Source organism: Cetorhinus maximus, chromosome 21 (genome assembly GCF_964194155.1).
Source record: "Cetorhinus maximus chromosome 21, sCetMax3.hap1.1, whole genome shotgun sequence".
NCBI classification, from domain to species: domain Eukaryota; kingdom Metazoa; phylum Chordata; class Chondrichthyes; order Lamniformes; family Cetorhinidae; genus Cetorhinus; species Cetorhinus maximus.
In genome coordinates this window covers 19,461,754-19,533,842 of record NC_135899.1, presented here as the reverse complement: position 1 = coordinate 19,533,842, position 72,089 = coordinate 19,461,754, and the positions used below count along the sequence as shown (strand labels likewise).

General features: G+C 44.7%; 1 protein-coding gene and 1 non-coding gene across 2 annotated transcripts; one reads left to right on the top strand and one right to left on the bottom strand.

The window, feature by feature from the left end:
• The first annotated feature begins 26,689 nt into the window (after positions 1–26,689).
• Positions 26,690–49,584, top strand: LOC144695733 (zinc-binding protein A33-like). Its single transcript, XM_078566692.1, has 6 exons — positions 26,690–27,115; positions 27,206–27,301; positions 27,395–27,628; positions 28,707–28,729; positions 32,623–32,741; positions 47,776–49,584. Exons 1-6 carry the CDS (start codon positions 26,705–26,707, stop codon positions 48,324–48,326), a joined length of 1,434 nt encoding a protein of 477 aa, XP_078422818.1. The 5' UTR covers positions 26,690–26,704; the 3' UTR covers positions 48,327–49,584.
• An 8,721-nt stretch (positions 49,585–58,305) lies between these two features.
• On the bottom strand, positions 58,306–58,467 carry LOC144696214 (U1 spliceosomal RNA). Its single transcript, XR_013580126.1, has one exon. It is a non-coding gene; the product is annotated as a U1 spliceosomal RNA (small nuclear RNA).
• Between the last annotated feature and the right edge of the window lie 13,622 nt (positions 58,468–72,089).

The following is a 72,089-nucleotide window of genomic DNA, read 5'->3' as shown; positions in this document are numbered from 1 at the left end:
TTTAATATTGCCACTCCTCTTCCTTTTCTATCTTTTCTGAACATTTCGTATCCAGGAATATTTAATCCCCAGGCCTGCCTTTCTTTGAGCCAGGTCTCTGTTATAGTCACAATATCATATTTCCACATGGCAATCTGGGACTATAGCTCACCAATCTTATTTACCACAGGCCGTGCATTTACGTACATGCACAGCAGCCCTAATTTAGACTTCATTAATTTCTCCCATACTCTGAACCCACTTAATCTTCCACTATTTCCCCTTAGTCCACTCATAACAAATATTGAACTATTCCCCTCTCCAGAACTCGCCTAGTGTCTAACTTTACACACCCAGTTCCTTTTTTCCCCCATATGTGCTGGTGCCTATCCCCTGCGAATTTAGCTTAACCATCACCAGCCACACTAGGGAAGCGATTGTATTTGACATGAAGGATTGACTTGAGGAGTTCACCTGACATGCATCATAAACTCTCCTTTTTTTGTTTCATCATATTCTTTGTCTCCAACCACATCCACTAATTGGCCACTTGTGGAGCTCAATAAGCCTGAAGGTGCCTGGGCCATCCAACGCCTTCCCCACCCGCTCTGTAAAATTTCAGACAGGTTGGGTGTGGCCGGGTAAGTGGAGTGAAACCAGCCCCACTGGATATTACCCCAGCCTTTAAAATAATTTATGGGGGAGAATAAAATCCAGCCAGTGAGGTTCTACAAGAGATATCCTACAAGAGGCAGCCAATCTGCAACAGTAATTTTACATCCGGGTAGCAAATTGAAAATCAACCCCAGAGGCCGGGATTTTGCAGCGCCGTCGTGGTGGGACCGGCCGTGGGAGATTCAGCGGCCCAGCCAAAAACCCATTGACTTTCGGCAGGGACGGACTATCCCAGTGGTGGGTAGGGCCAATAAATCTCACCCATCGTCTTTCATATTTGGCCTAACAAAACCTTTAATCACCTTACAAAGACTCCAAGCTAAGCCAAATTCTGACCATCTACCATCTAGATAAGCTTCTTTTCATTTATTCATTGGATATGGACATCACTGGTTCGGGCAATGCTTATTGCCCATTCCTAATTGCACTTCAGAAGGTGGCGGTGAGTCAACTTTTTGAACCACTGCAGTACATGTGGTGTAGGTACACCCACGGTGCTCTTCGGGAGGGAGTCCCAGGAATTTGAACCAGGAACGGTTAAGGAACAGCGATATCGTTCCAAGACAGGTTGGTGAGTGAGTTGGAAGGGAATTTGCAGGTTCCCACGCATCTACTGCCCCTATCCTTCTGGGTGGTAGAGGTCGTGGGTTTGGAAGGTGCTTTTGAAGGAGCCTTGGTGAATTACTGAAGTGCATCTTGTAGATGGTACACACTACTGCACTAGTGTGTCGGTGGTGGATGGGGTGCCAATCAAATGGGCCACTTTGTCCTTGATGGTGTTGAGCTTCTTGAGTGTTGTTGGAGCTTATCCAGGCAAATGGAGCGTATTCCATCACACTCCTGGCTTGTGACTTGTAGATGGTGGACAGGCTTTGCGGAGTCAGGAATTGAGTTACTCGCTGCAGGATACCCAGCCTCTGTCCTGTTCTTGTAGCTGCTACTCCAGTTCAGTTTCTGGCCAATGCTAATCCACAGGATGTTGACAGTGAGGGATTAAGTAATGGTAATGCCATTGAATGTCAAGAGGAGATGTTTAGATTGTGTCTCGTTGGAGATTGTCATTGCCTGATACTTGTGTGGCATGAGTATTACCTGCCACTTATCAGGCCAAGCCTGAATGTTGTCCAGTCTTGCTGAAAGTGGACATGAACTACTTCAGTATCTGAGAAATCACAAATGGTGTTGAACATTGTACAATCATCAGTGAACAACCCCACTTCTGACCTTATGATGGAAGGAAAGTCATTGATGAAGCAGCTGAAGATGGGATCCAGCATCAGTCCAACTCGAGGGCAGGATTTTCACCTTCCGAGGTCCTTGATCCCATGGGAGGCCCTACGCTTACAATTGCCTGAGTGTACTTGAACTACTACTGTGTATAAACATACAGATTAGAAGAAGGCCATTCGACCCCTCGAGCCTTCTCTTTCATTCGATAAGATCATGGCTGATCTGATTGTGACCTCAACTTCACATTCCAGCTACTCCTGATAACCTTTGACTCCCTTGTTACTCAAGAATCTATCTACTTCTGCCTTAAAAATATTCAATGCCCCTGTCCCTACTGCTCTCTGGTGAAGGGAATTCCACAGACTCAGGACCCTCTTGAGAGAAAAAAACTTCTCATCTCCATTTTAAATGGGAAACCCCTTTAGTATTAAATTGTGTCCTCGAGCTCTAGTCTCTCTCAAAAGGGGAAAAACCCTCTCAGCATCCACTCTGTGAAGGCCTCTCAGGACCTTATATCAGGTGATCAACAAGATCACATCTCATTCTTCTAAATTCCAGTAAATATAGACCCAACCTGTCCAACCTTTCCTAAGATAACCCCTTGATCCCATAAATCAGTCGAGTGAACCTAATGCAATTATGCCCTTGCTTAAATAAGGAGACCAAAACTACACGGTACTCTAGGTGTGGTCTCACTGACACTCTGTACAACTGTAGCAAAATATTCGTCTATTTCCCTTGCAATAAATACCAACGTTCCATCTGCCTTCCTATTCATTTGCTGTACTTCCACAACAACCTTTTGTGATTCAAGTACCAGACGCCCCACTTTCTTTGTACATCACAGCTCTGTAATCTCTATTTCATTAATTTGCTGCTTTTGTATTCTTCCTGCCAAAGTTGTCAAGTTCACATTTTCCCACAATATACTCCATCTGCCATTTTTTTTGCCCACTCACTTAACCTATCTATATCCCTTTTCAGAATCATTATGTTCTCTTCGCAACTTACTTTCCGATCTATCTTTGTGTCATCAGCAAATTTAGCAACCGTACATTTGGTCCCTCCATTAAAGACATTGATGTAGATTGTAAATGGTTGAGGCCCCAGCCCTGATCCCTGTGACATTCCACTAGTTACATCTTGCCAACCCAAAGATGACCAATTTATGCCTGCTCTCTGCATCCTGTAAACTAATCAGTCCTCTATCCGTGCTAATGCATTACCCTGTACACCATGACCTCTTGTATGGTAAACTTTTGATGTGGTGTGAGGCTCCCATTGGTTCTCCAACCTGTGGTGGTGGATTCTGTGGCCCTTGAGCTTAATTCTGCCCATGATTTCCACATTCGCAAGCAACCCCAGTTTCCTTAGGGCCTGTTTTTTCAGGTATGGTCACTTTTATACTTTTGCTTTGAAGGATTTTTTTTTAATGATCTAGCTTCAGATTTTTTGGATGGATAATCCTGGTGCACTCCAGGCAAGGTGACCAACCATGCCACCTTTTCCAGGGCTGTCCTGAAAGAGTTGTCTGCACTGAGAGTTGGTGGGTGAGAGAGTTTTAAGAGTTAATTTCTAACTAAAGTCTAGTTATTTCTTTAATTTAGCAATGAACTAAAAATTACTCTTTAAGTTAAGAGAAGTTAAGCTTTATTCCATCCATAAAACAGTGATATAGAAGCTCTCTGAGAGCAGTTGCAGCTAGTTAATTAGATAGCTGGCCTAAACTGGTTATCAGAAGCTTGAATCAGTAATCAGGGAGCATAAAAAGAGGCCTTCCTCAGTGCTGCCTTGTCTGCACTTGTTTTGCACCCGATTTCTTCTTTTGCTGTTCCCGGCATGAACTTCCTTCACTACCGTGTGTCTGCCCTGCATGTAAGTAGTTTTGATCCTGGAACGCACTCCGGCTGAATTGATGAACTGGAAGCGATAATCCCTCACTCCCCACTCTTTCGGGTCCGCACCCGCCCCTCTGCTCTTTCGGGTCCGCACCCGCCCCTCTGCTCTTTCCGGTCCGCACCCGCCCCTCTGCTTTTTCGGGTCCGCACCCGCCCCTCTGCTCTTTCGGGTCCGCACCCGCCCCTCTGCTCTTTCCGGTCCGCACACGCCCCTCTGCTCTTTCGGGTCCGCACCCGCCCCTCTGCTCTTTCCGGTCCGCACCCGCCCCTCTGCTCTTTCCGGTCCGCACCCGCCCCTCTGCTCTTTCCGGTCCGCATTTCCCCCTCCTCCCTCTTTCGGGTCCGCATTCCCCCCTCACCCCCTTTCGGGTCCGCATTCCCCCATCACCCTCTTTCGGATCCTCATCCCCCCCCCCTCTCCGTCTTACCGTAATGCTCCGTATCCCTGTGCCAAGGTGTTTCAATCATCACAAAATATGATATTTCAAAGCGTAAGAGTTAATTGCATGCTGTACCTGACAACTTGCCCTTAAATATGGTTACAATATTTCTTCAGCAACTACCTCATGAAGAATAACAAGCTGATGGCTCTCTCCACCAAGCAGAGATAAACATCAGTCTTCCCAAGAGGCGCTTCCGTTGCCTGGAACGCTCAGGGGGTGCATTCCAGTACCCCCCAGATCGGGGTCTCTGTGATAGTGGTGGCATGCTGCGCTCTGCACAATCTTGCGCTGGAAAGGGGGGGATACAATTGACGATGAAGACCTTGACGCAGTGGATGAGGCTGCACATGCTGAATCCAGCAGTGGCTCAGAGGATGAGGGAGCACGGGACAATGAGGGGCAGGACTCCAACACGCTACTACACAAAGGAGGCAGGGACACCCGGGACACTTTAATCCAACGAACCTTCAGCTAGCGCCACACACGTTGGTCTGCAGGACCAGCATTGCCTGGCGCTTCCACATGTAGCACTTTGGTGCTACATCTTTTACCTCATCAGCTGCAAGTAAGGGCTTAGTACAGAAACATCAGTGTCCATTCAAACACGCATGATATGTCTGTGAAACATACAAATGCAGCACAAAGGAAACACCCTCAGCCATGGTGAGAAAAGTGGACTTTATTGCCACCAAAATAAATTACAAACGTCGCTCTGATGCAGATAATGATATATTCCCGAATCTAGGGCCAACACAAAATCACCAGTGACACACCTGTGGAGTGCCAAACGTTCCTTATACTTACATTTGCGGGTTGCTACGTCTTGGTGCCGCCCCATTGCTCCGAGTGGCTTGTGAGACAGCCTGCTGACTCTGCTTTCCTGTTGGCCTCGATGACCTTGGCGGGCATCCTCTGGCCCGTGGAGCTTGTGCTGGCCCCGCCTGGGAGGGAGTGGCCAGTTCCAGAACTCCCCAGTTGTCCCAGCCTCAACGCATGCAATGGTCACTGGCAGAGGGTCGGAGGAGCTGCTGCCCTCATCCGGAGCGCCCTGAGATGAGCTCGCAGCGATGACAGGCAGCTGCTGCACTGACGTGAGGTCACATTGGACCTCCCTGCTCACCGCAAATGAACGGGTACTGAGCTGCGACACTTGGCGCCCAGAACATCTCCCACATTGCCAATGACTACCTGTGGCCACTAGCGATGTGAGGGCTTGTAGGTCAGAGCGTAACCCAATCAGAAGATTCTCAATCTGCTGGAAGCCCCTCTCCATGATAGTCACCAATCTCTCAATGGAGGAAGCCTGCAGCTCTGTCCTGAGGTTCATGCCATCGCTGACACTCTGCCTGGATTCCTCCACCACACAGACCAAGTGAAGCACACCCTTGTGCAACCCTGCCAGATGCTCCCACGCACCCTGCCACTTCTCCTGCAGCTGCTGCATAGCTGACATCTCCAGAGGCAAATCATCACTGCCCAACTCAGCATATGCCTGGTCCCCTGCAGTCCCCCAGCTGCTGGCGCCATAGGCACTCTCTGTCCATGCCATCTCCTCCAGTGATTGTGAAGTGCCCTCTCCACTGTGCCCAGGGACACTAGCCGATGTCATAATCCCCACCGATGTGTTTGTCGCTGCGCTGGTGCCTGGCTCGCTGAAATGATGTGACACAAGTTGCAAGTCTTGGCCCTCAGGTGTGGAGGGGGGGGCTCTGGACTTGTTGTTGATGATGCTGAAATTAACAACAAGGACAGTGCATCAGTTAGCATTCAGTCAGTAACACCTTTCATCACTTTCCCCTCCAGCCTCATAATGCGCTCAACCTTCAAGAACCTATGGAGATGAACATTGGTGGGGTGGTAAATAGTCAAGAGGAGGCCCAAACATTACACGCACATACAGACAGGCTGGTCAGATGGCCTAAGGAATGCCACGTGGAATGTGATGTGGATAAGTGTGCAGTTAAGCACTTGGGCAAGACAAACAAGGCACAGGAATACATGAGTAATGGTAGGACCGTGGGAAGTCACGACAATTACAGGGACCTTGTTGGGCAGAACCGTTATGGTAGCAGAAGAAGAACATAAGGCGTTTAACAAGGTCAAAGCCAGACTTGCCTTTATTAGCCGAGAAATAGAATGTATGAAATTAGAGGTCATGTTGCAGGTGCAGAAAACGCTGTCGAGGCCACATCTACACTTCTGCATTCACTTGTGATCTGCGCTTCATGGGAGGGATGGTAATTGAGTGGGGAGAGTGCAGATGTTCCTGACCTGGATGCATGCTGGCCTGGAGAGTTGGAGTTATGAGGAAACATTTCATACACTTGCGACATTTGCTGTGGAGCACAGGAGATTGACAGGTCACATTATTGACCTTCATACTGTTATGAGGGGCATAGACCAGGTGGACAGAAGGCAACATTTCACTTTGGCGCAGGGATGACTAATGTGTTGGCATTTATTTAAGTTGAGTGCCATGAGGTTGACAGGTGAGGTGCTGAGGACCTTTTGGACAGAGTAATGTGGGACGCACTGGCTGAAAGAGTGGTGGAGGTACAAACCCTCCTAAGATGCAATAAGTCTTTGGATGTGCAGCAGCGATGCGATAGTGGTCACAAGTGGGATAAGGCGACATTGGAAGGTGCTAGAGACGTGCATCCTCAAGGGGCCGAGGGACCTTTGTGTATGACCCACTTGTCTGACCTTATCAGTCTGTGAATGAGCAGTGTTGCTGCATTAACGATTGCAGCAACCATCAGTGCTTTGGATGGTGGGGAGAAAGAGTGGATGGGACTGTGGCCCTCAAATACCTGGCCGCTGAACCCCAGCGTCGCCGACACCTGCCGACCTGGCCACCTGCCTCCTCCCCAGCTCCATTGCCTGCTCCTCATAAGTGGTGATGTGCTGCAGCACGGTGTGCCCACCACCAGTCCGCTGATGCTCCCGGCTATTGTTCTCGGTTTTTGCCAGCAGGGCAGAGAAGAGCATTTATTGGGGCTGATCGCTCATGTACTCTGCACGTGCACCATGCACCCCAAACACAGTGGCCCATCTGAGGTCTCCAGCGGCTCCTGTCCACATTACTGGTGATCAGTCACCAGTAGATAGTACGGCTGCTCCCAACCCCCTCCCCTAACGGCCACCTTGGACACATTCGGCGTCCATCATTTTGAATAACACACGGATCTTAGCGCCCATGGCAAGGAGGCGCAACTAGGTGTGGCGCAGAGGCCAACAGACAGATAACCCTGTGAACCACAAGGGTTGGGAGGGCCTCAAAGGGCTAAGGCTACCTGCTGGGTAAAATGGCCACGGCGGACATGGTACTCACCCTTCCAGAGCACAAATCATTGAAGTGCTTGTGGCACTGTGTTCCTGTGTGCCACACAACATCTTGAGAGCTAACAGCCTCTGCCACCTCCTGCCATGCCTGCCTGGTCATGTGGGGGGCTCTCTTCCTCCCATCCTCTGGAAACAACACCTCCCGACGTTTTGACACCTCTTCCAGGAGGGCAGCAAGGTAGGCATCGGAGAACCGAGTGGCACATTGGACCCCTGCTGGCCTACCCTGCAGCCTGCCCCCCTGCTCCTCTGCCCTCACCTCTTCTGGTGCCCGGTCGCTGGCCATGGTAAACAGCCTAAAGGAGGCTGCCTGGCCTTTCTTTATACAGAGTGTCGATTCCCCATTGGAACCGGTGGTCTGAACATGCCGCTGCAGATTAGAATTTCCAGCTGGACACGGGAGTCTGAAACGTGTTGGGTGGGCCTTAATTGGCCCGCCCGTGCAAAATGGCAGCGCTGCCCGTTTCCCTGGCGGCGATCGTCTCCGTGCCCGCTGCCGATTGGGTCTGGCCCTCCCGCTGGACAGACAGAAAATTCAGAAGAGAATGAAATGGAATATCAGACTGACGTAGAACAAAGAGTTGATTGAATAACGCCCATTAATCTGTGTTTCTTCGTCAACTTGTGCAATTCCAGACATTTACAAGTATTATCTAAAATTATGAATTCGCTCACACCACATTTGTCCAGGTGGTCCATAATCACCCAAGTAATTCTTCTCTCATTCCCAAAGAGCCCTGGAACAATTTTCATATATAAGGACATTTGGAATATTGGAGGCAGAGCCTCTGTTAGCTCCTCTCTGACTTCCTTTCATAGTCCAGGTTACATGACATCGGATCTGGTGACTTAGTCACCTTGAGCTCTGCTATGATTTTCTTATAAAATTTCTATTTTTCCACAGTTGTTACCATTATTTCTTTTTCCATATTCTTCTCGACCATGCCTAAACATTTATTTCCACACCACTTGTATGAAAAAGGTTCCAAATATTTATGTAGTGGCTCCACCATATTCCATCACCCTCCACAATTAAAGGGCTAGAAAGAGAAAGAGGGGTTCCTTTTCATGGCATATTGGCACCAGATCTGGGACAGGGAAGATTCTCTATTGGACCGAGTAATGAGAATGAACCAGTGCAGATAAGAGAAGGAAAAAAAAGAGAACACACCAAGGCAATAGTGACCATAAGATGATGATAGAGAAGGACATAATCACAGACTCAGAATTTTAACGGCACAGAAGGAAGCCCTCATCATGTCTGCACTGGCTCAAAATGAGCATTATGACCTAGTGCCATTGCCCTGCCTTTTCCCTGTACCCTTGGATGGCGTGAGGAGGGCGAATGGGTGTTTGAGGAGGAGGGGGAATGGGCAGGTGAGGAGGATGGGGATGGGTGGGTGAGAAGGAGGCATATGGGGTAAGAAGGAAGGGAATGGGAGATGAAGAGGAAGGGGCATGGTGAGGGTAAGGAGGAGGGTGCGATGGGGAGCTGAGGGAGAGGGGGAATCTGGAGGCTGAGAAGGGGGAGATGTGGTGAGGAGGAGGGAGGAGGGGGATGGCGAAAAGGGGGATGGGTTGAGGTGGAGGGAGGATGGCGTGAGGAGGGGGATGGGGAAAGGAGGAGGGGCGAATGGTGGCTTAGGAGGAGGGGTATGGGGCTGAGGAGGAGGTGGGTTGGGGTGTTGAGGAGACAAATTCAGGAAAATCAGCGAGAAATACAAGGCAAAAACAAAGATAAAAACAAAAAAGGGTCATGAGGACTCGAAACATCAACTCTTTTCTTCTCTGCCGATGCTGCCAGACCTGCTGAGTTTTTCCAGGTAATTCTGTTTTTGTTTTGAGAAATACAAGGCAATTGACAAGAAACTATTTTGTATATAATAAGTTAGACTTGGTTATAAAAATTACACTTTTAAAATTTGCAGATGATACTAAACTTGGCAGCGAGCTGAATAGTGAAGAGAAGAGTAGCTGACTTCAGGAGCATATGGACTGGTGAAATGGACAGGCTCAAGGCAAATGAGATTTAATGTGGATAAGTGTGAAGTGATGCACTTCCATAGTGGAAAGATGTAGAGACATCATAACCTAAATGGACTTATTTAGACAGGGCCAGTCTTAATGTTGGTTGACTGCCTGGGGAGAGCCTGATAATACTGAAAACAACCTCTGCAAAGAATTTGGCGAACTCCAAAATCTGTTTCCAACTAACACTAGTGCTAGTTAAATAGAACAAATTTCTGGTTTCTGAACACATGGATAACACTCAAGACCCTGTTAACTCACATCAGTGGTGAGCAGTCAACAGTTGTGGCTTTGAAAATCACATTAGTGATTGAATATGGGAGAGGACAGACTATCTTCACTTGTGACCCTGTCTATCGAAAATGATGTGATTCAAAATGTCTTGGTGAATAAGGTTTTTTTAAAATCGGCATTATTATTTATTAGTTCAGTGTTTAACGTGTAGATTATTTGCCACTTAAATGCAATGTTATTCTTATAACTTAAATAATAGTCAATCGAAGAAAAACTTCCAAGATTGCAGTTTTATTTCTGAAACTTTCACTAAATACCACTACATACAACTCAAAGGGCATCAAAATACACATTTGTCCAGGCCAGCATTTTCCTAAAGGAACATAGGAACAGCAGAGGGGGTATTTAGCCCCTTGAAGCTGTTCTGTCATTCAGTGAGATCATAGCTGAGCTTCGATCTAACTCCATATACCTGCCTTTTCCCTTATCCCTTGGCTGACAAATATCAATCTATGTCTGACTGAAATTCAAAATTGATCTAGCATCGATTGCCATTTGGGGAAGAGAGTTGCAGACTTCTACCAGTCTTTTCATCTTCAAGTATTTCCTCGTTTCACTCCTGTAAGGTCTGGCTCTATTTTCCAGAATAACTTCCATCATTTCTTACTTTGTTATTTAGTCCTTCCCGCTCCTCTAGTACCTTTTCTTATTCATCCTCACCGTACACATATCTTTCTCTAGATACTCAACTCATCATCATTCCCACACTCATCACTACACACAGCCAGAATCTCCCTGCACCTTCCCAACAGCATGTTTGTCCTAACCACGTTCTCTGGCTTCTGATCTACTGGATCTACTGTATTAGGCATTAGTGTTTGATTGAATGTAATGGTGGGGAGGTTCAATAGGCTTAATGTCCTACTCCTGTTCCTGTAGCTTCCCATTGTCGTTGGCTTTATCAGTGTCTTTACAAGTGTTCTCCCTGTTGTCAGTGCATCCTCTATTATTTTATGTGTTTGGTTTCCCCCCGCACTTATTTCTGTTTCCTGCTGACTCTGTCTGTTGGTAAAAATCCCTGACACAGTTCACCAGTGATTCCCCCCACAATATTGAATACCAGCCCGTCCACTGACCGTTTAGCCAATTAGTCCTATATTATTCACTCTGCTTTTCTAATTAGCTTTTCAATCGCTTCCTTCCATTAGTTCACGTCCACTCCTGTCCAAGACCCAAAGGCTCTCCCTTCATGTTCTTTGCAGCTGAGATCAGCAATTTGCTCATCATTTTATTATTGACTCTTGTGCTCTTTCATGCTGGAAAATCAAAGTTTTTTGAGTCTATTTTTGGACTTTCATCAGTCTACAATGTGTTAACATTTGAATTTTGTATATTCCAAGACAGTACATCTGATGACATGTTCTCGAAAAATTACTGAGTAACATTATGAAGTGTTTGTTTCAGATTCTGCTATTAAATATATCACATTTGCATAATTAGTTAAAATGTTTATCAGCCAATCAAAGCAGAAAGCCGTCTGTCACTGGGAGCATTTAATGGATGCACCCAGGATGGAGAATGGAGTGATGTAATAGACCTTCTCAGAACTGGTGTGGAGATATTTTGCTGTTTACTTAGTTAACCCACAAACTCCTCAAGTGTGCACATCTACCAAATAGCAGGTATAGGTGAGGTGAGGGTGACTGCCCTTGACATCTCAGCTCCAGGGCATCATTGCAGGAGTTCCTTCGGATAGTGTCCTAGGCCAAACCAACTTCAGCTTCATCAATATACTTCCTTCCATCATAAGGTCAGAAGTGGGTTTGTTTGCTGATGATTGCACAATGTTCAGCACCATTCGTGACTTCTCAGACACTGGAGAAGCCCATGTCCAAATGCAGCAAAGCGTGGATAATATCCAGGCTTGGGCTGACAACTGGCTAGTAACATTTGCACCACACAAATGTCAGGCAATGACCATCTCTAACAAGAGAGAATCGAACCATCACCCCTTGACGTTCAATGGCATTACCATCACTGAATTCCCCACTATCAACCCCCTGGGGTTTACCATTAACCAGAAACTTAATTGGACCAGCCATATAAATACTGTGGCTAGAAGAGCAGTTAAGAGACTAGGAATCCTGCGATGAGTACCTCACCTCCTGACTCCCCAAAGCCTTTCCACCATCTTCACGGCACAAGTCAGGAGTTTGATGGAGTGCGACCCACTTGCCTGGATGAGTGCAGCTCTCACAACACTCAAGAAGCTTGACACCAGGACAAAGTGGCCCGCTTGATTGGCCCCGCATCCATAAACATTCACTCTTTCCATCACCGATGCACATCAGCAGCAGTGAGAACCAACTACAAGATGTAATGCAGGAATTCACCAAGGCTCCTTAGACTGCACCATCCAAACCCATGAACACTACTATCTAGAAGGGCAAGGGCAGCAGATAGTTTGGAACACCACCAACTGGAAGTTCCCCTCCAATTCACTCACCATCATGTCTTGGAAATATATCGCCATTCTTTAACTCTTGGTGGGTCAAAATCCTAGAGCACCCTCCCTAAAAACATTGTGGCTGTACTTGCACCAGATGGACAGCAGCGGTTCAAGAAAACAGCTCACACACTTACCCCTTCTATGTGTCTTTGCTGGCTTCTTATGTCATCTTCACAACTCACTTTCCCATCTTTGTGTTATCAGTAAATTTAGCAATCACACATTCAGTCCTTTCATCCAAGTCATTGATATAAATTGTAAACAGTGGATGCCCCAGCACTGATCCCTATGACACTCCACTCGCCACATCTTGCCAACTCAAAAGTGACCCACTATGCCTGCTCTCTGCTTCCTGTTAGCTATCTAATCTTCTACCCTTGCTAATATGTTACGCCCGACACCATGAGAAATTTCTTCGCTCATAGGATTGTGATGATTTGCAATTCTCTACACCAGAAGGTTGTGGAATCAGTGAATGTATTTAATACTAAGGACAGATTTTTGATCTCTCCAGGAATCACGGCATATGGGGAGTGAGCAGGAAAGTGGAGATGATGCAGAATATCAGCGATGATCATATTGAATGATGGAGCAGTGTCTGGGCCCGATCGTCTACCCCTGCTCATGGTTCTTGTGTTCTTCTGGTCTAATCAAATCAATTCATTAATAAGAAACACTGATCTCAATCAGTAAGCTTGTCACAGTGGGTTCTTAAATGGCTTAAGACTGGAAAATTAAAAGAGACGGATGTTCACAACTGATTTGTCAAATAACGTTTGAGTGATAATAGAGAAAAAAACTTATAACATGAAATATTTGCACTTATATTATTAAAGAGTAAGAAACGGATATGAAGGGTGTGGAATATGAGGAAAGTTGAAAACATTTGACAACAAAATGAGGAAAATCAGAAAGTAATGGTTCATGTGTGGAATGTGTTTTTAAAACCTATAGGAGAGAGAGATCAGAGATGTTAAACTATAATTTTCCCATCAATGTGACGTAAGAGGTTGACTGATACATTTTCACAAAAGGAGGGATTACGGTCAAGTGCTCAATGGTGGAGTTTCCCAACGCCTGTCCTTTATCACTGTGGAGCCTTGGAGAGGCTTCTGGAATGTAATTAAACATCAAGTCCTCTTTTTAGATCAAGTGCTGCTTTTACTGTATATTTTAATAACAGTGCTTGGCAGCAAAGGTTTTGCACTGATTCATCTCAAACACGCTGATGTCCCACCACCTTCCGCCTGTGGAGCAACATTACAGGCAGGAAGGTCACCGGGTTCCTGCAGTTCACAGCTCATTCTACCCAGTAAGTTCTTCTCTACAATTGAGCTTCTATTTGTTTCTTCTCTCCCCCTCCTTCTTTCCCCCAGCCCTACAGAGGTCCTCGCTGATCTTTCAGTTCCCAGTTCCCATACAGGGTTTACACCCGGAATGTTAACCTGGCTTCTCTATCCACCTGTGAGTGAGACCCACACCCATCAGTTTACTGCAGGCAGGAGGCAGGGAGACAGTGTGAAATTATGGGATGGATCTGTTAGTGACCTTAAATACGACGGAATGCCAGCGGTGCAGCATTTTCCTGTTGTTATTCCATCCCGGCTTGTAGAAGGGAAAGATTCTGTCAGTGAAAGTGTGGGTGGAAGTGTGGAGATGGGACATGTTGTCCGCATTGTAAAACGACACCTGTCCACCCTCATAGCCCAGGAAAAACCCGATCTTCCGGGGATTCACACTCGGGGGGTCGATGAGGGCGTGGTTCTGCCAGAATAACCTGTTCCTGGTTCGAGCCACACTATCCAGTATCCAGCTTCAGGTCTCTGGTTGATCATCTTTTTACTGCTGGCAGACCCTTGGACCATTGTCAGACCCAACAAGTCTTGTTTCCCACCTTCACCTTCCAGCAATGTCTCCCTTGTATAAATTGCCCTAATCGCAGGACGCAGCCCCAGATGTCAAACCTCTCCGGGCTGCCGTTTGTCTCCGAGCCTCACGCTGGTCCGTTTCTCAGACAGGATAAGCCGGGGATTCGCTGTGTTCAGATCCAGAGTCAGAGAGGCTGGATCTGGGGGAAAGTTAGAATAACACAGTCAGTGATTTAATATTCTGCTCTGTTTAATTTGAATGCTTTCCTTTTAAAGATCTCACTCAGGTTGTAGTTTAAATTCTTGGAATTTGCTGTTACCTGAGAGTTTACACCCTGGGTGTCTGGAGATAAAGACCTGAAATTCACTGGAAACATTGGGTGGACGGGCGGGCTGCGGAGTGTGGGAGAGTGTGGTTGGAGAGCAAGAGTGCTCAGTGGGGAAGGCAAACTGCATGATGATTGGGTAAGGGGAAAGTACATTGCGGAAAGGAGAGAGTGAGCAGGGGTAAGGAGGATGGTGCAGGGAAAAGTCTGGTTCAGTCAGAGACAGAGTCGGAGTCAGACACCGTGGACAAGGAGCGGATGGAGAATCGGTAATAACTTTGTAAGGTAATAACTTAAATCTTCTCAATACTCATTTGAAAGAAATTCCGGTTCCTACATAACTGGATTCCAAATAAGCTGCTTGAAAACAAACTGGTGGTGGAAGGTCCAAGACAGTTCGTGGAGAGGTAGAGTTGGTTGTCATTGGTGTACATCTGAAAACTGACCCTGTTTCTGTGGATGAGGTTGACCTGTGCAACATCTGGATCAGTAATAGAGAGATGTAAAGAATAAATCCTGGGGAGATTCCGGATACAGTGCTGAGGGGGGAAGAGAAACTATTGCTGCAGAAACACTTCTGTTGATCAAATTGGCAAATGTGGAACCAAATCAATAGTCACACTGACAATTGAGGAGAGAAATTGGAGGAGAATGGTACTGATGACCATGTCAATGGTTACAGGATGGTCCAAGAGGATGATGAGGGTTAATGCGCTATACTCGCTGTCATAGTACATGTTATTTGTGACAATTATTAGACCCACTGACGCTCTGATGGATGAAAATCCTGTTGTTGGTTTAAACATGTAACTGCTGGAAAATGGACATGGATTTCAGAAGTGAGCACACATTCAAGGACTTTGTTAAGGTAAGGTTGGAGATCAAGTGCAAGAACAGCGATTGATGGTCGGTATTTTTGAAATGGGCCTTATGAAAGTGGGGGAATTTGAAAATTAGCTGGACAGGAAGTGAGGAGATGCCCCCATTTACAATGTGAGCTAACATGGGAACAGGACGGGAAGTTGGATAGCAGCAGTTCAGTGGGAATGTGCTTAATGGAGCTCGGAGGAGGGTCCAGAAGAGGATACAATCTCAGTAAAAAGCTGCAGCAAATACAGAGATCACAGTACAACTGGAATTCAGCTCAGACGAAAGCCAATTCCTGACCAGAACCCAGCAAAGTAGCAGAGTGAAGCTCAGAGATCAGCTATGAAGCGAAGTATTGTTCTGACCAGGAATTTATAACAAATGACATTAAACTTGAAGCGATTGAGTGGAAGAGCAGAATCATGGTAGCCAGTGAACACTGGGGGTGATATTGGAAATTGGTGAGGACGCAAAACAGTAGAATCACATTTTTTCAATTGTTCATGGGATGTGGATCTGGAGTCACATGTAGGCCAGACCAGGTAAGGACGGCAGATTTCCTTCCCTAAAGGGGCATTAGTGAATCAGATGAGTTTTTAAAACAATCGGCAATGGGGCAATGTAATAGTCATCATCAGACTTTTAATTCCAGATTTTTATTGAATTTAAATTTCACCAGCTGACGTGGTGGGATTCGAAACTGACTCCCCAGAGCATAACCCTGGGTCTCTGGAATACTAGTCCAGTTACAGTACCACGATGCCACCTTTCACTCCCTTCCTATCTGCCTTCTCCACTCCCCTCCCCTCCTCCTTCCCACTGACAGGGTGGATATTATGTTTTGTTCAAGTCAATGAAAGTGAATATGGGGCGGAGAGCAGAACAGCTAACCAACTGGATACGGTCTGTATTGACCACCGACCTAAGTCCAATTATATGGCTGGAGCATTTCTCAGCAGAGTAGCACAGTCCTAATGGCTCAGGGATTCCGGAGTTCAGAAAGTCTAATGGGAGCAGCGTTCCAGCCATTGAAAAGAACAGAGGTTCAAACGCAGAACAGACAGAGGAGAGGATGGACAATGTGTTCTGTACCTAGATTTACATTGTAGTTTAGGCTTTGTAGCCTGTGCTAAACTGTACCAACAATTAGGGACATGAATCTTAAACAGTGCAGGAAAGGAGACTGGGGCTCCATTCTGCAGCCCGGATTCTGATTGGATATCAACTTGTGACAATATGCTTTGCAAAGAGAAGAGTGGAGCGAGAATAAAATAAAAATATCAAAAGATTGATCCGAATTATGCCGCTTTTTTCCAATAGGGATATTGGTTTAAAATATCAGAACAGAGATAGATGTGTATTTAATTGGTGAACTAAGAACTGTAAATAACAGAAACTAGATCAGTGAAAGTGGGTGACAGTCTAGGTTGAAGTGAATGACGCTGAGTGTCCTGTTCAATCAATATTTATCTCTCAAACAACATCACAGAAACAGATTATCTGGTCATTATCACATCTGTAGATTATAGAATGCCTGATGTGTTTCCTATATTGCAACAGTTAACAGACTTTGTAAACAACTCACTGGCTGTAAAGTGCTCTGGGATGTCATGTGGTCGTGAATGGCGCTATAGAAATGTAAAGTTATTTCTTTTTGTTCTCTTTATTGACAATTTGTGCCCGGGAGGCTGCATGAATTATCCTGCCTGCTGCTGGCTGCTCCTCACCTTTCCACAACCCCGATATACTGCATTCACCACCTTCCCAACCAACCCCACTCCCACCCTACACTCACACTTTAAATACCTCCTACTCACTTTCACTGCTGCGAGAGCTGCTGGGTTTTTCCAGCACTTTCTGTTTTTATTACAAGGAGACCTCATCTTAACTTCGGAAATCTTCACTTTCTGTTTTGTTGTAGTTTACAGAATGGCCAATGTATTTTTTTGTGTGTGATTCTAATGAAGACTTCAACCGATCCTCGGATTGAGAAAGACAATCACAGAATGAAAGTATTTCTGAAAACATGTGAGTGAATCTCTTGTTGATTGTACCTTGTAGATCTCAACAGCTTCATTGATCAGCAGGAGATGGTGCGACTCGTGATTCTGTTGGTCTCTCCCAGCAGGACATGTCTTGTCAGTTTCACAAAACAGCTTCACTTCTTCCCGATGATCCTCATGTTTAATTTCCTTGTCGCGTCCAGATTGAATTTTCCAGATGTTTTCAGCTGAATCACCATGGTGCCCAGTTCTAAACTCTTAAATCAGATGAAACATCCTTCCAGCATCTACCATGACAAAGCTCTTAACAATTTTAAATGCTGCAATGAGACAACCTTTCATTCTCCTCATCTCTACGGATTACATGCTAGATTTACACAAACTCTCCGCATAGAAATCCCCCATCAATTAGTTTCATGAAACTTCTTTCCACTCCCTCTATAATAAGCATATCCTACGATAGTTAAGGAGACCAAGACTGTACACAGTACCAGTTGACGACTCGCCTAGCCCCTGTATAATTACTGTAAGACTGCTTTACCCTTATACTCTAATCCCTTTGGAATAGAGTGAAAGGCAGGAGTTAACAGTGACCTGATTGGGGGATTAAAAAATATAAGGAAAAGCTTTAGGTGGAAAACACGAGGCTCATAATGACTTTTATTGGCACACGTGTCTCTGTGCTTGTCTGTAGAGTCTAAGGATGTCTGTACAGAGAGTTGACCGTCACATAATTTGCTCCGTAGAGTGAACCCCATTGCGATATTCACTTGACTACCAGACAAACCAGAAGTGTAGAAGATTGGGAGTTCATCACCACCATCTTCTCAAGGGTAATTAGGGGTGGGCAATAAATGCCGGCCTAGCCAGAGAACCGCACATCGCATGATTGAATTAAAGAAACTGACACCTAAACAAGAAGTTTGACACCATACTGACAGTGATTGTGTCTATTTCCTGAGTTCTTCAATCAGTTGGTACCACCATTACTGAACTCAAATCGTTCTGTTAGAACTACACCGTCTTGACGTCAACCATGTTCTTGAGGCTGAAGTTAAAGCCAGTTAAATACTACAGTTTATATCAAAGGTTAGACATTAATGGAAAATCATGCTGATTATATCTATCCCACATAATTGTGGATTTTAGTGTGGGGCTGCCCAGTTAAACTTTCCCAATGATGGTCACGGAACATATAACCAAACAAGGGGATTGGATGAATTCAATTTGAGAAAGTGGTATCGATTAGATTTGAGTAGCAGAATACATGATAATCATTGTATGATCCAGCACAGAAGGAGCCCAATCGATCGATATGGCACATAATTTCCACGCACACACAAACCAATAAATTGGTACTAATATAATTTTATGATATTGCTATGTTGCCATTAAAATTTCGAGCACTTCCATTTGCCAACTTTGTAAACTTGTAAGCTTGAGGCCTTCTGACTAAGGTCCATCCTTAAATAATTCTAAATGCCTATAAGGCATCTTTCTTGTCCAGGGAATTTTTGTACCGTTTTCTACTGATACTTTGATGTATAATACTGAAACTTTATGTGAGATTTGGCTGGGAGAGTGTTTCAATTTTTATTAATTGGAGCTGTTATAATTTAAAATAATGTTGCTGGATTAACCCTGCTGTACTGCAATTACATACCAGCAATAGTCCATTTACAAGTTAGAAGTAATAAAGCTGCTACACCTTCTGAGACCTAACTTCTGTATTTTAACCTTGTAATTTGGATATTTTATTTTATTGAAGCTTTTGCTTACTTTTCTTCACTTGTAGCCTTCCTTTGCAAAGTCACATTATCAGACTTTCTACAAAAGAAGAAAGCAAAATTACGATGCACTCCTGTTCTTTATAGTTGGATGATCAGCCATGATCATAATGAATGACGGAGAAGGCTCGAAGGGCCGAATGGCCTACTCCTGCTCCCATTTTCTATGTTTCTATGATCCGTGGTGCCTGTGAACCTTCAAAGACAGCCCCCACTTCTCGGATCCTTTTTCTTTCATGCAGCACCGAGCTTCAGTCAGCAGGTGGCAGCGGTGCACTTTGTATCAATGAAAAACTTGCGTACATTCAGAGTCTCAACCCATCCCACAAACTAATGCGGTCCACAGTGAATTACTCACAAGCGCACATTCACCCGTCACAGTAAAATCCCACAAAATGCCCTCTGATAACGATACTCAATGATAATCTTCAGTAATCCTGCAAATAAAAAAATCTGACACCATAAATTCACAACAAGCTCTTAAATGGCTCGTAGCAAGGTGCAAAGTGCATATGGCAAATACTGCTGCCACCGAACACTGGTGGTGAAGGGGGGTGAATGTTTAAGATAGTGGATGGGCAGCCGATAAGGCGGGCTGCGTTGTTCTGGATGATGCCGAGTTTCGGGAGTGTTGTTTGCTTTACCAGGCAAGTGGAGAATATTCCTTCACACTCTTGACAAAAAACTAGCATGCAGATGCAGCAAGAAATTGGGAAGGTAAATGCATGCTGGCCTTCATCGCGAGGAATACAGGAGTAAGGATATCTTGCTGCAGTCATGCAGAGACTTGCTGAGACTTCACCTGTAGTAATGTGCACAGTTTTGGTCTTCTCATCTAAAGAGGAATATACTCGCTACAGAAGTAGTGCAGCGGAGCTTCACTAGATTAATCCTGGAGGGATTGTTTTATGAGGAGAGATTGAGCAGACGGTCTGTATTCTCTAGAGGTTCAAAGAATAAGGGGTGACCTCATTGAAACTTACAAAATTCTTACAATGTGATAGGGTGGATGTAGATAGAATGCTCCCCTTGACTGGTGAGTCTAGATCCAGGGGAGATAATCTCAAGATAAGAGGTAGACCATTTAAGGCTGAGATGAGGAGGAATTTCTTCATTCAGAGGGTGGTAAATCTTTGGAATTCTCTACCCCAGAGGACTGTGGAAACTCAATCATCAAGCATGTGCAAGACAGAGATCGACAGATTTCTTGAGACCGATGTCATCAAAGAATATGGAGTTATTGCGGGGGAGTGGCATTGAAATAGATGATCAGCCATGATCTAATTGAATGGCAGAGCATGCTCGACAAGCCGAATGGCCTCCTCCTGTTCCTGTGTTCTTAGGCTCATAAACTGGTTCCAGAGCAGGTGTTAATGGTTACAGCAGAATGTGAACGGTGGTTAGAATCTGAAGTTCCTGAATTCAATGCTGAGGCTGAAAGGCTGTAAAGGGCAGGATGGCAATATTCCTAATTCCTGTCAGGAACAACTAACACTACATTCCCTGCGGCTGTTTGAAAGGGAGACTTGTAGGTGTCATTTCAGAAACAAAGACAACAGTTAACAGTGGAGTCAGTAAAAGAGGAGTAATAATTACATAAGAACACACTTTAGATGGAAAATATGAGGTTCATAGACGATTTTACTGGGTAAAGCGACCCAATGGTCCTCTGTGGAGTCTAACAAGTTCCGTAGAGAGAGTTTAATGTCCAACATTTCATCCCGCAGAATGGATCCCATTGTGATATTCACCAGATGAACCGACAAACCAGGAGTTCAGTAGATTGGGGTTGATCTGCACAAACCAGAGTATTGATATCAAGACTGACTCCGATGCTGTTCAGTTCCAGAGATCTCCAATCACTTGTTTCCCACCATTACTGTTTTTAAATCCCTCTGTTAGCACAGCAATGCCAGGATGACAATCATGTTGGTTTATATAGCGGATTTCAAAACCAGCTAAATACTGCAGCATATATCACATTAATGCAGAATCTTAATTTGTAAATATTTCCCGGATAATTGTGGATATTAATGTGAGATTCTCCAACTAATATTTCCCACTAACACCCCTGGGAACAAATCACGAAACAATGGGATTGATTGAATCGACTTTGTGAATCTGAATTTGATCGGATCCAAGTCTAAGAATGCTTGAAAGTTGCAGCCTCATACAACACAGAAGGAGACCACTCAGCCTTTCGAACCTATGAACCTTCAAAAACCATACTCAGCAATTCTTGGGCCGCTTTGAATGCTCAATTCTTTCATTCAGCACTGAAATACTGTCAGAAAATAAAAGCAGAAAGTTCCTGGAAAAACTCAGCAGGTCTGGCAGTATTTGTAGAGAGAGAAGGAGAGTTAACATTTCCAAATTGCACTTTGGTGATGCTTTGGGCTGCAGTAGATTGCTTAAGTTGGAGTTTGGTGACTGAGGGAGAGCGGTGAGCAAGGGAATGTGGTGATCCTTTGAGGACTGTGTGTACATTCAGGTAAGTATTTACTACTTTTAAGACTTATAGTTTTCAAGGTCTTATTTTGTGGTTCATCGTTTGTACGGGCTATATTCTGTAACAACGAGGAGCAGAGAATAAGTAACCGAGAGTAATTGATATATCTGGTATTAAGTATAAGGTACAATTTAATTTAAAGTGGTAAGTCATGGCAGGAGAGCTCAGAGCCGTGGTTGCTCCTCCTGCTCCATGTGGGAAGCTGGGAACATTTCCTGTGCCCGGGGCCAGCATGTGTATGTGAGGTGTTTCCAGATGCAGCTCCTGGAAGCCCGGGTTTCGGAGCTCGAGCGGCGGCTGGGGACACTTTGGAGCATCTGCAAGGTGGAGAGTATTGTGGATAGCATATATAGAGAGGTGGTCACACCGCAGGCTAAGAGTCCACAGGCAGGAAGGGACTGGTTGACCACCAGGCGGAGCAAGACGACTAGGTCGGCAGTGCAGGAATGTCCTGTGGCTATTCCTCTGCAAAACATATATACAACTTTGGATACTGTTGGTGGAATGGCCTCTCACAGGAAAGCAGCAATAGCCAAATTCCTTGCACCACACTTGACTCTGCTGCACAGGGGAGGAGGAAAAAGTGTGGGAGTGCAATAATTTTAGGCAATTCAATAGTAAGGGGAATGGACAGGCGTTTATGTGGCCACAAATGAGACTCCAGAACGGTTTGTTGCCTCCCTGGTCCTAGGGTGAAGGATGTCTCGGAATGGCTACAGGACATTCTGAAGGGGGAGGGTGAACAGCCGGTGGTCATGATAAACATTGGTACAAATGACATAGGTAAAAAAAAAAAAGGTTGAGGTCCTAAAAGTAGAATATAGGGAGTTCGGAAGTAAGTTGAAAAGTCGGACTCAAAGTTTGTATCTTAGGATTACTACCAGTGCCACGTGCTAGCTAGAGTAGAAATAGCAGGATATTTCGAATGAATACGTAGCTGAGGTGATGGTGTGAGGAGGAGTGTTTCACATTCTTGGGACATTGGGTCCAGTTCTGGGGCAGGTGGGACCAGTACAAACTGGACAGGTAACACCTGGGCAGGACCGGACTGATGTCCTGGAGGGAATATTGGCAAGAGTGGTTGGGTAGTGTTTAAACTAAAATATCAAGGGGATGGGAACCTATGCAAGGAGTCAGAGGAGGGGGGATTATGGACAAGAACAAAAGACAGAAAGGGGAATAAGAAAAGAGATAGGCAGAGAAATCAATGGCAAGAATCAATCAAGGCCTTGGTTAAAAATAATGGGAATGGGACAAGTAATATTAAAAAGATAAGCCTTAAGGTTTTGTGCCTTAACACAAGAAGCATTCGCAATAAAGTGGATGAATTAATTAATAGATGTAAACAGGTATGATATAGTCGTGATTTCGGAGACATGGCTGCAAGGTGGCCAGGGACGGGAGCTGAACATCCAGGGGTATTCAGTGTTTAGGAAAGACAGACAATAAGAAAAAGATGGTGGTGTTGCATTGCTGGTTAAAGAGGAAATTAACGCAATAGCGAGGGGAGATATTAGCTCCAACGATGTGGAACCTGTATGGATAGAGCTGAGAAACACTAAGGGGCAAAGAACGTTGGTAGGGTTATTATATAGATCCCCAAATTGTAGCGGTGATGTTGGGAATAGCATTAAACAGGAAATTAAAGAGGCATGCTATAAAGGAACGTTTGTAATTATGGATGACTTTAATCTGCATTTAGATTGGGCAAACCAAATTAGAAAGAATACCATAGAGGAGGAATTCCTGGCGTGTATATTGGATGGTTTTCTAGATCAATACGTTGAGGAACCAACTAGAGAACAGGCCATCCTAGGCAGGGTATTCTGTAATGAGAAAGGAATTATTGGCAATCTAGTTGTGCGATGCCCCTTGGGGATGCGTGACCATAATATGATAGAATTCCTCATCAAGGTGGAGAGTGATGTAGTTGAGTCTGAGACTAGGGTCCTGAACCTCAATAAAGGAAACTACGATGGTATGAGACACGAGTTGGCTCCGATGGATTGAGAAAACTTACTTAAATGGATGATGGTGGATAGGTAATGGCAAACATTCAAAGAGCGCATGGGTGAACTGCAAGAATTTTTTATTCCTAAACAAATACAAAAATACCTGGAAAAACTCAGCAGGTCTGACAGCATCTGCGGGGAGGAACACAGTTAACGCTTCAAGTCCGCATGGCCCTTCATCAGAACTAAGGAAAAATAGAAAAGAGGTGAAATATAAGCTGGTTGGGGGAGAGGGGGGGGGGGGGGTGGGGGGTGGTGGGACAGGTAGAGCTGGATAGAGGACCAGTGATAGGTGAAGATAACCAAAAGATGTCTTAGACAAAAGAACAAAGGGGTGTTGACGGTGGTGATATTAGCTAAGAAATGTGCGAATGGTTAAATTAAGGGTAGAAAGCAGGGCGATCAAGTGACAGAAAACTCTAGTGGGGGTGGGGCGGGGGTAAGGGATTGAAATAGGCTAAAAGGTAGAGGTAAAATAATGGATGGAAATACATTTAAAAATAATGGAGGACGAGACAGACTAGATGCAGGAAGGATGTTCCCAATGGTGGGGGAGTCCAGGACCAGGGGTCACAGTCTGAGGATACCGGGTAGACCATTTAGGACTGAGATGAGGATGAATTGCTTCACTCAGGGAGTGGTCAGCCTGTGGAATTCGCTACCACAGAAAGCAGTTGAGGCCAAAACATTGTATGTTTTCTAGAAGGAGTAAGATATAGCTCAATACCCGAAAGGGATCCAAGGGCATGGGGAGAAAGCGGGAGCAGGCTATTGAGTTGGATGATCAGCCATGATCATAATAAATGGCGGAGCAGGCTCGAAGGGTCGAATGGCCTACACCTGCTCCTAGTTTCTATGTTTCTTTGTTTATTAGGCTCTTCTTCGGAACTGATATTCTGTCAGCAGGTGGCAGTGATGCACTTTGTATGAATAAAAGAGACGATCACATAGAGTCTGAACCCATCCCAGAAACTGACTGCACCCGAAATTCATTTCTCGCAAGTGCAGTAACCGCCGTTTTTCAGGGAAATGAATGAGTCATATTACACCCAGCACGACCCTGCAGAAAGGAAATTAGATGAATTACGGGTTAATCTGTCCTTGATGGTGTTGGTTGAGGGAGGAATGTTGTCCAGGACACCGGGAGAATTCCCCTGCTCCACTTTACCGTGGGATCTGAAACTCCCACTTGAGGCCTTGGTTGAATATCTCATTGGAAGGTCTCAGACTGTCGGACGGGGACAGGAAAAGGATTGGAACGTTCAGCCGCCTGAATGCCTTCCACCTTTCGATTAGATATGACTGACATGTCCCTCAACTCCATTTATCCGCCTCAGCTCCGTATGTTTTGATACCCTGGAAAATTACATTATTCCTAGTATTCCCCCTTAAAGGAGAGACAATTCCACATTTCTCCGACACTTGGAGGTAAAAAGTTGCTTCGAGATTTCACTCCTGAATGGCTTCGGTGAAATTTTAATGATGATGACAGAACTCTCCTCATGTTGATGATGGGTGACAGTATTTTCCAAAATCGAGTAGAATTCCGACCGGTGGGGAGGAATGTTTCCAATGACAGGAACTTCCCAGGTTTTCCCTCCATTGAAATGAATGTCAGTAAATTCCGGTGGGCTGTGTAAGGGGTGTTCATGTCCCCCAGGCCAGATTGTCATTTCTGTGCCCCACACAGGAGCTGTTCAGCACCCAGACAGTGACATTAAAATCCAATGTTCAATACTGTCAAATGTATGAAACATTTTGCGCTAGAATATCAGACAATATCTCTGCAATAAAACAAGACATTTTTTTTCTCCAATCGACATTGATTTCTCCACTTCCCCTCTGCCGCCTTAACTCTTTGGCCAGAATTTTTCCGTCGGCGAGTTGGGGGCGGGTCCCGCTCGCCCATCGAGGGCTAAATTCTGCCCTATATTTTTCCAACTTTACTGAATTATCTGTTTATAATCCTGATGTATCTCAAAACTTCAATAGCCTGTGGTTTTCCTTTCTGCCGGAGCACAAGTGTCGGGGGAAGCTCTTCAAGTTTAACCCCAATAGGATGCCGTTTGATCCTCTCCCATTTTCCATTGGCCTGTCCCACAGTCCTGCCCCCCACACCCTGTGATGTCCTTCCTCTTTATCAAGGACTGGGAGAGCAGCACTGCCTGAGACATGAATGCACAGAGCTCAAAATCCCCAAGGCGGAGTTTGATTTTCTCTGAATTTTTTTTTCTATTTGTGAAACTAAATCTTATTTTCTCAAGCATTTACAAAGAAACTCCAAATACATTCTGCATAAAAACATATGTCAAGCCTCCTTTTCAATGCATTAATGCTCTCGACCTCAGCCACATCATGTGGCAGCGAGTTCCACATTGTGACCAATCGCCAGATGGAGAAATTCTCCCTAATATTGGGGGAAATATGTCACCCCAAAGCTTTCCTGCATCAGTTGAGGTGTCCCTGGGAAGGATCCATGAAGCACAGAGGTCTGTGAACCCTCTAAATTCTCTGTATCTATCTCTCGAAATACTTTCTTGAAGTTATGGTACTTTTTGCCTTAGTGTGAGCGACTGCAATCAGGAACGCATTTTAAGGATCTGGATCTCACACCTTGTTTCACCAGAGGGTTTGTAATCGGCAGCGAGTTCAGACTGGAGAAAAGTGCAATAGAATCTCGATCCCACCGATCTCCCCCTCCTCTCTCCCTCCCTCTCTCTCTCTTTCTCTCCACTGTCAACATTCCCTGGAGCCCAACCCGCCCTCGACAGGTTTCAATTATTCCCCTCCGTGCTTTAACTTTGCTTTTCCCCCTTTAGACTGGGCGTGTTATTTTTACTGTCCTGTGTGAAAGTCGCGAGGACATAGACCACGATGGAATAATAATTCCCTGAGGATCGAAGTGAACGTTATAAGAAAAAAGCTGAACTGAGGGTGTGCGGCAGCAACATCGAAACTGAAAGCGGTTTGAGTCAGGAAGTGCTGAGTGTGAACATGGCTTTCAGAGAACAGGTCCAGAATTTGACCGAGGAGACAATTTGTTCCATTTGCCTTGATTTCTTCACTGATCCGGTTTCACTGGAATGTGGACACAACTTCTGCCGCTCCTGTATCACCCAGTGTTGGGAAAAGAAGGAGAAAAACTCCTGCCCGGAATGTAGAGAGGAGTTTCCGGAAAGAAACCTCAGGGTAAATCGGGCCTTAGCGAATCTGGCCGAGAAAGTTCGAAAATTAATGCTGGATCCGAAAGAGAAGGAAAGCAAACTTCACTGTGAGGAACATCAGGAAGAACTGAAGCTGTTTTGTGAAACTGACAAGAAATTGATCTGTGTCACTTGTGTAGTTTCGCGGGAACACAAATCTCACAACTTCCTGCCGATTAAAGAAGCTGTTGAAATCTACAAGGTAAAAGGGGATATATTTTCTAAGTTGATAGTTTTATCACATTTTCATGGTCTAACACTTCAATTCTGTGATTTTCTCTCCCAATCCCAGGGTCAGCTGAAATCTTCCTTTGATTCTCTCACACAGAAGAAATCGGCGGTTCTAGAAACGGAACAGAAACAGAAGCGGAAGATTTCCGAAGTCAGGGTAAGGTCTCCCTGTGCTGGTTTTCTGGGATCTCGGTCAGTTTTGCTCCCTTTATCGCGGGACATTAATTATGTTTCACATTTCATTTGATAGGAACAGTCGAGCAGTCTGCAGACCCACATCACATCCGAGTTCACTAAAATGCACCAGATTCTCACTGAGAAAGAGCAGCGACTACTCAGAGATCTCAGGGAAGAAGAGGAGAGGATTCTAGAAAGAATGGAGAAAAACCTTCGAGCGATTGAAGAGAATTTAAATTCTATTGAGGAGAAGCTCTCAAAGTTGCAGAAACAGATGGAGCAAAAGGACGAGTTGATATTTTTAAAGGTGAGGGAATATATTGCGGGTCAGTTCAATGAAACTTCACACAGTCACAAAGTAACTGATAACTGTGGAATAAATATAGAATTTACTGAATAAATAAAAACGGAGTTAAGCACATTTCTGTCTGTTTCGTGGCAGTTTTGCGGTCTCCCCGAAATAATCGGCTTCCACATTGTCTGTAGATTCCCGAGAATACCTGTAACCTCCAGAGAATGAGTTTTCTTGATCTTCACACTTGCTTTGTGATTATTTCCGTGTTGCCAAGTTTATTTTTCACCTGGACCGCCCATTGTAATCCAGTTCCAGTTCATGTTGTGAGTGTGTGGGTGTGTCTGTTACGGTGTGTGAGAGTCACTGTGTCTGTGAGCGGGACTGATGTTGAGTTCCAGTTTATTTGACTCTCCACAACCTTCCTGCCAAAATGCATCACTTTACACTTCCGTGTTGAATCTAACATGCTCTGAGTCTGCTCATTTCACCAGCCGCCCTGTTTATGTCCTCCTGAAATGTGTGCAATTCTGGTTACCTCATGACAGAAAAGTAATTGAATTAGAGAGGGTACAGAGGAGATTTACAAGGATGTTACTAGGACTAGAAAATTGCAGCTATGAGGAAAGATTGGAAAGGCTGGGGTTGTTCTCCCTGGGACAGAGGAGACTGAGGGGAGATTTGAGATATACCGAATTGTGAGGGGCCTGATAGAGTGGGTGGGGAAGGGCCTATTTACTTAGCAGAGAGGTCAGTGACCAGGGGGCACAGATTTAAAGTGCATAGAAAGATGAGAGGGAAGATGATGAAAAACCTTTACACCCAGACGGTTATGGGATCTGGAACTCACTGCCTGTAAGAGTAGTAGAGGCAGAAACCCTCAGCTCATTTAAAAGCTGTCTGGATATTGACATGAAGTGCTGTAAACTGCAGGGCTGGTGATCAAATGATGCAAAGTGCGATGAGGCTGGGTGGCTTGTTTTTCATCTGGCGCAGACAGGATGGGCCGACTGGCCTCTTTCTGTGCCGTAAACTTTCTATGATTCTAAATCTGTTACTGTGCTCCTCACTGTTCGTGATTCATTTATTTCAGGAGGAAGCTTGTCGGAAGAGAAGGTAGGACATGTTTTCTGCTGAAACTCTGCACAATTTGGTAAAATAACTCAGAAAGGTTTTGTTATGAATTTCTTTTCTACTTACAATCGCAACATTAAAGTGCCGTTCATCGGGCGACAATAACTCTGCTTATGGTTTAAGCACCAGTCTTTTATTGTTATGACATGTTTTATTGCAGATATTAAATTAGATTTCATATAACTGGTCCACATGATTGTATTAAATTGCAAGATGCCATGCCGTCCTGAAGTGCTCACTTGCAGGCTGCAGACTGCTGTTGGTGCGGCTGTGGCCTTCCGACTGACCCTGAGAGAGCCACACCGTCCATGTTTCCATGGTGTCGACCATCCATGTCCCTGCAAGGCTCCTGACCAAACCCAGACAGTCACATGTTAAGTGGGAACAGGTTTTGTTTTTATTCCAGTAATGAACCTTGACCTGTATCCTTAACACCGAGAAGACAGACCCAGCAGAGGTGGCGGCACTGTGGTATAAATTTTGGAGGGAGTTGCCCTGGGAGTACTTAACATCGACTCGGAACCCAATGAAGTTTCATGGCATCGGGTGAAATATGGGCAAGGAAACATACTGATGATGACCACGTAGCAACCCGTTTGCCAACACCCTCCCCCCACCCCTCCCTCACATACTCTTTGGCTGATGAATCAGTACTCTTCCATGTTGAACGCCACTTGGAAGAAGCACCGAGAGTGGCAAGGGTGCAGGATATACACTGGATCGGGCACTTCAATGACCATCACCAAGAGTGACTCGTTAATGGAACTCCCTCCCTAACAGCACTGTGGCTGTACCTACACCACATGGCATGCAGCAGTTCAAGAAGGCAGCTCACCACCAACTTTTCAAGGGCAGTTAGTGATGGGCAGTAAATGCTGGCCTAGCCAGCGATGCCCACATCTCATGAACGATTTTTTTCATAAAGCGCCACTACTGGCCGAGCTGGCTATGTCCCAAAGGACATAGCTGCTAGACTGGGTATGTGGCAGGTGATGAGGTAACCAACACGAGGATAAAAACGTACTTGATCTCATCCTCACCAATCTGCCTACCGCACATGCATCTGTTTATCTCTGCAGCAGTAGGAGTGACCACCGCACAGTCCTTGTGGAGATGAACTCCTGCCTTCACATTGAGGATACCCTCATTCAAAACTGGGCATCCATGAGGCGCTGTTGGCCATCAGCAGCAGCAGATTTGTACTAAACCACACTCTGCGACCTCATGGCTCAGCATATCCTGCACTCGACTATTATCTCCACTGGGTTTGGTCAGGAGCCTTGCAGGGAATTAACCCTGGTTGAATAAGAGTGCAAGAGGGCATGCCGGAAGCAGGACTATGCATGCCTAAAAATGAGGTGTCAACATGGTGAAGCTACAACCCAGGGCTCCTTGCATGTCAAACAGCGGAAGCGGCAATGGATAGACAGAGATAAGTGATCTCACAACCAATGGATCATATCAAAGTTTTGCAGTCCTGCTACATCCAGCGTTGCATGGCGGTGGACAATTAATCGACTAACGTAAGGAGAAGAGTTCACAAATACCCCACCCTCAATGATGGGGAGCCCAGCGCATCAGTGCAAACGATTAAGGCTGAAGTATTTGCAACCATCTGCAGCAAGATGTGCCCAGTGGATGACCCATCTCGCCCTTCTCCAGAAGTCCGCAGCATCACCGATGCCTGTCTTCAGCCAATTTGATTCACTCCGCGTAATATTAAGAAATGGCTGAAGGCACTGGATACTGCAAAGGCCATGGGGCTTGACAATATTCTGGCAATAGTACTAAAGGCTTGTGCTCCAGGACTTATCGCACCCCTAGCGAAGCTGTTCCAGTACAACTGGCATGTACCCGGCAATGTGGAAAATTGCTCAGGTATATCATGTACACAAAAAGCAGGACAAATCTAACCTGGCCAAGTACTGCCTCGTAGGTCTACTCTCGATCATCAGTGAAGTGACGGAAGGGGTCTTCAACATTGCTATCAAGTGGCACTTACTAAGCAATAACCTTCTCACTGACGCTCAATTTGGGTTCTGCCAGGGTTGCTCAGCTCCTGACCTCATTTTAATCTTGGTTCAAGCATGGACAGCAGAGCTGAACTCCAGAGGTGAGGTGAGAGTGACTGAACATTACATCATTTGACCGAGTGTGGCATCAAGGAACCTAGCAAAACTGGAGTCAATAGTAATCGGAGGAAAACTCTCCACTGGTTCGAGTCATAACTATCTCAAAAGAAGATGGTTGTGGTTGTTGGAGGTCAATTATCTCATTTCCAAGAAATCACTGTAGGAGTTCTTCAGGGCACTGTCTTATGCCCAACCATCTTCAACTGCTTCATCATTGACCTTCCGTCCATCATATGTGGTCAGAAGTGGGGACGTTCGCTGATGATTGCATTATGTTCAGCACCATTTGTTACTCCTCAGATACTGAAGCACTGCATGTCCAAATGCAGCAAGACCTAAACAATATCCAGGCTTGGGCTGACAACTGGCAAGTAACATTTTCCCCACACAAGTGCCAGGCAATGGCTATCGCCAACATGAGAGAATCTAACCATCGCCACTTGATATTCCGTCGCTTGCTATTACCATTACAGAATCTCCCACTATCAACATCCTGAGGGATACCATTGAGCACAAACTGAACTGGACTAACCATATAAATACAATGGCTATAAGCACAGGTCAGAGGCTAGGAATCCTGCGATGAGTAACTCAGCCTGCCCATCACCTACGAGCCACATTTCAGGAGCACGATGAACTTTCCACTTGCCTGGATGAGTGCGGCTCCGATAACATTCAAAAAGTTTGACATCATCCAGGACAATGCAGCCCACTTGACTGACACCCCATCCACAATCATTAACTCTCTCCACCACCAACGAACAGTGGCAGCAGTGTGTACCATCTAATAGATGCACTGCAGGAACTCACCATGCCTCCTTAGACAACACCTTCCAAATCCATGACTGCTACCATCTAGAAAGACACGTGCAGAAGATGAGTGGGAGCACCACTAATTGGAAGCTCCCCTCCAAGCCACTCACCATCCTGACTTAGAACTATATCATTATTCCTTCACTGCCACTGGATCAAATTCCTGGAACGCCCTCTCTTACAGCACTGTGGGTGTACCTAGACCACTTGGACTGCAGGGGTTCTAGAAGGCAGCTCACAACCACCTTCTAAAGGGACAGTTAGTGATTGGAAATAAATGCTGGGCTATCCAGCGAAGCCCACACCATGTGAATGAATGAAAAAAATCAACGCAACAGCAGAAACGTGTTTTAAGATATAAAGGAATATTTGCACCAAACCACAAGGAGATATTAATACCAAAGATGAGGTACATTTTAAAATGCCTTAAAGGAAGAAAGAGAAATAGAGAGGCAGAAAGGTTTAGAGAAGGAATTTCAGAGCTCAGGGCCTCGGCAGATGAAGGTCCAGCTGCCAATGGTGAAGCGATTAAAATCAGGGATATTCAATTGGCCAGAAGTAGAGGAGCGCAGGTGTCTCGGAGAGTTGGGTTGATGTTTTCAGCCTTTGCTTTTATTCTACAAGCTTTGTTTGTAATAGAGCAAGTGGACAGGCTAAATGTTTATCTTCTCCTGTGATCTGTGATATACAAGCAACTAATTTGTTATCAGGCTGTGGGCCTTTGCAGGACATGAGTGTTTCCATCCTCTGCCCTTGCATTTCCAAGTTATCTTTTGCTCAGTTATAGAGAGAAATTTCACTTTCTATCACATTTGTTCTAATATGAAAAATGCTGAAAGATATGCATTTTGGGGTAGCTTCACCATTTAAATCATGTCTAAAATGCTCAAATGGGATCAATTTATAGCATTAATTCTTTAATATTTACAGGATTAGTGATGACACTCCGAAACTCTCAGTAGCAGATGTTGCAGCCCTGTCTTTCGGAAAGTACATAGGACCTTTACAGTACAGAGCTTGGAGGGAAATGATCAATTCCATTGACCCTGGTAAAACTTTTATATTAATTTTCCTAACTATAATTCCAGTTGTGAAGGAAATAAATGAGCTTCAAAGTTCCAGGGGTGTGGGGGAAACAGGAAATCCAACGTTCCTCCAGTGAGGGGTTGTGGTCGTATGATCATCATAAGATTATAAGAAATAGGAGCAGCAGGAGGCCTTTTGGCCCATTAAACCTGTCCCGCCATTTGATAAGATCATGGCTCATTTAACTGTGGCTTTAACTGCCCTTTTTCCCTGTTCCCTATAGCCCTTAACTCCACTGTCATTCAAAAATCTGTCTAATTCAGCCCTGAGTCTATACAACAGCCTGGTCTCCATTGCTGTCTGTGGAACAGAATTCCAAAGGCTAACATCCCTCAAAGAGAAGAAATTCCTTCTCATCTCTATCTCAAAAGGGAGACAGACCCCTGATTTATAAACTATGTCCACTGCTTCTAGATACCCTCACAAGAGGAATCATCCTCCCACTATCAACACTATCAAGCTCCCTCAGAATCACATATGTTTCACTAAGATCACCTCTAATTTTTCTAAACTTCAAGAGTATAGGGTTAAATGTCTCAACCTTTCTTCATCAGACAACTCCTTCATCCAGGAATCAGCCTAGCGAACCTTCCCTGAACTGCTTCGAAGACATAAATATAACTCCCTTAAGTAAGGAAATGAAAACTGTGAAGTGAAAGTCAACATTGTCCCAGAGGACCATCGGCTGCGCTCTCATTAGAGAGAGACGACTGGTGGTGAGTTTAACCTGAGGGTCACCACACCTCAGGTGTGGGGTGAGGTTGAAAAGGCAGGGCCTTCATGGATGTTCAAAACCTCCCCACACATGAACAATTCCTCCCCCTCCCCCACTCTTTAGGTTAAAGTCCTCTCCACAGACCTAGTTGTACAATTTGCCAGGACACTGGTTCCAGCGTGGTTCAAGTGAAGGCCATTCTAATAGTTTCACTCACTTTTTCCCCAGCATTAGTGCCAGTGCCCCATGAATTGAAACACATTTTTCCAACACCAATCTTTGAGCCACACATCCAATTCTCTGATCGTATTCGATCCATGCCAATCAGCTGATGCCTCAGGCTGAGATTATTACCTTTGAATTTAGTGCCTAACTGCACATACTCTTTCAGTAGAACCTCTTTCTTAGTCCTATCAATATGAGTATCCACGGGGACTATAAGAACTGAATGCTTTTCCTTCCACTCCAAGTTCCTCGCCAGCCCTGAGAGGATTACTTTGACTCTGGCACAGGGCAGGCAACACAGCCTTTGGAATGCATGCACTTGCCTGAAGTGAAGAGTTTCTATCCCCCTAACTAACCTGTCCCCTACTACAATGACATTCCTTTTTGCATTTGGATAGCTTCCTGCACCACTGTGCCATAGTCAGTTTGCTCATCTTCCCTGCATTCATGCTCTCGTCCACATGAGGTGCAAGGGCTTTGAATCTGTTGGGCAATTGCAAAGGCTGGACTTTCTAACCTGACTTTCTTCCCTTTCCCTGACCACTGAACAAATCGGAATACCTAAGGGTGTCACTGCCTCCTGGAACAAAATGTTCTGGTAACTTTACCCCTCTTCAGTGCATTGCACTGTCCAAATCACGGATTCCAGTGGATCAGCTCAGAGCTGAGGTTCCTCAAGCTGCAGACACTTACTGCAGATGTGGTTGCCGTAAATCAGACGGGTAGCCTCTGGTCCCCACCTGCTGCAACTGCAACACATCACCTGCCCATCTTTATTTCATTTTTATCTAACTGATTCGATTTCAAGTGGCTCTGGTGGAACGCAAACAGAGGATTATAAGCATTTTATTGCTGTGTAAGTGCCACTTGATGGCATTGTCAACATCACATTCTACAACTTGCCTGAAGATTGAGAGTAGACTGTTGGACCATTGATTGTCCACATTGCATTTGTCCTGCTTTTTGTTGGCAGGATATACTTGGGCAATTTCCCACATTGTCGAGCAGATGGCTGTGTTGTAAGTCGACTGGAACAATTTGGCTATGGGTGTCACTAATTTCAGAGTTAAAATCTTCAGTACTACAGCTGGGATGTTGTTAGTGTCCATTGCCTTTGCTGTTTCCAGTGAGTTCATCCCTTACTTGTGATCATGTGCAGTCAGTTGCCTCAGCTGAAGACTGGCATCTATGACATTGGTAACGTTGGAAGGAGACCAAGATGGATCATCGAGGTCATTGTTTCTCCTGCAGCTGTTGCCCTGATTTGAGATGTGGTGGTTGCCACGAGTACTCAATCAGTGTTAAATCTGCTATGTGAGTGGCACGGATGCAGTTTTAAGGCTAAGAGACTGAAGCTCTACGCTGTCTTCTTAACAGTAGAAAATCAGAGGCTGCACATTATTCTTGACTGCAAGAGGGATTTGGGTGTAATATTAAAGAGATGTTTGTGCATTTGCCTAAATCCTTTGTCGACCGCACATGGAGATTTTGGTGGCGTGCTCGTCTACTTTATCTCCATTATCAAAGGTGGCAGTAGGCCTCACATAAAAGGTTTGCAACCATAGAATGATAGAAAAGTTACGGCGCAGTAAGAGGCCTGCGCCAGCCAAAGAAAAAAGAAACTAGCCGCTCATTTTAATCCCAATTTTCAGCTCCTGGTACATAGCTGTGCAGGATACAACACTTCAGGTGCAGATCCAGGTACCTTTCAAATGAGTTGAGTATTTCAGCCTAAATCACCAACCAGGCCAAGACTTCCAGACGCCCATCACCCTCTGGGTGCAAAATATTTTCCTCATTTCCCCTCTAATCCTTTTACCAATCACTGTAAATCTGTGCCCTGTGGTAACCAGCATCTGATACAGTTCCATCACAACGTCTTTGCCTTGGACTTAAATACCTCATCCAATAAAGAAAAGCATTCCATATGGTTTCTAGACCACTGTACCCACTTGTACTGCCACCTTCCAGGATATGCGGCATACACGCCAACGTTCCTCAGCCCCACCTCAAATGCATTACACACACTTATCCGGATTGAATTCAATTTTTCCACTCAACAAAACCATTGATATAATTCTGGAGATAACAGCTACCCTCTACACTTCCAACTACAGGGAAAATGTTTGTGTCATCAGCAAATTTCCCAATCATACCTCCCACATTTACGCCCAAACCATGAATATATGCAACAAGCAGCAAGGACTCCAACACTGAGCCCTGTCAATCACCACTGGAAACCATTTTCCATTTGCAAAAATATCTATCGACCATTACCTTTTGTTTCCTGTTGCTGAGCCAATTTTGGATCCAACTCACCACCTTCCCTGTGACCCATGTGATCTCACTTTCCTGACCAGTCTGCCATGTGGGACCTTGTCAAATGCCTCACTAAAATCCATGTGGACAATGTCTGCTCCACTACCCTCATCAATCCTGCTTGTTGGTTCCTCAAAAATTTCGATTAAGTTAGTAAGACATGATCTTCCCCTACACAACCATGCTGGCTATTCCTGATCAATCAATGCCCTTCTAAGTGACACTTTATCCTGCCTCTCAGAATTGATTCCAATAATTTGTCCACAACTGAAGTCAGGCTGACCAGCCTATCATTTTCTTGCCAATCCCTCACAAGCTTTTTAAATAATGGTACAATGTTCAAAGACCTCCAACCATCTGGTACCTCACCTGTCTCTAGTGAGGATTGGAACATAATCCTCAGGGCATCCATTATTTCCTCCCTGGCTTCTTTTAACAACCCGAGATACAATCCATGTGGTCCTGGTTATATATCCACGTTCAAGGATGTCAGTTCCTCCATTACTTCCTCTCTCACTATACTTATTTTATCTAATATTTCACACTACTCCTCTTGAACTAGAATGTTTGCATCATCCCTCTCTTTAGTGAAGACTAAGACAAAGTACGCATTGAGAACCCTGCCCACATCCTCAGCATCAACGCACAGGTTACCATGTACATCTCTGATAGGCCCTACCCTTCCTTTAGTTATTCTTTTGCTCTTAATGTACTGGCAAATCTCCTTAGGGTTTTATATGATTTTACCTGCCAACATTTTTGCAAATCCTCGCTTTGCTTTCCTAATTTACATATTTACTTCACCCATGTACTTTCTATACTCCTCTAGACTTGCTTTTTGTGACTGCCATGAGCCTTCTTTTTTTGCTTCATCTTGACCTGTCTGCTTCTGTGTAACCTGGGGGCTCTAGATTTGTCAGTATCACCATTCTTTTTATGGGGACATGTCTCCACTGTGCCCATAGAATCTTGCTTTTGACAACATTTTCCCGTCTAATGACTCTACCCAGGCCACTTTCGCCAATTAACCTCTCAGCTTTGTAAAATTTGTCTCCCCCCAATTTAGAACTTTTATCCCTGCTTTCTATTTACCCTTTTCCATAATGGTGTTAAATCTAACTGTCTTATGGTCAGTATCTCCAAAATGGTCACCCACTGCTACTTCATCCACTTGCCCAGGTTCATTTGCTAAGACTAAATCTAGAATTGCGCCCCCTCTCGTTGGGCTTGTTATGTGCTGGCTAAGAAAGTTCTCTTGAATGCAGTTCAAGAATTTTGTGCCCTCTGTGCCCTTCACACTGTTTGCATCCCAATTCATATTAGGGTAGCTAAAGCATCCAAATATTGCCGTCCTATTGTTTTTGCACTTAGAAATTTGCCTACATATTTGTCCCATTCCACCATTTGGGGGCCTGAGTACACTCCTAGTAGTGTGCCTGCCCCTTTTTTATTTCTGAGCTCCACCCATAGGGCCTTATTTGATGCTTCATTTTGGATGTCATCCCTCCTTTCAGCTGTCATTGATTCTTGAATCGATAATGCTACACCCCCACCTTTTTTATCCCCCTCTCTACCCTGCCTGAAAACTCTATATCCAGGGATGGTAATCTGCAATTTTCGCCCCTCCGTATGCCAGGTTTCTGTTATGGCGATGATATCATGCTGCCATGTGTCTAACCAAAGTGCATTGGATATCATTGAAGGATCATTGCTTGTTTAGAGCACGAGGAGAGGGAGTGTCGATTGGACCTGTGCTGAGGACTGTGAGGAGATCCATGTGAATGATCAGCAGCTTTAACTGTCCTGTGCAGGGTCCATGCAGGAAAGAAGTTTTCCTTGACTGTGGGTGTCACAATGACAGATCACGGTCTTCCACTTAAGCTAAAGTCCATCTGAGACTCAGACTTGTAGGGGTCTCTGTGACTGGAGGGTCAGGGGCCTTCCACCTCAGCAAAGCATAGTGCAGGTGAGGCACTCAGTGAAAGGACTACAAAGTAACCCCTAAACTTGTTGGCATGATAAACATGTCAAAGGATATGCGATTATGATGTGTGAGTGGTGACTGGCGGGGGGGGGGGGCGCAGGAACATGATAATTTCTCATCAATATGCATGGAGCAGCGATTTATAGGGGTCAAACGTTCTCATGTTGCTCCTCCCTGTCTGGTTATGGTTGAAAGAGCTCTCTGCTAGGTCGGCTCCCCTTTGAGAGCAGGTGTCAGGGTTAGCAAGAGCCGGCCTCAGGGAAGTCAAGATGGCGGCCATTGGCCTGGCCACAGGTGTATCACAGGCGGTGCTCTTATCTACAAATGGGTGAAAGGCAATGCTGGAGGTGGCTTCGTAGATCCCGGGATCTATCTGCCAGCTTCTCCACAATGAGCTGCGGCCATAAGGGCTTGGAGGGAATCCAATGCTGGTGGCATTGAAGGTCACGCCCGCCTTGAACTTCTTTAATAATGGACCCATCTAGGGCTTCACTTGGGATCAATGCGTCAGCTTTCAGTCAGTGACACACAAGTGTATTCAGAATGCCCAATCAGGATAGTGCATCTCAGGAAAGTTTAGATTTGACATTCCTTCCAATCTGTCGTGTTCAGGACTTTGTCAGTGCATTGCTGAAATCACAATTCTACTTACAGGTGCCTGAGGTTGCAGGAGATGGTGCAGATCCTAATAAGCGCATTTGGCGCCAGGGTTCAGCATTTTATTATAGTTGAGCACATGCAAGGCTCAAACCAACAGCAGGGAAGATGTCACTACTGCAATTTAATTCTGCTCTCATAAATAAAGGTACATTTGCGAAACCTATGGTCAGTAAGCAAGAAGGTGCTGGGGCCTTCCAGCCTCCAAAGGATAGAAAACCAAAAAGTTCAACAAATGTCCCGGAAGCTTACTCTGCCCGGAATCTGGTAACTATCAGATTGGTATGGGCCTGTCTACCACATCATATTCCAGCTATAGCCTCTGCATGTGGTTTGGCCACATCCTGGCCCTCCCATCCCCTTCATTGTCCTTCTCATCGGAGCAGACATCTTGCTTCCCCATGTCTCGCACAGGCAACACATCCCCATTTTGTATCACGAGGCTGTGCAGGGTGCAGCAGACAATGATGATCTGAGACATTCTCAGTATGGGAAAGCACTGCCTGAGCCATCCAAGCATCTGAACCTCATCTTTAGGAGCTCAATCATCTGCTCAGTCAGGGACCTGGTGGGGGTATAGCCATCATTGTATCTCCTCAGCAGTACTCTGCGGGTGGTGAACTGGCATCATCAGCCATTTTTGCTTGGGGTATTCCTTGTCCCTGAGGATCCTGCCCGGCAATCACCGAGATAGTTCCTTTAATACCCTCCACTACCCTCGAGACCCTACAGAGAGACCATTGCCTTGGTAACATAGAAAGACTAAACACATGAGCCCTTGTCAGGCATGACCATTCAGTTGGGGGTATGGAGTTTTGGAGTCATGAGTTGGCCACCACCCGTGCTCCTTGGAGGCTTCCACCTCTCTCTCTCCATTCATCCCTGCCTCTGACTGCAGCTGATGGCGAATGGACAGAATGAATGGAAGCTCCATACCTTGCTGGGATCTCGATGTGATGAGATGGGCATAAACCTGCTGACGTGTGGGCTTCACCATAGAGGGGAGAACACGACTGAGCATGGATGACATCCAGTTACCTCATAATTATTAGGGTGTGCCTTTAGTCGGCCATTTGCGCTGACCTTGAGCACCACCCACCAAAAAGACCTTGCTCCCACTTCGAGGCATCTTACTTACTGACTAACTGCGTGGTCAACGCCAGATTTGAAGAATGGTGTGTGTCACCTTCCAAACTTCATCCGCCAACTTCTACCCTTCCCCCTGCCACCCACCAACTTCCCCCCATCACATTAACCCACCCAATATCAGCTTTCCACTCCCCTCTGTCATGCTTGAACCTCCCTTCGTTCCACTGGGCATTATTCTGATCCACCTCCACATGCCCTCCCGACCCTGAGATCTGATGTGTACAGGCCCAACCTAAACAACCCCTCAAAACCTTTATTAACCAACCATGCAATAATATACACTTCCAACACCAGTTGTTCAGTGAGATCCGCTTGTCGGAACCCATTCCCACGTGGTCAGTCTGCTGAATGACTTCTCCTGCACGACTTCCTGTGACTGATCACGTCACGCTTTCCTGGCTGTCCTTGTGGCTGTGGCTTTATATCCCTTTCTGACCCTGGTCCCTTGATATATAAGTTAATACCTTGATTCGGGTCATCCAATTGTGTTTCATGCTTTATCAATCCCTCCACCTGCATGTGGTCATTTCCTGCTCTCAGCAGGGGATATCTCCAGGTGTATGCCAGCTATGGATGTAATATCTGTATCTTGATAAGGCAGTAAGAAAGCTATTCACACATATCCAGAGAGGCCATTGTCTATGAAAGTTGCTGTAGATGGAGTGCCTGTTGGTGAGCCACCACCTCAATGACATGTCCTGAAATGTCTGTGTGTTTAGTTAAAACTGTCTTTATTTTTAAACAGTTGAAAAAGAGTTTCAGAAAGAGTAAACCTTGTTTGGATGGTAACGCAATATGTGAAAATCAGACAGTAAATCAGTAACCCAGCTTACATCGTGCTCAATATCAATCTCCATCGGAGTTAATGGAAACAGATATTGAGTGGAATGTGTTCCAAGCTGCTACTTCAGTGTTGTCCAAGTCACACAACCGTCCATGACAAATTTCAACCCCTCCCTCTGTGTCTCCATGTCACCTTGGAGCATCTGCTGTTGACTCTTGATTGCCTTCTGGATGAGAAAATCTGGATGGTGAACATGTCCCTCGTGTGCAAGTGCACGGGTATAGAAAGGAGCAGTTTCAGGTACAGTGTTTGCACCAATGAGCACGTCAAATAGGACTCTGGAGGAGTAATTTCTGCATTTCTGGGCACCACACTTTGGGAAGGATGTCAAGACATTGGAGAGGGTACAGGGGGTACTTACCAGCACAATAGCACTGATGAGGGACTTCAGTTTACAGGGTAGTTGGATAAGCTGCTAATGCTCTCCCGAGAACAGAGAAGTTTAAAGGGAGATTTAATGCAGGAATATGAATTATGGGGGCTTTATTGAGCAGATCAGGAGAATCTGTTTACTCTGGTAAGTGTGTCTGTAACTAAAGGCTAAGATTTAAAATAATCACCAAAAGAATTAGAGGGGTAATGAGCAAAAATGAAATCTCACAGACTATGTTCATGATCTGCAATTCATTATCTGAAAATGTGGATTTCATAGGAACTTTCAAAAATGAATTGAAGATGTTCTCAAATGGACTAATATGCAGGGATCCGGGCAAAAAGCTGGACTAGAAGATTAAATTGGACAGCCTGCACAAGTACGATGGGCTGAATGGCCTCCTTCTGCACCATAAGATTCCGTTATCTAGTCCAACTCATAATTGGGCTGGGATGTTTTTAAGGGACTAGGGCAGTCCCGAAAACAGGCGTTAGGCGCCATCCATCTGCTAATGTTGGTGCTGTTTTGGACTCTGTCCAAAAATTGGGATGTCCTGAGACTCAAGCCCTGAGCCTTGGGTTTCCTGGACATGGATGTGGGCGACAGTGAAAAGCTGAGCACATTTATTTTCCTGTTTACAATATGGAGATGGGGGAGGCAGCAGTGTTTTTCTCAGCTCCTCAATGCTCCTGTCCACACTGTATGACACAATGCCCACACCCCTCCCACTGCTGTCTGGCCCCTTCACACTCTACGCTCACCTACCCAGTGTCTCCCCAATATCACCCACCCAAATCTGCACTTGCTCCTCCCGCATCTCTGCTCTCTCCCCTCCCCCACTCTCTATACTCGCCACCCACTCCCTCTAACCTCCCCCCACCTGTCCTCCCTTCCTCGATTTCTTGCTCCCATGCACCCTCTGCCTCCCCCCCTGCAGATTTTCCTCACAACCCTCCTTCCTCACCTGCTTTCTCTCTCATCTCACTTTCCTGGTCCCCTGCTCCCCTCCACCTCCCGTCCCGTGGCCTTTGTTCTTTCTCTCCGTCCATTCCTACACATACTCCACTCCCCATCCATCCCCTCTCTCACTCACTTCCCTCCAGTCAGTCTTCCCTCCCCATTCCGCACATCTTCCCTCATCTAGGTCCCATACTCTCCCTGTCCTCCCTGTCCCGCACACTGTCCCTCGCAACCCCCCCTCTTTACCCTCCAGCTTTCTTTCTCCCCTCCCTCTCCCTTGCTCTCTCTCCGCTCCACCTCCCAACCTCTCTCCACTCCCCCTTCCACCATCTCAGCCCTCCCCTTCCACCATTGTCACTGTCCCCTTCAGCTAACTCTGGCTCCACTCTGTCCACTCATTGACCACACCCCCACCCCTCCCAATCTCTCACTCCTTCATCACCCTTTCTCCCTCCCCTCCCCCTCCCTCTCCCCTCTCTCTATTCACACGTTTTTTCTCTCTCTCTCTCCCAATCCCGCTCCTGTGTTTGGGTTGCTGAGCTGTAACTAGTGGAGTGACACAGGGATGAGCGCTGGGAACTCAACTATTTACGATCTATATCAATGACTTGGATGAAGGGACCGAATGTCTGGTAGTTAAATTTGTTCATGACACAAAGATATTAGGAATTTAACTTGTTAAGAGCACATGAAGAGTCTACAAAAGGATTTTGATAGATTAATTGTTAGTTAATTTATCGGGTAGATTATAATGTCCAAATTCATGAACTTGTCCACTTGGCAGGAAGAATATCAAGGCAACGTATTATTTTAATAGAGAGGATGATTAAAACTATATTGTTGGAGTTCTGACTGTGTATTTTCGGTGTGGAGCGATTGTAAGTTCACACCTGTGGGAATAACCTTTGTGTTGTCTGGAGATTGTAACATTTAAGGTTCAGAATGTACCAAGGGTTGATACATTCAGATCCTGTCTCAGGGCAAGGGGGGCTGAACCCTGCTGGGAGATCACAGGTTAACAGGTGAATTCAAAGGTCAGTGAACAACCATTTGTGTTCATTTGTATTGAGTTAAAAGAGTTGGGAGCAGCAGCTGGTGCAGCAGCTCAGCTGAGGTGCTGGGACCGTCCCTGTGTTGAGATGCTGGAGTGGAACTGCTGTCAGCAGGTTATAATTTGCCTTACAAACTACCAGGAGACTCAGGTACAGGCCACGATCTTTCATTAGTGATTCAAGCGTACGTAGGGAGAGACAGCGTGGGGCAGTCTTGACCGAGCTGTGCAGATTACAGCGAAATCTTTTTATACACAATTAGTCACAGACTCATAATCTAATCTTGTCAATTCACAATCATATGCTTAAAGAGGCCTTCGGCTTTTGTCACTTATTTCCCGTGTGTACAGACACGCGACATTGTTCTCATCCTCGCAAGACCACCATCTCCTGCTGACTGTGCAGGAGTCTGTGCCTCCAGACTACAACAGCCACTCACTCCCTGGCCTTGTTCTTTGTTCTACTGCCTTGCCCATCATCTCCTTTCTTATTCTGTCTGAACCACATCTGCTATTCTCCCGTTCTGCTTTTCTGCTTATATTTTATTGTTACTAACAGGCAATTCTAACTAAAATTGTTTAACCCTTTCAAGATACTGGAGTAGAACAGCTCTTGGCAGGAGTAGATCGTCCAGCCCTTCCAGCCCACTCTGGCATTCAATGAAATCATGGCTGATTCTCTACTTCAACATCATTTTCCTGCACTATCCCCGTATCCATTGATGTTTTTAATATGTAGAAAACTATCCATCTCAGTCTTGCGCATACTCAGTAACTGAGCCTCCACAACCGTCTGGGACAGAAACTTACAAAGATTCATCACCCTCTGAGTGAAGAAATTCCTCCTCATCTTGGTCTTAAATGACCTGCCCCTTAATCTGAAACTGTGTCCCCTAGTTCTCGACTGCCCCACCACCGCAACCAGGGAAACACCCTTCCTGCATTTATCCTGTCAAGTCCTGTCAGAATTTTGTATGTTTGAATGAGATCACCTTTCATTTTTCTAAACTCCAGAGAGCAAAGGACCCGTCTATTTAATCTTTGCTCACAGGACTGAAAGGTCCGAGGAATACTCTGGTACAAAATTTCAACACTCGGAGTCCAGATGCAATATTCAAGTGGTTCCTTTATTACACATGTGGGCAGCTCACGCTGAGCAATCCAGGCGCTTCTCCACCGAGGTTCAAATGAGCACAGTTAATATATATTTTTTTACTACCAGTTACAACTTAATGGTGCTAGTTAGATAAAGGCCACAACACAATAATCTGATCATTGTGTTCTTGTACAGTAATTGCAGTGCAGAGACTGGGCATTATCCTTTTGGGAGACAACAAAGAATATGCGTTTGTTCTAGACAAAAGGTTTACGGGGGCTGACTGGGTGTGTTTCGGGGCTATCAAATGGTGTTAAATGGCCTTCCCCATCTCTTGATCGAGTCATCCTGAGTCCCTGCCCATGTGTGTCTCCCATTTCCTAATAGCAAATTTACAGCTGAGCCCTTTGTACAAGTTTTTATCTTTCATGTAAGGCTGTGATTGTCTGTGTATGCTTTGGCAACCGAGTTGCTGGTCCTAGCTGGCACTTTAAAATAAATCCAAATTTTCTGCATCTTCAGGATAATCCCTCCATTCCAGGAATTTATTTGTGAACCTTCATTACACTCAGTCTATGGCAAATATACCTTTCCTCATGTTCGGAGACCAAAGCTGCACATATTAGTCCAGATGCCGTCTCACCAAGGCGATATATAATTGTAGTAAGACACCTTTACTCCTGTAACCAAATCATCTTGCAATAAAAGCCAACATAGCATTTGCCTTCTAAATTCCTTGCTGTACCGGCTTTCAGTGACTCATGAACATGGACACATAAGTCCCTTTTATGCTTAACATTTCCCAGCCTCTCTCCATTTAAGAAATACCCTACATTTTGGTTTTTCCCACAAAAGTGGATATCCTCACATTTCTCAACCTTGAATTCCATCTGCCACATTTTTGCCCACTCACTGAGCCTCTCCAAATCTCCTTCAATCATCTCTGCATCCTGCTCACAACTGACACTTCCATCTGCAAACTTGGAAATATTACATTTGATCCCAACATTCAAATCATTGATATGGATTGTGAATGTCTGGGGCCCAAGCACCTATTCTTGCGATACCCCACTAGTCACAGCCTGATCACCTGAAAATGACCCATTTATTCCTACTCTTTGTTTTCTGCCCATAAACCAGTTCTCAATCCATGCCAGTACATTCCACCAAATTGCATTTGCTCTGATTTTGTTTGCACACCTCTGTTGTGGAACCTTATCAAAAGCTTTCTGAAAATCTGAATAAACGACATCCTCCAGTTACCCTTTCCCTATTCTCCTAGTTACATCCTCCAAAAACTCCAACAGGGGTTTGTTAAACGTGATTCCCCTTTCATCAAGTCCATGTTGATTCTGCCCAAGCTTCCCATTATTTCTAAGCGTCCCGTTATCACATCCTTTATTTTAGGCTCTTGCATTGCCCCTACGACTGATGTTAGGCTAACAGGTCTGTAATTCCCTGTTTTCTCTCTTCCTTCTTTCTTAAATAGTGGGGTTACATTTGCCACCTTCCAATCTGCAGGAACAATTCCAAAGTGACTCAAATTTTGAAAGATGACCACCAATGCACCGACTTTCTCTACAGCCACCTCATTCAACATTCTGGGATGTAGATCATCAGGTCCAGGGGATTTATCTCCTTTAGGTCCCATTAATTTCTCTTGTACTCTTTTTTTACCTAATAATATTGTGTTGCAGTTCCTTGTTGATATTTGTCCTTTGATCCTCCATTATTCTGGGGGGTTTTTAATGGTGATAATTGACATTTTGGCAGATTATGAGCAAGTTCATGTGATTTGCCTTACTCGTGTCTGTCATTAACCATATGGTTTGTGGTGTGTTCGACCGCAGTTTTCCTGTTAATTAATGTTTACCTCATGTTAATTCTTTATGTTAGAATATAAGAGGTAATATTATCTGTTTGCATTGTTGACTCTTGGTTAGTAAAATTCTTCTGTTTGTTTCAAAACATGGAATCTTATGGATTTATCCTCTTAGCAAGCAACTGGGATTTCAAATTTGGTCGACTAACATAAAAAAGTTAATGGTCACTAAGCAGATCATAACCAAATTTGAGGGTCTTGCCTGGGGCTGTAACAAATTTGGGGCCTGGCCTTGCAATGTACCAAGGGAGACAGCAGAACACTACAGTAGAGAGGGATCTGGACAATCTGGTACATGAATCACTAAATTACTTTGCAGGTACAGCAAGTGATTAGGAAGGTAAATGGAATGTTCATGTTTATTGCAAGAGGAATCGAGTACTAAACTATGCAATTGTTGCTACAGCTGTACAGGGTCTTAGTGAGACTGCATCTGAAGTCTGTGTACCATTTTGATCTCCTTACTTAAGAAATGAGATAGTTACATAAGACGCAGTTCAGAGAAGATTCGCTCGACTGATTCTTGGGATGAATGGATTATCTTATGATAAAAGGTAGAACAGGTTTGGCCTTTACTCATTGGAGTTTAGAAGGATGAGAGGTGATCTTACTGAATCGTGTAAGACGCTGAGGGGATTTGACAAGGTGGATGCCGAGAGGACATTTACCTTGGAGAGGCATCTGGAAATAGGGGACAGTTTTAAAATTAGGAGTCTCCCATTTAAGACTGAGATGAGGAGAATTTGTTTTCTGTCAGAGGGTGGTTAGTGTTTGGAATTCTCTTCCCCGGCGAGCAGTGGAGGCTGGGTCATTGAATATATCCAATCAGATCAGCCATTATCTCCTCCCCTTCTCTCTTTTTCACTCTGCCCGATTTGCGTTCACCCTCCAGTTCTTGCTCGCTCTCTCTCTCACGCCTTTAAGCTCTCCCTGCTCCCCTGCACTCTCTACCCCTCCATCTCGTTCTCCCTCTCACACCATCACACTCTCCCTGCCCCCCTGCACTCTCTACCCCTTCATCTCACTTTCACCCTCGCACTCTCCCTGACCCCCTGCACTCTCTACCCCTCCATCTCGTTCTCCCTCTCACACCATCACACTCTCCCTGCCCCCCTGCACTCTCTACTCCTCCATCTCGTTCTCCCTCTCACACCATCACACTCTCACTGCCCCCCTGCACTCTCTACCCCTTCATCTCACTTTCACCCTCGCACTCTCCCTGCCCCCCTGCACTCTCTACCCCTTCATCTCACTTTCACCCTCGCACTCTCCCTGCCCCCCTGCACTCTCTACCCCTCCATCTCACTCTCACATCCCCACACACTTCCTGCCACCCCCCCTGCTCTCTTTACTCCACCCTCTCTTTCTTACCCACTCTCCCAATCTCTGTCATGCTGGTCTCTCTCTCTCTCTCTCTCCGGCTCCCATGTTCTCAAACCCTCCTGCTCTCACTCTCTCCCACCTCTTCCTCTCTATCAGTCCACCCACACTCTCCCTCTCCACGTTCCTGCTCCCTCCTCTGCTGCCATTTTCTCTCCTCAACTTCACATTCCCCCCCCTCCATCTCTTTCCAGCTCTCTCTCCCTCCCTCTCTCTCTCTCTCTCTCCCTCCCTCTCCCTCTCTCCCTCTCCCTCTCTCTCTCTCCCTCTCTCTCTCTCTCTCTCCCCCTTCCTCACACTCTCTCCCCCTCCCCAGCCCCTCTCTCTAAATCACTGACTGTGTTATTTTAACTTTCCCCCAGCTCCAGCCTCTCTGACTCTGGATCTGAACACAGCGAATCCCCGGCTCATCCTGTCTGAGGACCGGACCAGTGTGAGACTCGGAGACAAACGGCAGCCGCTCCCTGACACCCCGGAGAGGTTTGATCCCGGGGTCTGTGTCCTGGGATCAGAGGGATTCACATCAGGGAGACATTACTGGGAGGTGGAGGTGGGGGAGAAGACTCGGTGGTGGCTCGGAGTGGCCCGAGAGTCTGTGAACAGGAAAGGGGGAATCTCCCTGATCCCCGAGTCCGGATTGTGGGTTGTGGGGCTGGATCCCGGAAGAGGTTATTTAGCCGCCACCTCCCCCTCTGAAACCCCCCTCACCCCGAGTGTGAATCCCCGGAAGATCGGGGTTTTCCTGGACTATGAGGGTGGACAGGTGTCATTTTACAATGCGGACAACATGTCCCATCTCCACACTTTCACCCACACTTTCACTGGGAGAATCTTTCCCATCTTCTGCCCGGGATTGAATGACGGCGGGAAAAACTGGGCACCACTGAGAATCTGCGGGATTCAAGGTCACTAACAGATCCATCCCATAATTTCACACCGGCTCCCTGCCTCCTGCCAGCTTTAAACTGATGGGTGTGGGTCTCAGTCACAGGTGGAGAGAGAAGCCAGGTTAACATTCCGGGTATAAACCCTGTATGGGAACTGGGAACTGAAAGATCAGCGAGGACCTCTGTAGGGCTGGGGGAAAGAAGGAGGGGGAGAGAAGAAACAAATAGAAGCTCAATTGTAGAGAGGAACTTACAGGGTAGAATGAGCTGTGAACTGCAGGAACCCGGTGACCTTCCTGCCTGTAATGTTGCTCCACAGGCGGAAGGTGGTGGGACATCAGCTTGTTTGAGATGAATCAGTTTAGTGATTCTCAAACTGGGGTCCGGGGAGTCTTTCCCGGGGGGTCCAGGAAATAATTTCTCCAGAGGGTGGGAGAGAGAGAGAAAAGCACAAGAGGGGGAGGAAGTGAAGTGGGGGAAATGACAAGCTCCCCGCTTTGTATAAATTCCCAGGAGTTAGTGTTATTCCTGCATGAGCAGCTGTCAAGATTTCCACCCCCAAACCTCCCGAATTCTCTCCCTTCTTCACGGTGATGGACATTTCGGCTGTCATGGTTTTCAGCGGTGAGTCTGATATTTCCTTTCGGTAGGAGGGGAGGTGGAAGACCAGCTGCTGCTGTGATACTCGTCTGTCTTCAATTTGGGCTCAGACAGTGAGCAAGTGCCGTTATCATGCTGCCTGGCCTGCTGAGTATTTCCATTATTTTCTGTTTATATTAATCTCTAATTGGTTTGTTTCTTGTAATCGCGATAAAACTGTCATCTTGACTTTCTTCAAACTCTCACCATGTTTCAATAACACTGAATAACTGGACTGGGTTGGTACACGCCTGTAAATATTTCCCAGACTGTCATATCCAAGTGGGTACTCTGTAATAAAATTGGAGGGGTGTTTCCGGTTTCGTTTACGTTAAAATGTGAACGTGCTTCGAGACTGTTTGAGCATGTAAATGATGTGACACTGTTGTGAATACTGATGTGATAGTCTGTCTGTATTGAACGTGATGTGTGAACTGATCGGGTATGTATGCCATTAACAGGCAGTGTTAACCATGTGAAAAGTAGTTCAGTTGCTGCATTAGAATGTTTGTCATGGGCTTTCTCTTGTACTGAAGCTCCTCCGAGTGCAACATGATCATTTGAATATCATTGCAATGTCTGTGATGGTCATTTTGAAATGTTCTTTTAGATATTTTAGGAATAAAGTATATTTTGCAAAAAAAATGTGGAGTCACAGTTATCATTTATCTCTGGTTTGTCTGCTCTGTCTCATCACTTTCCTGTCAGTGAAATAGTCCTTAAATCACTATTATGTAGTTACCTATTTTATTAAAAATATGTAACTCTGTACATGTAACCTGTTCATATTATCATTTTTATATAGCATTATAATTTACATTGAGAGTCCATGATTACATTTGTAAATTGGTTCTTTAACGAAAAGAATCTGAAAACGAGTGGAATAGAAGCCGTTTTCTCAAAAAGGACACAGTTCATCATTAAATCTAAGAAACAGAAACTAAACATGCTATTTGTTTTATTTACAAATTGCTCCAGAGTCTGGGTCCTTACAGCCCCCATTCCAAATTTACCTGGATGATTTTAAGAGCTTCTGGATGGAGTAAATGGAGTGACAGATGCCTGTAAATTGTCCTGAAGTTTACTCTGGTACTTCAGCCATCACTCCCGCGGATAGGGACCTGAGATGGGCAGTGGAAATGCCAGCCTGCTTCAGGTAGGAAGCAATGCAAAATCGTAAAATCACAATGCACTGACTGTGGTCAATCAGCCCCCTCTGTCTGGAGAGGCACCTTGATAGAGCTATTCAACTGGTCCCAGTCCAGTTCCTTTTCCCCCACTGCCAATCCCTTTTTGAAAGTTAGTTTTGAATATTGTTTCCACCACACTGGCAGGCAGTACATTCCAGATAATAATGGGCTGCGGGAAAATCCGTATTCATCTCACTCTGGATTTTTTTTAAACAATACCTTACACCTGTATCCTTTGGTTGCTGAACCCTCTGCCACTGGAAACAGTTTCTCCCTATTTTCTCCAAACCTTTCATGATTTTGTACTTCTCTATTAAATTTTCCATTAAACTTCCCTGCAGAAGCACTGGTCATAATCTTCCAATCCCCTTAGGTACAGGAGAGGAGCCAGAGGACTGGAGAATTGTAAATGTTTCATCCTTGTTCAGAAACGGTCTAAGAATAAATCCAGCAGCTCCAGGTAAGACAGTTTAACCTCTGTGCTGGGAAAGCTTTTAGAAGTGATAACCTTGGGCACAGTTAAAAAACACGTAGACAATTGTGTGGAGTACTTAAGGAAAGCCAGCCCGGATTTTTCAAAAGAAATGTGTCCAACCAACTTGATTGAGTTTTCTAATGTGGTAACAGGTAGGATTGATAGGGTAATATGGCTAATGTGGTATTTATAGAATTCCAAAAAGGCATTTGAAAAAAGTCATATAATAGGCTAACATGAAAATTTGAAGCCCACGGGATGAAATGGGCAGTGACAGTATGAATATGAATTTGCCTCAGCAGCAGAAACAGGTATGGTGAATGGTTATTTTTCAGACTGGAGTAGTTTTACAGTGTTGTTCCCAAGAGGTCGGTGTTATGACATGGCAGATGATATGTGCTGGGCGGACCACATCCCCGCGGGAAATTTGGTCGCTCTATCACAATGGTTTTACAATTTGTATTTATTATGAGAAGATGTGTGCACTAAATTCAGAAATAATGAGTCCACTAAGACTTTAGAGATCTTAAAAATTAAGTTAGAGTACTTATGAACAAAAAAAAAGATTTCAAACACATAATTCAGACTATAAATTACTTACTCCTATACCAACACCTAACATTCCTAATATTAACCTGATTCCCAGCTACATATCCCCTATTAAGGCAACAGAACAAAATAGATTTTAGAATTTAAAAAAAACCAGCAAGTTAACACAGTACCCACTTGACAGTGGAATTCCAAATGGCCTCCCCAACATCAGTTACTTTACATAGCAGACTTATGGACAAATGGCTGGTGGATTCTTGAAGACAGGAATGTGAGCGGGGAGTAGGATGTTAAGAGGCCTCAAGGCAATTTAGACGAGTTGAGTGAGTGGGAGAATACATGTCAGATGTAGTATAACGTGGATAAGTGTGAAGTTATTCACTTCCCAAGGAAAAACAGAATATTATTTAAATGATGTCAGATTGGGAATTGTTGATGTACAAAGGGATCTGGGTGTCCTTGCATACCAATCACTGAAAGCAAGCATGCAAGTGCAGCAAGCAGTTGCAAGAGGACTTGAGTACAGGGGTAAGTATGTCTTCCTGCAGCTATACAGGTCCTTGGTGAGACCACAACTGGAGTATTGTGTGCAGTTTTGATCTCCTGAGCGGAGAAAGAAAACTTGCCATACAGGCAGTGCAGCGAAGGTTCACCAGACTGATTCCTGGGATTGTCGTATGAAAAGACATTGGGTCGAGTGGGCCTGTATTCACACGAGTTTAGAAGAATGAGAGGGGATCTCATTGAAACATGTAAAATTCTGACTGGGCTGTACAGGCTGGATACAGGAATGATGTTTCCTCTGGCTGCGGGGTCTAGAACAAGGGGTCTCAATCTTAGGATACAGAGTAGGCCTCCAGTACTGAAAGGAGGAGAATCCTCTTCACTCAGAGGGTGGTTAATTCTCTGCCACCGAGGGCTGTGAAGGCCAATTCACTGAATATGTTGAAGAAGGAATTAGGTAGATATCTGGACACTAAAGTTGTCAAAGGGGCTGGGGAGAGATCGAGACTATGGCGCTGAGATGGAGGATCAGGCATGATCATATTGAATGGTGGAGGAGGCTCGAAGGGCGAATGAGCTACTCCTGCTTCTATTTTTCTATGTTTTTCCACTCCTGTTAGATCTTACATGGCCCTCTCCTCACATAGCTTTTCATTCTCCTTTAATTTTCCCTTTAATATGTAAATTCAACTGTTTGATATGACTCTGAAACATCAAACTCTGAAAAGTAAGGTAAAAAATAAGATATTTTTCAGGCACATAAATAAAAATAGGAAGGCTGGGATGGAAATAGGACCATTAAGGGATAGATAGGATAATGCCACAGATAAGGATAGAGATAGGGCAGAAATATTAAATGATTACTCGACCCCTCTGGCTGTATGGCTCACAATGAATGTATGTAGTTAATACTAAATGTATCATTATTGTATTGAAGCACCTCAGAGTGCAACATGATGTAGGTTGATAACTCCAATACCATTGCACTGTCTGACTGTCATGTACAGATTGAAATGATTGTAATATTCATTAATTGTATTGATGCACCTCATGATCCCTGTTTAAAAGTTTAATCTGATTGCACCTTTTGTGATGGCAATTTAGAAATGTTTTGTAATGTCCTTTTAGATATTTTATGAATAAAGTATATTTTTCTAAATAAATTAATTGATTACTTAATTACAGTGTTTAACAGGGAGCTAGAACAGGTAGATATGATATTGAATGATGATCTAACTTTTCAGGTAAGTGCAATTAAAATAAGAGAAAAGGGATCGAATCAAACTCAAAGAGGATAAAGCCCTGGCCCAGAAGTTTCACACCCACACATTTAAAATAAATCTAGGGAATAGATAGCAGAGGTATTACTGCAGATTTGAAATATGTTTTTGAGGAAAAGGTGTAGTGCTAGAGGACTGGCAGATAGCAAATGTAATTCATGTTCTTAAAAAGGCAGAACAGAATGTACCCAGGGAATAGTAGATCAGTCAACTAATGTTGGTGCTAGAAGAAATAATGCAATCCCTACTAGAGAGAGGAAGAACTTCTAACAAAAAGAAACAAATCATTAGCATGGATTTCAAAAAGGAAAATCTCTCTTGACCAAAGTTATGATTTTTTTGGAAGAGGTAACAGCGACAGTAGACAATGGTAATGTAGTAGATGCAAGTTACCTGGATTTTCAAAAGGCCTTTGACAATGCCTCTTACAATAGGCTACTGAATAAAGTCAGAGAATATGGAGTCAGCGGAGAAGGGAAGAATGGATTGCTAGCAGGTAGAAAGCAGAGGGTAGTTATTCAGAGTGGCAGAAAGTGGGAAATAGTATTTGACAAGGTTCAGTACTGGGCCCACTGTTGTTGATAATTTGCATTAATGGTTTGAACTTCAGAATCAGAAACACAATTTATAAATGGATGACATGTGTCTATATATGTGCATGTGTGCTTGCGTGTGTGTGTGTGTGAGAGAGAGAGAGAAACAGTCAGTCAGTCAATACTGGGGAGGGAAATGCTGAAGAGAAACAAACCAAGCAGGAGGGCTTATTTTTGAAGGGATCAAATTGAAAATTTATTTCAAACATTGGTTAGATCATACTTACAGTACTGCACGTGGCTCTGGTCAATTTATTATTAAAAAGGATAGAGGAACTGGGGAGGGTGCAGAGAGGATTTAAAAAATTCTGCCATTTCCACAAACTCCAGCATGATGCCATCCCCCAAACGCATCCTCACTCCATCTCCCACCCCTGTCGGCATTCCGTAGGGACTGTTCCCTCTGGGACACCTTGGTCCAGTCCTCCATCATTCCCAACACCTCAGCCCCCTCCCATGGCACCTTCACATACAATCACAGAAGGTGCAATGCCTGTCCCTTTAGTCCCCTCTACTCCTCACGGTCCAAGGGCCCAAATACTCCTTTCAAGTGAAGAAGTGCTTCACTTGCACTCCCTCAATTTGGTCTACTGCATTTGCTGCTCCCAATGATGTCACATCTACATTGGAGATACCAAACTTAGACTGGGTGATCGCTTTGCAGAACACCTTCGGTCTGTCTGCAGGCATGACCCAGACTGAGGTAAACGTCAATTCCTGTTCGACAGGTACTAGAAACTGTAATACTATTGTTTTCAAAATATAAACTTTATTCATAAAGTTAAGGTAAATTACACGACAGTTCCAATTTGACATCACATAAAGTGCAACACTGTTCTATGATGTTTAATGCCTGGCTATGACATTCTGAGGCAATTCAGTATGCTCACAAACAGTTTGCAAATAGATTTACAATTCTCATTTCATATCAAACATTCCCTGGTACGTTGTCTGGGGAAAAGAAAATTAAATGATAAAACAGAAAATAATTGAGGGGAAAATGCACAAATATTGAAGAAAACCGGATACTGAGTTGCTGCACTGAGGCTCACTCACCTGTACATTATCTTACACAGTGCTCTCTCCGCCTCATTCACTGTGTGAACCACCTAGGGACACCGGGGAGCCTTGCTCGCCTGTACAGGTACATTATCTTGCACTCCATGTCGGTGATTTTACAATGATATAAAGGCATCAATTGCACATAAGTGATTGTGTAAACATGCTGTGGGTTCATTTACTGAGATGAGGAACATGGGAACAGATATACATGGATAGAAAGCTTGAAGGCATCAGCAGCAGAACTGACTGTTGTGTGCTCTGCTCAATATCAAAAGTGAAACTAAAGCTAGGTAGCATGACACATTTCCCTTCTAGTGATGATAGGCAGCTATCTCTTAAAGGCATATTACAGCATTCCTCCTTTTTAAAGATACTTTAACCCCTTCCAAAGAAGTGTAACTAATTACAATACATGTTCATGTTTAGTTACCATTACATCAGCGTATAGAACAGATGAATCTATGAGTCCCTGAAGGGTAAAGGCAATCTGCTGGTACACCCAGATCCTATGATGGTAACTTTATCTGGAGGTGTATTTAATTGCTCACAGTGACCTGCCCGATTCTGAGACTTGGATAATGTTTCTGGTTTCATTAGGGATCTTGTCCTAAAGTCAATAGGAATGTCCAGTGGTTGAGGAGCTGGAATAGATCTGATTTCTCCTCACTTACGTCTCACCATTGTGCCTTTTTGTGTCATTACTTCATAGGACCCTGGTTCTGAACCAATCTTTGATGCCTCGGCTGGTTGCCACATACCCTTCTGTGGGCCCCTGGACGTGAACTTGTCCCAACTGTAAACTTGGCAGCTCTGTACCCACATTTTTATCAAGACATTGGCCGTCTTCTCGTGCAGTTTTAAAACTTGCTCTCTAGTCTTTGAGACAGTAGAATGCGTAAGAGTCCGTAAATTGGTATGCATTGGTCGACCTAACAAGATCTGTGCCAGTTACAGAATAATTCCACTTAAAGGTATCACTCTTGGATGTAACATTGTAATGGGTAGATCTTGCTTGGTCTGTCTACATTTGAGAATTAGGGATTTCACTGTGCAAATCATTCATTCATCTGGGCCATTAGATCAAGCTAATATCAGGTCATAAAGATTCCAGTTTGATCGGCTGCCTGCCTTTAGAAATGACTTACCGGGAGGTGCCTGACTTGTCCCAATATGGCCAAAATGATCTTATGTGCTCGTGGAGATACTGAATTGAATCAGGCCATCCGTTTTCCACAGTTTCTGTAGTGTCACCTTTCACCATTTCTTCTTGTAGCTGCTAGCATTTGTTTTGCACAAAATGTTCTGGATCAATTGACAGACTTGCATTCTCCTGCAAGCGTAATGTTGCAGCTCACTTTTAATTGACAATTATGTCTAAAGATCCTGGATATTTCGCTTTTAGTTCATGAACTGAGGTGACAGGCGTCGTTTATGAGTTTGATCTGCCTTGTGAGGTCTGATTGATTCCATGGATTGTTGCTCGTGTGAGGTCATGACATGCTGATACACCTAGAGACTCTGGGCTAGAGTCTCCATGATGTAGAACATCTGTGTCACCAGGAGGATTGACTGTACTTACAGTCCAGGAGTATGATCCTGCACATGGAATTTGTGAGCTGTTGTATGCTGAGTGTTTCACAGCAGTGGGTTTTGCCATGTCTGCAGATATGTGTCTTTTAGAATTAGTAGGAGTAGCATGTTGGCACTTGCCCCTGTGTCAATCTTGACCAATAATGAATCCTTACCAACTTTCTTAGGGCAGCTAATTCGAATCTTGGCAAACACTTCAGATGGTGAGATGGCATCAATGCTTTCCATAAGATTGACGGTGTGAAATAGGTGCTCTTCACACTCCATCTCATTGTGCACATCGTCATTTTCTTGTTTGTCAATTGCTTCGTGTATATGTTTCTGGCAGGATACCAGCTGGCCATCCTCATTGCTGAAAACTACCTGTTGCAAGCGGGTTGTTTGGATCAGCACACGGCTCTTTGTAGCTGCATCAGCCTTTGCTCAAGTGCACAGCCTCTGCCAAAGGCCCTTTCTGCCACATGCCTTACAGAATCGATGAAAAGCTGGGAATTTCCTTGGTGCATGCAAAAGGCCACACCCTCCACATGTCCTGCTAGGTTTGGGTTTCCTAGTGAGTGCTTCAACAACTGGGTTGTACCTTGGACCTGTAAGTTTAATCAAACTGTGAGGATCGCTTTGTACTTACAACCATCCTCTTCAGCCGCTCTTGAATGCTACACCTTTTCAGCTTGTCTAACAGATCTTCCTGGAATCCTTCCATGGGAGTGGATGTGATCACCAACTCAGCAATTCTGCCTGCTAGCTCTGCATTTGAAAAATCACAGAACGTACCCTTTTCTCTGCACCTGCTGATGAAGTGGTCTATGGATTCTGTAAAAAAAACCAAAAATAGCTGGAAAAACTTAGCAGGTAGGACAGCATCTGCGAAGATGAATATGGTTGTAGTGTCGAGTCCGTATGACTCTTCATCAGAACTAAAGAAAAATAGAAATGAGGTGAAATATAAGCTGGTTGATGGGGCTGGGACAGGTGAAGCTGGATAGAGGGCCAGTGACAGGTGGAGGCAAAGAAGAGATTGCCAAACATGTCATAGACAAAGGGACAAAGGATTTTTATGGTAATGATATTATCTAAGGAATGTGCTAATGGTGGCATTAAGGGTAGAAAGCAAGACGAAGAAGTGACAAATGGCCCGAGTGGGTGTGGGGTGAGGGGAAGGGATCGAAATAGGCTAAAAACTGGAGATAAAACAATGGATGGAATAAATTTAACATTAATAGAAATTGGTGGGAAAAGGAAAATATATTTTAAAAATATATATTTTAAAAATGACAAATTATTAGAAAAAAGGGGGATCGGAAAGGGGCTAAGGATGGGGGAGAGAGGTCATGCGCTAAAGTTGTTGAACTCAATGTTAAGCCCGGAAGGTTGATAAGTGCCTAATCGGAAGATGAGGTGCTGTTCCTCCAGTTTGCGTTGAGCTTCACTGGAACATTGCAGCAGGCCAGGGACGGATATTTGGGCATGGAGGGTGTTGTCGAAATGACATGAACTCTAATTGATGAAGACAGAAGTTGAACCTGATTCTGCACCAGTCGCCCAATATCTTTTGGGGATCCTTTAGCTCTTCTGCTGTTGATCCTGACGTGTTCAGCCTGTGTAGACGACAATGATATTATCTTGCCCCCTCACATTCTGTGAACCAGATGCTGTTCAAAAGGGAATTGAATAAATAATAAAAGAAAAATGAAAAAGATCATTTCAGGAGCCGATTTGGCATTGGGAGTTAAAAGCCTAAAGACATTTTAGAAGCAGCTCGCTGCTGCAATGGGGGAATCATTTGTTTCTGGGTGAATGAATTTAAAAAGCGTCTCTTCCTCAAAACCGTTTCTCTTGCTTATGCCACCCTCTGCTGGCCGATGAACGTTAGTACACAAGCAGAGAGGAAATCATGATAAATGCAGTGAGTGCAGAGCGACGACAAATGCCAGCGTTAAAATAAAAGCAAAACACTGCGGATGTTGGCGATCTTGGACCTCGAAACGTTAACACTATTTGCTTCTCCATATACATGTGTCCTTTATGTGTTAATTTTTCGAGTACTTTGTAGTAAATGCAACAACGGTCTCTGTTGGTGAACAAATATGTTACAGTAAAATCTGACATTAATTAGTTAATCAGAGGAGAGCGCAAATGCAGTCCTCCCTCTCCCACAAATTTTACAGTCGAGAATCCCGCATTTGGGGACATCGCAGGTGTCAGCACACTCGAAGTGCAATGGGCTGACCTCGTCCTGGGAGAACAATATTTTTTTGGACAAATATACTTTATTCATTAAATATCTGGAAGAACATTACAAAACATTTCTAAATCGCCATCACAAAAAGTGCAATCAAATTCAACTTTTAGACATGGATCGAGAGCTGCTTCAATACAATCAATGAATATTACAGTTATTTCAATATGGTCATTACAGACAGTCGGAAAGTGCAATGGTATTGGAGTTATCAACATACATCCTGTTGCACTCTGAGGGTGCTTCAATACAATTATGATACATTTAGTATTCACTGCATACATTCAATGTGAGCCGGACAGCCCGAGGGGTCGATACAATTCCCAGTCTCTCGGTGCACTATGACAGAAAGGTCTTAGACAGCGACCTTTCCCTATTGCGCCTTTGCGGCGGCTGCTCCAAGCTTTAGTGTGTCTCTCAGCACATAGTCCTGGACCTTGGAATGTGCCAGTCAGCAACACTAGGTCAGGGACAACTCTTTGCACTGGAAGACCAACAAGTTTCTTGCAGACCAAGGAGCGTTGTTCACTGAGTTGATGATCCTCCAGCTGCAGTTGGTGTTTGTCTCGGTGTGTGTCCCTGGGAACAGCCCTTAGAGCACAGAGTCCTGTGACACAGCTCTGCTCGGGATGAACCTCGACAGAAACCACTGCATCTCTCTCCAGACCTTCTTTGTAAAGGCACAATCCACAAGGAGGTGAACAAAAGTCTCTTGCCACCCCCGTACCACACACAGCCACCTCGAGGGCAAGGTGCAGGGAGGGTGAGACTCCTGGCGTGTAGGAAGGATCTGATTGGGAGGCACCTTGGTGCCTTTTGGAAAGTTCTGGCGATGAACTATTCTGCCACATGACTTTGACAGTCTGCTCGGAGAACCATTGGACAGGATCCAACATCTCCTTTTCCTGCAGGGCCTCTAAAACATTACGTGCCGACCACTGCCTGATGGACTTGTGGTCAAAGGAGTTTCTCTGCATAAATTTTTCCACAAGGGACAGGTGGTACGGCACGGTCCAACTACTTGGAGCATTCCGCGGCAGCGTAGCCAGACCCATCCTTCGCAACACCGGGGACAGGTAGAACCTCAGCACGTAGTGACACTTGGTGTTTGCGTACCCAGGATCTACACACAGCTTGATGCAGCCGCACACAAAGGTGGCCATCATGATAAGGGCGATGTTGGGCACGTTTTCTCCCCATTATCTAGAGGCATCCCTGTGGACACGATCCATTTTCGAACTCCAGATAAAGCGAAAGATGGCTCAGGTGATCACCATCGCTCAGGAGTCTGGAATGGGCCAGGCCTGCGCCACGTACAGCAACAGTGAGAGTGTCTCACACCTGTTGACCAGATTCTTACCCGCAATGGAGAGGGAGAGTCGCTGCCACATGCCCAGTTTTCTTTCCACCATAGACACTCGCTCCTTCCAGTTTCTAACGCATGCCCCGGTCCCTCCGAATCATATCCCCAGCACCTTCAGGCCATCTGACCTGACGGTGAAGGGGACAAAGGATCAGTCAGCCCAGTTCCCAAAGAACATGGCCTCACTATTCCCATGATTTACCTTGGCTCCCCAGGCCAGTTCAAACTGGTCGCAGATGTTTATCAGCCTGTGCACCGACAGCAGATCCGAGCAGAAGACGGTGACATCGTCCATGTACAGGGAATCTTTGACCTGAGTGCCTCCACTGCCTGGGATCGTCACTCCTCTTATGCCCTGATGGACTCAGCAAAGGGTTCTATGCAACACACAAACAGAACAGGGAGGAGAGGGAAGCCCTGCCTGACTCCAGATTTAATTGGAAAACTTTCTGATTCCCACCCATTGATTTGAGACTGCGCTACTGATGTTAGTGTAGAGCAGTTGGATCCAGTTGCAGATTCCCTCCCCAAACCCCACTTTGCAGAGCACATCCACCATGTAGGTGTGCAATATTCTGTCAAAGGCCTTCTCCTGATCCAGGCTGATGAGGCAGGTATCCACACCCCTGTCCTGTACATAGGTAATCGTATCCCTGAGCAGTGCAAGGCTGTCCGAGATCTTCCTGCCGGGCACAGTGCAGGTCTGGTCAGGGTGGATCACCAACTGCAGAGCAGACTTGACCCGATTGGCGATGACCTTGGACATAATCTTATAGTCCACATTCAACAGTGAGATGAGTCGCTAATTTGTAATTTCCTCTCTTTCCCCCTTGTGCTTGTAGATGAGGGTGATGATGCCTTTCCTCATGGATTCTGACATGCTACCAGCCAGGAGCATACTCTCGTACACTTCTAGCAGGTCTGGGCTGATCCAGTCCCACAGAGCCGAATACAACTCAGCCGGTAAGCCATTGCTTCCAGGAGTCTTACACTTCTCGAAGGACTCAAGGACCTTAGTCAATTCGTCAGGCGATAGCAGTTTGTCCCCGCTCTCCCGCTTGGAGCAACAGTTAGAACTTGGTGGTTGGGGTAAGGTTGCTGAGGAAGTTTTTGGAGTCGCAAAGATGTTGTTTATTGTAAAAGCTAAATGCAGCTCTGAAGAAGGGTCATAGAGACTCGAAACATTAACTCTGTCTTTCTCTCCACAGATGCTGCCAGGCTTGCTGAGATTTTCCAGCATTTTCTGTTGTTTCTGATGTAGTTTTTTGTCTCCAGGAGAGGCGATTAGAGCCCTGGGGAGTATCCGAGGAGAAAATTAAAAGGTCCATTATTGGGGTTTATGTGGGGGTTATTGGCTTTCAGGATAATGTTAGTTGGGAAACAGGGGTGGTTATTGGGGTTCCGGGTAATGTTAGAGGGGACTGGGGGATTATTGGGGTTCAGGGTAATGTTATTGGGGGCAGGGGTTATTGGGGTTCAGGAAAATGTTTCGGGGGCACTGATAGATTATTGGGGTTCAGGGTAATGTTAGTGTGGACGGGGGTTATTGGTGTTTAAGATAATGTTATTGGGGGCGGGGAATTATTGGGGTTCAGGGTAATGTTGTTGGGATGGGGGGTTATTAGGGTTCAGGATAATGGTATTGGGGGCACCGGGGTATTATTGGGATTCAGGATAATGTTCCTGGGGACACCGGGGTATTATTGGGATTCAGGATAATGTTAGTGGGGACACGGCAGGGGGTTTATTGGAGGTCACGGTGTGGTCGTGGGGGTGATGGGGTGTGAGGCAGACTCGCTCGAACTCACTGAGGGAATGCTGCCTGCAGTATGGATATTCCCCATTTGGTGGCGCCACTCCTTCACCTCTCAGGCTGACCCCTCATTCTGCTCTCTCCAAAACTCAGGCATCTTCACTGCAAAACAGTCCCGGCCTGTTCCCAAGGCATTCTCAACGCTTCACTCAGTTTGTCTCCTTCAATATTTTTTTTAAAAGAGAAGTCTTTTTCTCCCTTTCTTTCTGGTCCCACCCCTCTGTGCCGCCCAAATTTCTCTTTGAATTGCTGGGTGGCCCTGGGGTTAACCCCCACTGGTTTTGAGGTTAGGTTGGAGAAGCTAGGCTTGTTCTCCCTGGAGCGAAGGTGGTGGGTCTAATAGAGGTGGACAAGATTATGACAGGTTTAGATAAGGCCGGCAAAGGAAGGCCGCTGCCATTAGCTCCCATATACAAGGACTAGTGTCTGTAAGTGTGGCGGGAAGCAGAGACAGAGATTCCGTTTGACTGAGGATCTGACAGGCCACTCGCTTCATTCCCCTGTAGACTAGTGAGGACGGGGATGATGTGTAACAGGGACTTGGCAAGAGATGGGATATAAGCGGTAGAGTTACAGATGAACTGAAGTTTATGTTGGGCGGTGGGCGGGTTACTGGCGATGAGAACATTGTAATAGTCAGGACTGGAGTCAGAGTGATGGCTGAGTGTGTCAGTCGGGCTGAAGTCTGTGCAAAGCTGGACAATGTTACAGGAATGGAGTTTTTGCGATCATGGGGTCAGCAGTTCATTTCCGGGTTGGAGCATAATCGATATGTGTGAAAGACAGCGCACTGATTAACTAGCCTAACATAGTGCAAATTAATAATGTTGTCTTATCTCTTCGTTCATTATCTTCCATTGTACAGAATCCAAAAGTGCTGTATCCTCAAGAACATTTCACTTTTGTGAAAACAGGTTTTGTAACTTATGGCGCAAACAATAATTTTCACTTGGAAGCATATACTTACGCAAAGACGTGTGGCAGGTCAGAATATTGGAAAGAATATAAAGAACAGCAAAGAATGACAAAAAGATTAATAAGGAGAGATCATTAGAGTATGAGGGAAAGCTAGCTAGTAATATAAAGACAGGTAGTTAGAATTTCTATAAATATTTAAATAAATTAGTTAACAATGTGAGTGTTGGTCCTCTAGAGAATGAGTGTGGGGATTTGATAATGGAAAGTAGAGAGATGGTGGATGAATTAAACAATTTTGCTTAGGTCTTCACTATAGCGAACACAAGTAACATCCTGGAAATAGCTGTAAATCCGGAAATGGAAGGAAGGGAGGAACTTGGGAAAATTACAATCACCAGGCAAGTGGCATTGAGCAGATTGTTGGGGCTGCGGGCTGACACATCCCCAGTTCCAGATGGACTTCAACCTAAGGCCTTGAAAGAAGTGGCTAGTGAGATAGTTGATGCATTGATTTTAATTTTCCAAAATTCCCTAAATTTGGGGAAGGTTCCAGTAGATTGGAAAATAGTGAATTTTACTCCTTTATTCAAAAAGGGAGGGCGACAGAAAGCAGAAAACTATAGGCCAGTTAGCCTAGTATCTGTCATGGGGAAAATATTAGAAGCTATTACTAAAGATGTTATAGGAGGGCACTTAGAAAAATTCAAGGCAATCATACAGAGTCAACATGGTTTTGCAGAAGGGAAATCATGTTTAACCAATCTATTAGAGTTTTTGAAGGAATCACATGTGCTGAGGATAAAGGGGAACCAGTGGATATACTGTACTTAGATTTCCAGAAAGCATTTGCTAAAGTGCCACATCAAAGGTCGTTGCAGAAAATAAAAGCTCATGGTGCAGGTGATGACATATTGGCAAGGATAGAAGATTGGCTGGCTAACAGGAAGCAGAGAGTAGGCATAAATGGGTCTTTTTATGGTTGGCAGGATGTGACGGGTAGTGTGCCACAGGGATCAGTGCTGGGGCCTCAACTGTTTACAATTTATATAAATGACTTGGATGAAGGGACCAAAGGAATGGTTGGTAAATTTGCTGATGACACAAAGATAGGTAGGAAATTAAATTGTGAAGAGGATGTAATGAGGCTACAAAGTGAAACAGATAGGTTAAGTGGGCAAAGATCTGGCAAATGGAGTATGATGTGGGAAATTGTGAAATTATTCATTTTGGCAGGAAGAATAAAAAAGAAGCTTATTATCTCAATGGTGAGAGATTGCAGAGCTAAGATTCAGAGGTGTCCTTGTGCATGAATCACAAAATGTTAATATGCAGTTACAGCAGGTAATTAGGAAAGCTAATAGAATGCTATCATTTATTGTGAGGAGAATTGATTACAAAAGTAGGGAGGTTATGCTTCAGTTGTACAGAGCACTGGTGAGACCATATCTGGAGTATTGTGCACAGTACCGGTCTCCTTATTTAAATAATGTCGTAAAAGAGTTAGAAGCATTTCAGAGAAGATTTACTAGACTAATGTCAGGAAAGGGAAGGCTGTCTTATGAGGAAAGGCTGGACACGTTAGGCTTGCATCCACTGGAATTTAGAAGAATAAGGGGTGAATTAATTGAAACCTTTAAGATCCTGAGGGGTCTTGACAGGGTGGATGTGGAGAGGATGTTTCCTCTTGTGGGAGAATCTAGAGCTAGGAGTCAATGTTTAAAAATAAGGTGTCTCTCATTTAAGACAGAGGTGAGGAGAAATTTTTTTCTCTCAGAGGGTGGTGAGTCTTTGGAACTCACTGCCTCAAAAGACGGTGGAAGCAGAGTCTTTGAATAGTTTTAAGGCAGAGATGGATTGATTCTTGATTAACAAGGAGGTGAAAGGTTAGCGGGGGTCAGGCAGGAATATGGGGTTGAGGTTACATTCAGATCAACCATGATCTTATTGAATGGCAGAACAGGCTCGAGGGGCTGAGTGGCCTACTCCAGCTCCTAATTCGTATGTAGGTTCTAAGAAAATATAAATAAACAAAAGCATGAACAGGAAACTCAAATGTGGAAGATTGGTTATGCATTTCCTTGGAGCCTGTCCTGCAGAAAAGAATTAGCAATTTTAATTCCTTTTATACTTCAGAATTATCGGATTTAAGGTTTTGTTAGAAATGGGAGAGACAACGTGACATTTCTACTATCAACAAATACCGCTTATCCAAAATTAGCTCACCAGTTACTCCAAGTATCCTATCTCCTCTGGACCCAGTTCACACAGACGCTGAACCCCATCTGACTCATCAGCCTTTCACACTGACGTTGAATCCCTTTCTCACCTAAATCTCTGCACAGGTCCACATTAAGAGGAACCACGTCAGGTCATTTTGAGCTAGTAACCCGGGACAATTGCCAAAATGATGCTGGATTATAACCAGCATTGCGATGTGAAGCTGGGAGCTGGGTTTTGACTGACAAACCAGCTTCACATGGGTCCTCAGAGAGAGGAGACTGGGTGGAAAAGGTACTCAGGTCTAAGAGGCTCCTGGCCAGGGTGCTCACCAAATGCACCTTACATTTTTTCTGCAATTAAAAATGCCACCGATGATTCTGCAATGTTTTCTTGCTGAGGATCACAAGTCACCTTGCTCAACATATATCAAATATTACGAGTCATGACTTGATCGTTTTTACCCATTAATTCAACAAGATCAGTGTTCAATGTTTTGGGTTTGAATTACTTGGGTGGGGGTGGGTGATGGTGGTGGAGGAGGTGGAATTATCTATACAGTCAGGCTTTCTTTAAAATCGGAGTGTGCTACTTGGAAGAAATGCATCTCAGTTTCAGAATGTACAGTGGGACAATGATGTGACAAAAATGAAGCATCCTGGACAAAAGGAAAGGATGTCAAATGCTAGGCCCGTGTTCCCGCGGAATAGTTTTGTTCAGGGCTACTGACTGTCCCTCAGAGGCGGACTGACTGTGGGGAAATTTCAGCCAGTGCCTCTCGAAATGATGAATGCCTGTGTCTGAATGTTGCCCCCTCCCGGGCTCTGCATCCATCCACTGCTCCTTCCATCACAGCCTCATCTGTGACTGCTTTCTCTGGCCCCATGTAACCGCACCCTTCCCAATTGTTTCAGTGATCAACACACACCTCTGCTCTGTTGATACACCCCGAGGAAAATGATAACAGCGGCTGAGGAGACAACCAACAGTTGTTAAGGGTGCTAAGGACAGGCTGACTGTCCTTGGTTGTGCCAATGCAGCCGGCACACGCAAATGTAAATTGTCTGTAATTGGGAAGAGCAAACGTCCTAGATGCTTCAAAAGGATTCGGACATTACCTGTTCACTATTCTGCCAATGAGGGTAACCAGGGACATGTTTTCTGATTGATTTCACAACCACTTTGTACCAGAGGCACGTTGGGTAGCTGTGAAATCATGTTGCTCCTGGACAATGGTTAAGCACATTCTCCTGCTGAACTCTTGGTGAAGAACAATGTTTTCGCTGTTTATTTTTCCCCCAAAGTAACGTCATTAACTCAGTCAATGGACCAAGGTAATTTTCGGATCATGAAATGTAAATATAAAGACTCCTTCTTGAATAGTATATTTGGCACTATGACAGAGGCCTGGGGGGTGGAAGGCTTCCAAAAGGAGTTTACAGTTTTTAAAAAATTCACTCATGTGACGTAGGCATCACTGATTAGACCAGCCTTTATTGTCCTTGTTCAGAGTCACATGTAGGCCAGGTAAGGACAGCAGATTTGCTCCCCTAAAGGACATTAATGAACCAGATCGGTTTTTACAACAATAAGCAATGGTTCCATGGCTATTATCAGACTTTAAATTCCCCATTTTGATTGAATTTAAATTTCACCATCTGTATTGGTGGGATTTCAACCTGGGTCCCCAGAGCATTGCCTTCGGTCACTAGAGTATTAGTCCAGTGACAATACCACTATACCACTAGCTCCCCCTGACACCATCTATGTATCTGCTAATGTGTGGTGCCTTGTTGATAAAGACAGCGACCCACGGTGGGACAACCTTTGGCCTGCAACAGTGTTCATCGAAACGATAATATTGACAAAGAACTTTGAAGATTTTCATGTGAACATGGGAAAAAATTCTGGTAAACTAGCTCCTTGAGTATTCTAGATGCATATGAAAGGAATGTGTGAATACACTGGAGGCTGAGGATATCGAAGAAGTGTTTAACACCGTTAACAATGCTCCCAATGTGCATTCTTTGACTGACAGGGAGATTGCAGGAATGGTGTTACATCAAGATCAACTTGATAAATACAGTGTTGATGAGTGAACCCAGTAGAGAAAGTGTCCATGGATGATATTCTTAAGATGTGTGACAGGTTGATAGATGCACTCGAAGAATGTGCAATTATAAGTGAGCAAGAAATAATGTCAATCAAAAGACAAACTTATGAAAGAAAAGCCAATGTTGATGATGCAAATGAAGCTGGGGAAAGTATTCAAGAATGCCTCCCAGGAGAGAACATCAACACTCTGAACCCTCTCCTACAAGCAGAATTGCAATGGATGGGTAGTATGACAGGTACCCTGCATTTATTATTCAGTGATACATCTTACTTTTCTGGCCATTTTATTCAATTTAGGCTTGGACTATTGTAATGTAAGTAGGCCCAGTTCCATATGTGGTATCCCGAAAATCAAAATTATCTGAAATCCGAAATGCGCTTGGCCCCGAGGATTTCGGATAACAGATACTCAACCTGTAGAATATTGCAGAATGAAATTCTAGCTATGCTAGAGATGAATGATTCAAAATACCACACAGTTGAAAATAAAATGCCTACTGCCCACCGGCAGCAAAATGTTTCACTTAATAAGCAGTTTTACTACCATATATGTCTCAGCGATTAGCTGATGGAATCAAACAGCCTGTTCCTTTGGTTGCTCATAATAGGCAGAGTACACAACCAGCCCACACTTGCAAAACTGTCCGATGTGATCCCGTGATTGGGCAGCACTTACTGAACAACATTGAGTGTGCTAATGACTACACTGATGACCAATTTACGATAACAATCTCAAATATGATGTCAAACTTGAACTGTTTTCTTTTGCAAATTTTTATCAATAAAGTATATTTTTTGGGAAGAAGTTGGTTGGTTCCTGGATCTATTCCAGCTGTTGTGTGAGTGACTTTAACATACACCATATGTTAATCCCAGATGTACGAGCTAGAGGTTCTGTCAAAGACTGCAGCAGGTTTGACACATGAGGTTTAGTGATATTTGTAATGTTGGGAAGCCAAATGAAGAATGAATGCTTCAGCTAAGGAATGGTTCGATTGCACAGAAGTGTGGGACTCACATCACTTAGAATAACAGTCCCAGCTTCTCTAATCTATCCACCTCAAGTTCCTCAGCCCTGGAATCATGGTCGTGAATCTTTTTTGCACCTTCTCTAAAGCATTCGTCACGGCTGGGCATCCTTCTAAACATGTAAGATGATAGCCATGCAGCACATCCATTGGAGGTGGCTGTAGTGCAGTTGGAAATGTACTATATGACCAGACACTCCTATGTTGAATGTCAGGAATCCAGCAACTTATCGGGAAAAAAAGGGAAGCTGCAGACACAACATCCTGGAAGACTCCTGCCCTGGCCACTCTGAGTCAACCTGCATGCTCCAGATGGCCTGCAACTGATCATGGACAAGATAAAATCAATTGCAAACCCTCATCCTTCTCACTTGACTGCAGACTCCAGAAGGAATTGCATTACTCCAGTATGACATGATCGCCATGTGCAAGTGCGCGCACGTATACACTCAAACAATGTAGCAAAATGCTGGGAATCTGAAAAAAAACTGAACGCTCTTGGAAACACTTAGTCAGCATCTGTGGAAAGGGAAGCAAACTGAATGGTTCAGATCTATGTAACTTGAGGAGGACGAGGAAGTAAAATATATTTGAATGTGTAAATGGAGACTATAATTGCTATTACCTTATTGTGATTTAGAGCAGAGAGAAGATTAAAGAGTGAGTCCGAGCCAGAAAATAGCTAGAAGGGAGGGCTGTGTGTGTGTTTGTGTTGGATACATTGCAACAGAAAAGAGTGGGCCTGGTTTCTAAACCAAACATTGCTCTATCTTCATTAATGTCCCTTCTTTTCATTTATAATTCTGACTCTTTCCACACTCTGTTCACAGCCATTTCTCAGAATAAGATTTGGGCATTGCTGTTGTGACAATCCTTGGCCAGACCCGGGATGTGGGGGGAGATCCGGTTAGGGACTAATAACGTTTTGTAGATAAAGGTTGAGATTCAAGACACTTTCTTTTGGAATAAAGCCACGAGATTCCTTGGATTTTGAACAAACAAAAACAAATATTACTACACAAGTTCAGAAAGATAAAACATTTTCAAATCTGTCTTACACTCTAACATTCAGGGTAAGTATGAGATACATGTGAATTAACAGATGAACTGTGGTCGAACACACCACACTACAGAGTAAATGGCAGAGGCAACCAAGACACAGCCCATGGATTTCTCAAGAACCCACCCAGACATCAGTAAACACCAGTCAAACAATCTCATTAAAACTCTGCCCCATGAGGGATTCCCAGCTCCACCTTTGCAGAACTCTCCTTGGAATTCTCTCCAAAAGTCACTCCCACTTGGGCACTTTAACAATAGCCACCTTACAGGGTTTCAATCTCGCCTTCTGAGATTCATTCTCATTGGATTCCCCAGTACAGTCCAACACTAGCTCACAAACATACTTTCAGATCTATGGCCATGCCAAAAAGAGTACCACTGCCTACAGCCCACTTAAGGTCTGCTCCCCACAGCTTTCTTTAAATTGACTGAGACCTGTTCCTGTCCTCGTGTCTGTGACACTTGCAAGCTGACTTCATGAAACTGACTGCTTCAAGAAGAGCTGTGTACTGACCCTTGAACTTAGCTGGGGACCTATCAAAACACTCCCAATAGGGTCCCACCCTTGTTACTCAGCAGGAATCATTGTAACAGGCATTGGAACACCCTGCACCTTTTAAATATTACAATCTACACAGACTGCAAATTTAGCCCCCAGGGAGACAAAAGATCAATGCATTTCATGACACTGTGTAGCATGTTGTCCAGAGGTGGTGCGACTTCCATGCTGCTTGCTTGCACCATACCATCTATTCTTTTTTCCCTTTTTCCATGTACAGCTATGTTTTTACATAGCTGTGAAATGGGTTGGTTAGTTTTATTACAGTCTTTTATGGTATTTGAAATGTTGTACAAATATGATTGTGTTAGACATTGGAAAGGCTGGTATTGGTGTTTTCCTTCTTGCAATGGTCACTTATTTAACACATGGTGGAATATGGATAATAACTTCATGGTGAACTGTTTTGTGGAACGTTGTAAGCCTGCTCAATTAACTCGAGTAACTGCACCTCATCGTTCAATTTGTCCGTTACAGCCTTCTGGGATCAACATTGAGTTCAACAACCTTAGATTCAGCATCTGCAATATTTGGCTTTGATATTGTTGGGTTCAACAATCTTAGATCATAACCTCTGCCTCCATCTTGTTCTAGTTTTTGCTTTGCTGGATTAGTCTTGTCTCTTTATACCTTCTTTGCATTCAGGTGGTTGTTACATAGTCTCGTCTGGACAGTTTTGCTCCTCCTAACTATACCCATTTACCACTCTCTTTGGCTGTTGCATCATGAAATCTTGTAGTATTTAGTCTCCCCTGTCCTGCATAGACCTTTCCTTTTGTTCTTCCTGCCCTTTCCACTGACTTAATAGCTCCTCCATTTCGATCTTTCAACACTTCTGATGAAATCCCACCTCGATCTGAAACGTTAATTCGACCTATTTTGTTGTGTGTGTGTGTGTGTTACGGTTTCTGTTGACGTTTCCCTGTCCTTACACACTGCGCCATTATCATACGATCAAGCCTTTGCTTAACTTGAGAAACGTCATTTTTTGCCCCATTCGCCAATGTTTTTTGCAAATCCGATTTTCCAGCCCTTCCGCAATGTAACCGCGGCTCTGCCGCTTCATGATTGAAATGTTCACCAGAACATTTTTTTTGTGCAGGAGTTGGAGATATTGTTGAAATAAAATTGCGCTTTGTCTGGGCTGAAGCTCCGACTTTCGTTTCTACTCTTGTTCTGTTTGCTGCCTTTTTGCTCCAGAGTCTGGACGGTGGCCCAGAGTTTATTGTATCCCCAAAGGAGCAACAGAGCAAATCGTGTTCAAACTGGAGGGGATTCCTGCAGCTTTTAGGTCTGATCGTGTGCCATTTGAAAATGTTACTGTATTTACCTTGGGTTTGGTTTCTCCCCCTCCCTCATTGGTCAGCATTTTTTAACTCTCTGCCCCCCCTCCCCCCTCTCTCATTGTTCAGTAGTTTATTTTTGTGTCTCTAGCTGAGTGTCAACATCTGTTTGTGGAGGAGCTTCCACCAAGTGGGGAAATCAAGGGTGGGGTAGAGAGGAATCCAAAGGCCAGGAGAGCAATGTGCAATTTGACAGCCTGGGCCACTCTGTCACTCCCAACACCTCATCCCCTTCCCACAGCACCTTCACATGAAATTGCAGGAGGTGTAACATCTGCCCCTTCACCACCACTCTCCGCAATCACCTCTTCCAGGTGAAGCAGCATTTCTCTTGCTTTTGATTCACTTTAGTCTATTGCATTCGTTGCTTACATTGGGGAGACCAAAAACAGAATGGATGACTGGTGTGCGGAACACCTTTTCTCAGTCCACAAGCATAAACCCCAACCTTTCTGTCGCTTGCCGTATCAATTTGCCATCTTGCTGTCATCCTCTGTCCTCGGCCTGCACAATGTTCCAGTGAAGGTCAAGCAAACTGGAGGAAAAGCACCTCATCTTCTGATTTAGGCACTTCACAGCCTTCTGGACTGAACATTGAGTTCAACAACTTCAGACCACGAACTCTGTACTCCATTTGGATTTTTTTTTTCGACGCCACCCACCCAGCCCCAAATGCCAGTCTGTATCTTTTTGTTAAGTTTTGCTTTCAGGAAGTGCTGACCGTTGTTCTGCTACTAATGCATCATCTTGCTTCAGACAGGGCTAATCATTCTGCTGCTACCAGCATCGGCTTTGGTCTCTAATACTATCATTACTACTCTCTTTGTCATTTAATCTCTCCTCATCTCCTACTTTGCTCCACCTGCTGCACACCATCTTCCCCCACATCTTTTCAACAGCATAAAACCCATCACATTTTTACCTCTCCAGCTCTGAAGAAGTCTCATGGACTCAAAATGTTAACTCTGTTTCCTTCTCGTTGTTGCCAGACCTGCTGTGTATTTCCAGCATTTTCTGTTTTGATTTCAGATTTCTAGCATGTGAAGTTTTTTGTTTTTATATTAGTCTGGTGAACCTCTGTTGCCTCCATCTAAAGGCAAGTATATCCTTCCTTCGATAAGGAGACCAAAACTGTGCACAATATTCCAGATGCAGTCTTGCCAAGGCTCTCTAAATTGCAGCAAGACATCTTTCCTACATGTAGATTACTTGATTATTGCAGTCCTTTTCTTACACACACCATTTATTTT

Coding starts and splice junctions, on each gene's coding strand:
- LOC144695733 (XM_078566692.1), top strand. CDS start 26,705: ATGGCTTTCAGAGAACAGGTCCAGAATTTGACCGAGGAGACAATTTGT. Junction 27,629..28,706: donor ACGAGTTGATATTTTTAAAG/GTGAGGGAATAT, acceptor CATTTATTTCAG/GAGGAAGCTTGTCGGAAGAG. Junction 28,730..32,622: donor GAAGCTTGTCGGAAGAGAAG/GTAGGACATGTT, acceptor TAATATTTACAG/GATTAGTGATGACACTCCGA.